The following is a 62,500-nucleotide window of genomic DNA, read 5'->3' as shown; positions in this document are numbered from 1 at the left end:
ATATATATATATATATATATATATATATATATATGTATATATATATATATATATATATCTTTTTCAACCACATATCACTTTTAATTCCGTACCATCGCAAACGGTTATTGGGTTACGTCAATATAACTTTGTTACGGGTTAGTTGGGTTCGAATCCTCGGCTCGTCTACGTTTAGATTTCCAACGTATGCCTCCTTCGAGCGATTCTCAGTCTCATTTGCGATGGTACGGAATTAAAAGTGATATGTGGTTGAAAAAATATATTAAATGATCACTGGGAACCATTCAGTGTGTATATATATATATATATATATATATATATATATATATGCATATACATATGTATATATTCATATATATATGTATATATTCATATGTATATATATATATATATATATATATATATATATAAATATATATATATATATAATTGTTGTCACCCACTATATCATGGGAGTATGTGGGTTCGAGTGTTGGTGGAAAGATATTGTGTCAAAAGAAAAGTAAATTTGGGTTAACAAGGAATGCTATATGTTTCTTTGGAATGATATGTGTCATTGCCACACGACCGCCCGCGCTCCAATAACCACCGGATATCTGTTCATTGATTTCTTGATTTACTTATTCATTTGTTATTTATTTACTTGATCTATTTGAAGGGGCAAAAGCTCCTGGTAAGTAAATACAATGGATAGATTTATCTATTCAATTACTTGTTAATTTACATATCTATTTATATGTTATCTATATATTTGTTTACTTTATCAATGTATTCATTTACCGATTTATTTATATACCTATTTATCTATTCAATTGCTTATATAGTTATCAATTTTCATTTAGTTAATTTGCTGTGTAATCATATAATTTTCATTTAGTTAATTGGCTGTGTAATCATATAATTTTAATTTAGTTAATTGGTTATTTGTTTATTAATTCAATTGTTTATTTATTCATTTATTTACAGTTAATGTATTGACTAAGGCTTTATGGAAATCAGCTCAGAAATCCTGTTTTGAGCAACCACAAGATCTCCCACCACCTCGAGTACTACTACAGGTACTACGGGACACCCCCGTCCACCATTACTCGGTTTTGTTTTAAATTCAGAAATGCTCTGGGCGCCCTCAGCATTCTCACTCATGACCCTGGCGTCAAGTGGAATCTGGCTGCAAAGTGTATACTAAGTCTATGAACGGTCTTACTTGAAATTTGAGCTTGTGGGGCTCCACCCAGGAGCGGATGTTGGTCAAGATGTCTGTGTCATGACATTTATCGTCTAAATGGTGACGTGTGTTCTAGATAGAACGAGGGGGGAGAGGGGGAGGAGGAGGGCAGAGAACATGAAGGAAGGACAAAAGAAGAAGAAGAAGAAGAAAAAGAAGAGAGGAGGATCCAATCAGCCGAAGAGTTACAAATGAAGACGGGCTTCTGGCGCTGCCGAATGGCTGACAGGTCCGCGGGGCGCCCTTAAACCCGCAGGATATTGCAGACCGCCCGTAGAGATGGCCCCTGGCAGTCGACGCCATAGTCTTTTCTACGTTTCTAATCATCCACGAGGAGTGGGAGTCTCTCTCTCTCTCTCTCTCTCTCTCTCTCTCTCTCTCTCTCTCTCTCTCTCTCTCTCTCTCTCTCTCTCTCTCTCTCTCTCTCTCTCTCTCTCTCTCTCTCTCTCTCTCTCTCGCTCTCTCTCCTTCTCTTTCTCCCGGGGTTCTTATTCATACTTGAGATCTTCAGAAACGACATCTCGTCCGCATCTCCGATGGCTGTATGTTACGACCTGTGACGTTCCGCATAATTATGTGTAACGTAACCAAAGGTGATGTACTTCGCACTTCCTGCTCCTCTGGCCGTATCACTTCACGTGACTCGAGAGACACTTCAAAAACAAAAAGATAAATAAGAAAATAAAAAAATGAATATAAAGAATAAATAAAAAATCTCTTTGGGAGGTGCTACAATCAAGAAGTTTAAGTTGTAAATGATGATTAATTATCAGTTGTGAAAGAGAGAGTGTGTTATGGAAAAGAAGGCTCACGAGCCTCTTCTGAGAAGGATATATAAAATCATCCTGGAAGAAGAGTTACAACAAAATACCAAGAATCTATAATTGAGATAGCAGTCACTTGATATAATTTATGCAATTAAATAACAAAGATTAAATTAGATAACACAGCTCAGCAAAAAAAAATTTTGCATTGATATCAACCACCGATATTATCTATTTTAAATGTAATGATTTCAAATATGATTTTTCCCGAAAACTTTTTTTTTTTTTTTTTGCAATCAAGGTATTTCAAATTATCAATTTTTTTCCTTTGTCTCACTGGTATCGTCGTCTATCAGAAGAAAAATGTGATGGAAATGTCATTAAACTAGCTGGTGAATAAAAAGAAAAAATATTACATAGTCTAAATTTATTTACAACAAAATTTGAAACAAGTTAAACTCATTGTTAGGTAAGACATGGGTTGCTATACAAAGCTCAGTTACAATTCAGTCAGGCAGGAATTTGCGTTTGAAGTTCTTGCGTTTGTGGACTGTCTCGGTGCAATCTCATTTAACGTTCCAGCAGTAGTCTGCCATCATATGTTTGCCCCATCTCCCTAGGTCGCAGTAGTCTGCCATCATATGTTTGCCCCATCTCCCTAGGTCGCAGTAGTCTGCCATCATAATTATGTTTGCCCCATCTCCCTTGGTAGCGCTCCTCCTCCTCCTCCGTGGTCTTGAGGCTCTGATGGAATCGCTGGCCTTGCTCGGCTCGTCACTTACTGTCCTTAAGTTCTCAGGAAATCTATCAGGATGAATGTATAGGAAACGGAGTTCGACACTCATGTTGCATTGAAGGCCATGAAAAGCTGACAGTAAGGTTGTTACGAGGGTTTCTTGGTTGTCAGCCTTTTTATAACCGAGAAAGCTTTGCATTACCGCCACAAATGAAAGCCACGCTCCCCTTTCTTTACCATTCTTCCTTCTGACAGTCCTGATGACGTACAAGTGCGCCAGTCTGTGCTCCATTAAACACATCTGCCTTGGTCTTCTCGTAAGACAAAGCAGGGAGAACCGAGACTGTGTGTTGGAAGCATTCACCGTCAGTATTTAATGCTCTGACAAACCGTTTCATCAGGCCCAGCTTGATGTGGAGAGGAGGAAATATGATCTTTTCTCGACTGGCGATTGGATCATTGACAATATTTGGCACACCTGCCAGCTTCCAGAGTCTCACGTAAGGGCCACTCCTTCTGGTTCCAAGGCTCGTCTCCAGCTCGGCTGTTCCACATGGAAAGAAAGCAGCAGGGATAGTTTGTAATTCCTCTTTGTTGAACAAGGAGGAAGTTCACCATTTTGAAGTCCACGCAGATTGTCTAATTGTGATTGTGGTATTTTAGTAGGTCTATCCAACTGCTAGATTGAATATATATATATATATATATATATATATATATATATGTATATATATATATATATATATACATATATATACATATATATATACATATACATATATATATATATATATATATATATATATATATATATATATATATATATGACGGAGGAGCAATGGGAGGGGGCGGTCCGTTGTTCACAGGAAGCCTCGATCCAAAGGACGAGTTCTGTGACAGCCTTTGTCTATAAGATAATTAAAAAGGGGAAAAATCTTTCGTTTTTTTATCTATTTCATTGTTACCACGGTAAAGAGTGCAAGAAGAGATAGATAGAGAAAAACGTGGTCGAGTTTCTCACTTTGCAAAAAAAAGGTTCTTAACTGACATTGGTTCTACATATATATATACTGTATATATATGTTATATATATATATTATATATATATGTATATATATATGTATATGTATATATATGTTTATATATATATGTTATATATATATATATGTTATATATATATAACATATATATATATATATGTATATATATATATATATGTATGTATGTATATATAATATATATATAACATATATATACAGTATATATATATGTATATATATATATATATATATATATATAAATTTATCAATTTGTCTGTTTATTTGTTGTTAATTTCACCTTTTCTTTGTACTGTGGTGTGCCAATGGATGAATAAAATCACCTGACGGCAGTCAGAATTAGTGTTGTCATCATTAGGGTGGTAAGTATGGAAGACATGTTTTGACCTCATAGTATCAACAAAATGTAGTCGAATGTTATATCAATGTTTTACTCGAATTATAAAGATATGTGCGAAAATATATCCTTGCTTAATCATAGTTAGAACTGATCTGCGGAGTATGTGAAGTTTAGAGGCCAAATTCGACGAAAAATTGTTGTGTTTTCACAAAATATCATTGGCAAGCAAATGTGAAGTTTTTTATTGGCTGCCGCGGAGCCGATGCTCCGATTGGTCGATTTGAAAGGGAGCACGAATGTAGAACGTTCTATATAAAACTAATGTAATCTTGCACACTTTTTCTGTTGAATTGCCAAATGAATTGTTATTTCGGTAAATGTTTAATTTAGTTGTAGTAAGGACAGGGCTGCATTTGCTATTGACTTTATTCAGACTGCCGCCAGGTGATTTAATATCAAGTGAGGGAATCCATGATATACATTTAAAGAGTAAAAATATCAAAAAATATATGGTATAACGATATCCACTATGTTTATAAGGAAATAAAAGACAAGTTGATATCAATTTAAAATCCTCCGCCAAAGCTCAGATTGCTGGAGTATGCAAGTGTAACGGTTGAACCCGGGTTGTACCCCGGCAACAAACCCTCTCAGTGACGTCATAACATTCGCATCCTCCCATGAGGACTCACCGACGTTACGTCATTACGCAGACGCACGCACTCGTGCGCGCATGCGTGGATCCTCCTTGTTCATGGTGGAGTCAGAAGACCTGTGCGCACTACAGAAACAGACTCAAATTCAGTTATTTTATTATGAAAAGGGTAAACAAACAGATGAATAAGATAATAGTTAAATGAATTAGATACTCCTGCTAACTACTCTATCACACCGTTCTTCTGTCTGGTCTTCCTCTCCCACGCTTCCCATCTCTTGGCGTCCAGTCAAAAACACACTCGCTCCCTCTACCAGCCTTCTTGTTTTAGGCTACCTTCCCACTTCCACCCCTTTGTTACCTCTTCAGAGTTTTTCATTCCGTCTGCTCTGTCATCCAACCGGTCGCCTTCCTGTCTTCCATTGTCTTTCCAAGTGCTGATCTCTCCATTTCTGCCTCTACGCCGCTTGAATTTGTCTCCATCGCCTTTGTCACTTTCCAAGTCTCACATCCGTAGATGTTATACACACATCCATGCATGCATACATACATAAATACAGACACACACACACACACACACACACACACACACACACACACACACACACACACACATACATATATACATACATACATACACTCATAGATACAGACACATACACACACATACATACATATATCGTGTATATACTCTAAGTTTTATATTTTAATCAGCTTTTGCATTGCATCATTGTCAGTGTACTACTGCTATTGAAATAAACCTTTTATTATTATTATTATTATTATTATTATTATTATTATTATTATTATTTTTATTATTATTATTATTATTATTATTATTATTATTATTATTATTATTATTATTATTACTATATATATACATATACATGCATGCATGCATACATACATACGCGTTATATATACATATAATGCACAAATACACCAGTTTTTCTTCTTCTTCACAAGGGGGTTGGGGGCGGTTGTCTGGCCAGATAGAAAGCCAAGCCCATCCACTCACCCAAACGCTAATTCTTTGTCCCTCCCGTCATAGGGAGGGAATGGTCATCCCTGTAACCCGCCACTTTGTTCGAGTCAGACGCAGTGCAGCAAGACGCAGCAGAGCCCTGTAGCCAGAGCTGGTATACCCCCTCTGCTTCATTATATCGTGACCCCCATCCCCCTACACACACACACATCCACTAGAGAAAACATACACTAGAATTCATTAAGACCACTAAAATGGTTGGTTAAGCTTTATTATAACATTTTCTAATGGGCTTATTCTCTCTCTCTCTCTCTCTCTCTCTCTCTCTCTCTATATATATATATATATATAAATATATATATATGTAAGTATATATATAAAAAAATATATATATATATGTATTTATATATATATATATATATATATATATATATATATATATATATATATATGGGATGGGGAAGAAGTAGAAGATGGAGAGCCTATGACAGGGGACGCTAAGTAGCTGCGGCCGAAGCCGTCACATTTGCCCCGTGATGCGCAGCCGTAAGGGCTGTTGGGGGCAGGTAATTAACGGTCACAGGGAAGTGGACGGAGAAGACCTCCACATCTGATGTTGATGTTTCGCGCAGCCATTCGCGCAGTGTCAAGACAAGTTACTAACTGCAAGTGGAGTGTGTGAATTGTGAGGTTTCGAGTTTGCAAGGGAGTCTACGAAGAGCGGTTAGGTTGCTGGGAATTGAGGGCGACACTCCGTGGCATGCTTCAGCATGCTGTCAACAAAGGATCTTAATGTGTATTTACCTAGCTGCGTTATACGGGAAGGGAGCTATGCTCGTAGTGACCCGTCTTTGTATCTTTCAGCATCTATTTGCTCTTAAATTCTTGTGTAGTTTTTGCACAGCACACTGTTGCTTCATCCAACTTGTTCCAGACATCTACCACTCTGTGTGGGAAACTATTCCTTTTCAGATCTCTTCTACAACTATCCCTTTTAAGGTTATTTTCATCTCATGGAATTCAGGGGTTCTGTAGCCAATGATGACTAGAAATTGTCTTGTGTGAAATGTGTTCCAGCAGTCTAGGGTGGCGCCAGATTAATACGTGGCATGGCATCTCCCCATCCTGTAGTAACGACGTGTGGGCCCTTTCTTGCGTTTGTTAGCTGCCTCTGCAGTTTCCAGAGCAGGATCTTGGTAATGTCCTGCCTGTGCATCTGCTGTGCTCCTTGACATCCTACCATTGTTTCTGATGTCCGGGCCCGTGTTGCCATCGCTGCTCCTCTGTGTATTTTGAAACTGGTCCACTTCCTCCTCTGGAGGTTGAGGTTGGGGGAGGGGGAAGGGTTAATTTTTGGCTCTTAGTAGTATTGGGCGTGGCCTGCGCCTTTCACGTTTCCAGCATCCATTAAATCAGAACACATAAAAGTGACAAGATCAGAAACTTCTTTTTTAAGATGATGCGTAGGAGGCGTTGAGTTTTGGAAGAGTGTTAAAAATTGCAAGTCTGTCTGAATTGAATGTCAGGAATTCTAAATATGCTTGTGTGACTTTATTGCTCCTCAAAATGTTATCATTAGTATGTGTAAGATCCTCTAGACCAACTTTTGTAAAGTTTCAGAGGTGTATATTGCTCCAAAATTCTATCTACATAAGTTTTCTTTGAAAGCCTTTGAGTGTGTCCCGCTTTGAGAATGGAATGTTTGTTAACACTGAAAAAGTTTTGGAATTCCTGGAATGCCTGAGTTCTGTGTGCTGATAAGTGGAAATGGGCACAGATATTTCTCCACAGATCTTCACAAATGAATTAGGTGACATGAGTACTTACCTAGGTACCACAAAAAAAAAAGTTTCTTACAAGAAGTTGTGAAACTGAACGATACTTATCAAACCTAACATTGCAACAAGTATGCACAAAATCCTATAATATTCTCCGTTGGAATATGGATCTCATTTAAGCATTCCTTAACTGTACTGTACATTGTAGCTGCTTTACCATCAGGCGGTTGTACAAGACCAATGAAAACATTGACCGCTCGGCGGTTATTTCGATTCGTTCAGCGACCATCCCGGCCGTCCGGGACGGACGGCGCGGCGGGCCGAATAGTACAAGGCGACTTGCACTCCGTATCGCTGCTGTCTCTGAGTGTAGTCATGTTTCTCGCTTACCACTTTCTGCACAGGGGTGTTTTGTAATTCTATAACGAATTTAATATTATTCTCTTGAAATGATTTCATGCCAATTTCTTTGGAGTTTGATTCGTATCTGTCGATTTCCTCAGATTTTCCTTAATTCACCTTTATCATTTACCTCTAGTGGAGCTCATTTGATACCCTTGCGGGTAATAAGACCTTTTTAGTTCTTGTCATTCTTGTTATTTGTTTGACAACCCTTTAGCTTGCGGACTTTAATATGAAAAACAATACTGGTACAGGTCTGGCCTGTTCTTCCACTCATTGGCAAGTCGCGTCTCGACTGTCTTCATTGAGGGAGCACTCACTGCTCGTTGAGATAGTCTGTTCCAGACCTCTGAGACTCGGGCTGGAAGAAGAGAACCTTTTCTTGGTCCAGGTTGGTGACGAATTTGAACTTTCAAGTTATATTCCCTGACGGTAGTACTCTCTGGTTGCAACGTTGCCATCCCGTATATTGAACATTCTCTTCTGTAGTTGATGTTAACACTATTCTTAAGTATATTGAAAGTTTGGATGACGTCTGCTCGTCGTTTGCGAAAATGGAGTGTTGGAATCTGAAGGCTTGCTCGTCGATCTGAGTACGAGAGATGGGACAAGCCCTGTCCAAGTCGCGTTGTTCTTCGTTTGACTCGTTCCAAAGCATCCTTGTCCCTTTTCATCACTGTGTTCCAGATCACAGAGGCATATTCCAAATGTGGTCTAATTAGGCTCGTGTACAGGCAAAGGAAGGGAGTCTTGTCCAATGGTAAAAATGTATGTTTTGGGGCTTCCAAGACCTTGCTGACCTTGTTCACCTGTCTTTAGATGTGTTGGGAGAATTTCATCTTTTATATAATAACACCCAATTCTTTTTACTCTTCGGCAATGGATAGGGGGTATCGTGTATCGTTGTTTGATGACATCGTTTAGTTCCTCCGGGGTTTATTGGAGCCTAAATGCATTACTTCGCATTTTTTCTGGGTGGAAAAGCATCTGCATCTTGTGTGCCCAAGCCTAGAGTTTATCTGTGTCATCTTGCAGAGAGTGCAAGGGGTTTTGCTGCTCTAGAGTTTGGTAGATCTTAGTACCATCGGCGAACATAGATATGTAGTTATCTGGAAGGTCTGACACGGCTGACGCAAACGTGGTAATAAGTAAGGGTCCTAATACAGAGTCCTAAGGAACACCGTTGCTGACATTGCAACATTCGGGCAGTGTGCCACTGACAAACACACTTTGTTCTCTGCCTATAAGAAGACTTTTGATCCAGGGCAGTCATCTTTGGTCTGGGACCACTGATACCATTGTGCAAGCAAACGCTTGTGCGGGACAAGGTCAATGCTACCGCTAGATTGTGACTTAACGCTTCAGTTCAAATCTCCATAGCCTCTAAAAGGTTGGTTTAGTAGATTTCTTCGATGTGATTCCATGGTGTTGGTTGCAGAGGAGATTGCTTGCCCTGAGTTGGTTCATAATGTCCTTTGCGAGAATGCGTTTCATGGATTTACAAACAACTGAGGTGAGTGGCACTGGTCTATAATTAATTAGCAGGGCTTGACTTTTACTCCTTTATATATGTATGTATGTATATATATATATATATAATATATATATATATATATATTATATATATAATATATATATATACATATATTGGGAAAGGTGGAGGGGGAAACACGGGTCTTTATCTGAATATCGAGTTTATTCCTGACCGGTTTCGCTTACAATTTCTTCGTCAGTGGCTATTGTTAGCGAAACCGGTCGGGGATAAACTCGATATTCGGATAAAGACCCGTGTTTCCCCCTCCACCTTTCCCATAATTTGTCCCAATGTCTCTACATATATATATACATATATATATATATATATATATATATATGTATGTATATATATGTATATATATATATATATATATATATTGGGATCACTGTGACAATCTTCCACTGCTTTGGCACCTCTCCTCGCAAGAGGCTGGCGTCGTACAAGATTGAAAGTGGTGTTGCGAAGACCTCTGCTAATCCACTCAGCACGCCGGGGTGGATCTGGTCAGGTCGCTGTGATTTGTCTGTTTTTAGGTTTACATCTTCAGTACTCTCTCTCCTTGGTGATGGTCATATTTAATTCTCATTGCAGTTCCTTGTTCATAAATCATGGAAAAGTTGTCATTTATATTCTCTAGTAAATACTCTTGAGTATTGTGTATTTACTTCTGCCTTGTTTTTGTCGTCTCTCAAAAAAAATCGTTTTGCAAGCCAGCTGGGGTAGCTCTTCTTTTACGGCGACTATGTATGTAGTTTTGAAAATATATGTATATTATCTGTGCGTGCCTCCCTAGCTAACTTACTCTCAAATTCCTTTCGAAGCTTCCGAAGCGTGTATGGTGCGAAGTTGCGCGGGCTTAGATGTATTTTTTGGTAATCTTGCCCATCTTTAGTATTAAGGTATCTTATCCGTGTGCAGTACTCCTTTCTAGCATTGTTCAGTGCAGTTCGGTTCATCTAGAGTGTAGTTCGCCCTCTCTTGAACCGTCAGTCCTCTTCATGTATCACCCCAATTAATGTTGAGGATCTCCTTCATGGCTGCATAGTTCCCCTTATTGTAGTTACATGCAGTTTATGATGCTGCAAACACATCTGAGTTGTAAACAAACCCAAAGGATCCATCGACTCTAGGTGTTCTATCATTTCTAGTTCATTAGCAAATACTAGGTAGTCTTGTGTAGATGACTGCCCCTCTCTGTACCTGCTGGGCTGAGTAATGTCTTGATTTAAGTAAATGTCCCTAATACATTCCACAAACTTGGTGTATGAATCGTTTGCGCTGACATTTGAGGTAAGGATTGGTGAAGAATACCATGTGACTGGATGATTGAAGTTGTATATCAGCTGATGAATATAGTTGCTTTTGGCTGCCCATAATAGTCATGTAAATTATTGTCGTGTAATTTAGCTTGGGCTGGGGTATCACTTCTCTGAATTGCACGTATCAATTAGTGATGCTTTGTTCCCCTGCCCTCTTACCTCAGCCCACACACATATCAGTAAAAAAAAATGTAAAAAAAAAAAAAAAAAACAACTTGAAACTCTCCTCGACGGGGTAAAATATCCCTATATCCAGTAAATTTCCTTGAATGTGGACACACTGCTACATTCTTACTTTCATTTTTATTTTCCATTGGTAGTCACTTTCGACGCAGATGTCTATTACATATGTAAACTATGCATAGACGATTCACTCGCAATCAATCAGATTGTCTATCCCCTCCTGTGGCACTTCTCCCTGAACAGGTGTCAATTATGGGATAGCCACAAAAGCTGAATAAAATTGCATTGCGGAAGCTAACATGTAGACATTTTACAACAGGTACAGAAAGGACTTCTCTATTGTGTATAAGTTCCCCCTTTAAACTGAACAAAGTAGTCTGGCATTCACAAGAGCAACATTTGTCTAAAATTCGTTACAATACGAAGTAAAATAAATACTATATAAGCTAATGCCATATTCAAATGGCAGCAGAGATAATTATTAGCTATGTAATAAACTTCAGTGAAAGTACAAAATCATATATATAGACAGGAAGGCATTCTAAATTCCTTTTAATAATTCAACTTGTTTACATTGCTTTAGTTTATGTCTTCCTTTGTAAACATTCTATCGTCAAAGTGAATTATAAGTACATTTATATATCTTATCGTCATCGAAGTACATAGCTTTAATTAAGTCAAATTGGATTTTAATGCAATATGCGTAATGAAATTATCATAGATATAATACCAGTAATGTACTCTTTAATTATATTATTCTTTTAATAAAAAGAAAAAATCAGACTCTCGCTTGACTATGCTCTCTACGCTGATTGGTCGGTTTAAAACGGTAGTGTTATTGTCGTTCAAAGTGACGTACGCGTGAAAATTTCGGGATACAAATGCATTGACATATAAGGTTTATCCCACCGATAAAGAAGTGAGTAATTGCTTATTTTTTAATTTAAGTATGTAGGAAATACTCAATATATGAGATATAACGTATGTGTTCGTGATATACACAGAAAACTGGGTGAAATAATCGCCATGTAGCTTTGCCCTCCCGATCGACCCGCACGGATGTTTAAATCTTACTTGGAGTATGAAATTACTTTTATTCCTTATTTTCCTAATTGTAAATGCCGTCTGAATTATTCCTTAAATCTTTAGTGAGATGTAATACTCTACTTGAAAAATTATGGCTTACATTGTTCGTAAAATGAGAAAATCTTACACGCTCGGTTTGTGGCCAGAAAGATGTTGAGTACCAGGATACCTAAGCTCAACTCCAACAGCTTACTACACTGGACCATGGAGGGAAGAGATCAGGCTGGCCGTAGTAGAGATCGATCTCAGTTGTATCAATAACAGGGCAGAATAACACTTCAAGAACGTTACATTGATCATTAAGTTTTAGTTTCATTTAAGAAGGAATTTGAAACCTCATCAGGATATTCAGTTTACACAAGTATTGTCTTGCTGTTGGAGGTATGGTTATGGTGATTTAAGATGAGACCATTACCAAGTTTGCTGTCATTTTCAGAGTTTTGTTCAGATAGGATAGTTATTACCAAATGGCAGGGGTTTACTGAGTACTGCCATACTCAGTACTGATGGGAATACTGATTACTTACTTTCGGTATACTTTCGGTAATTTTGTCTGTTAATGACACGGCTGAAGTCGGCTTCCGCAAGTTCCAAGTTGTCCTTGGTTCTGTACTGCTTCTGGCAGGATGTTGTGGTGGCTATAGGGGTATCCTGGTATCAGTGGATGGTCTAGTAACCCATCCAGCCATTTGTCCAGCTTTCTTTTGAAAGTCTCCGGGCTAGTATCTGTCTGGTCCCGGAGATCTCTTGGGAGGCAGTTGAACAAACGAGGTCCATTGTGAGTGAAGGAGTTGTGTTTTATTGTCCTCACTCTTTGTATGGAGCCTACAGTTACAGAGTGAGAGTACCCTTTATGTAGCAGTCTTCCTTTTCTCGGATGATAGTTTGACACTATGCCCACATTTGGCACTCTGCCCTCCAGGATTTTCCACACATAAATAATTGTATACCATTCCCTTCTCTGCAGAGAGTATAGTTTTAACTGGCTTAGTCTTTCCCAATAGTTTAGGTGCTGTACTCCCTGAATTTTTGCAGTGAAGGAATGCTGGATAGCTTCTAGGTTGGCTATTTCTTGTACTTTGTATGGAGACCATAGCTGGCAGCAGTACTCGAGCCTTGGGATTAGTCAGTCATTGTTTACAATGATTGTAGTATTGTTGTCTTAAGTATCACAACTTTTATTATAGTTTATTTTTATTACTGTAGTGTCGAATATATATTCAATATATTTATATATAAATACTTACATATGAATATTACAGGAGAGCTACCTATCTCAGTAATAAGTGGAATATATTAAATGGTTTCCACTTGATGAATATACCACAATGCTTGGCTTCATTCTGTGATAAACAGTCATTGAGGCACGTGGAATTTGAACTCCAATTTTTCGTAGGCAGGCATTTTTTAGTGCTCATGTCAAATTTAGGTGCGTTATGGCATGAGCGTGAAAATGCGTGCCTTGAAAGACGAGCCCTGAAAATTGTCTTCCGTTTTCAAAATCTTTCAATTTTCTCGCATCCATCTGGCTGTGTGACCCCAGGGCTGGCACTGAATTTCCAGATTGGGCCCATGATCTCTATGAACTTCATCTATAATTACTTCACCTAGTCACACAAGGAGAGCTGACAACTGGCAACAGCTCCCCACATTGTACTACATTAATACAGCACAAACACCAATCTATATCTCTCTCTGTACTAGTCTTGCTTTGCCTGACAACCAGTGATAGCTACTTGGGTGCCCAACAACCAATGACAATTACTTGTATGTGATGGTTCTGCAAGATGGGTGTCAGAGGGAATGATCTCCCAGCTAGCTGCCAATCAAAACCATACTCACCACCTAGAGCTGTAGACTTGTAGTGCTGACAAAATCTCTTACCAACTTGGTCCATATTTCCTCCCACATTTTCACATAAGGAGAATGGCTTATGGAAACTGCTCTCCTCCAACTGCAACTATAAGCAGGTGACAGAAATTGGCCCATACTAATAGCGCATACAACATTTCACATTCTAGATAGATTTATGGGAGGCCCTGAGGAACATTGCTGGCCACTTAGGGGTTTAAGTTTCTAGTCTGAAACTTGAGGCAACAGGTATTATTATAAGATTGCATGACATTTACCCATTTCAGACATCACAACATATTTGCTTCCCCGAGAAGACAACCAAGTGGATGTGGATGGGTTTCCACAAGCTGCAGGTCTTCTGCAAGAAAATTCTGAGGATGTTTATTGATTTACATTATTTTGTTTGCAGGAGATGGCATGTACTGGGGAAGAGCTGCTCATAAAATTGTGCCAGCAAGTTCAGGAGAAGAGTAGACCATTTGTGGAAGAAGTGGAAGTGAGTATCAATGTACACTTGGTATTGATAAAGAAAAATAAAAGTTTGCTTTATCTTCTTCATAAGTGCTTTACAGTTTTCCCTATTCCTAGGCTCAAACACTCCATCTTTTACTAAACCCATTGCATTACACTATTCTTTATCATTTACTGTAGGACCAGAGATGGTACCTGCAAGTAGTGTTCCTGCCACAAGCCTACTACAGTAAAAGCTCTTTTATCTGTTATTCTCGTATCCGGCTCCTTCTTATAACCGGTATGTTATTCAAGAGGAAATAACAATTTTGTATAAAAATTTGAAAAAATGAAATTTAAAATTCCCGCGGCACTCCCGCCAGAGGTAGCGCGCATCTTTCCCGCCATCTCCCACAAATCCCGCCGCTCCGTCATGCCCAGTGCCCACTGTAATAAGACGCCTGATGTTAAGCGTGCGACTGTCTATTAGCAACTCTCTCAACACACAAACACATACCCACAGCAAAGGAAGGCAGTAATGGCTGAGTTGAAGGATATGCGTGGTAGTGCTGAGCTTAGCGTCACTGATGAAGCTCTTCAGGAGTGGATGGAGGTCGACAATGACGAAGCTATCACCCCTACACTAACTGACGACGAAATCATTCAGGCAGTGATTGAGGAGAAGCGTGGTAAGGAAACGGGCTGATAGTGAAGAGGAAGATGACCCAGAGCCAAGAGTAATGTGGAAGGATGCCGCTAAAGGATTGGCAACATTTATCAAGTTTGCAGAGAGCAGTGCACCTACATGGGGACTCACGACGTGATGTCTCTTCCTGTCTCCAAAATGAATTTTTAATGCAGAGAAACATTCTAAACAAAGAGACATACGTGATTTCATGAAAATAAATAAAGATAAATAAATATGAATATACTGGTAAATAAATAAACAACAAAAGGGAAGCCATTGAATGAATTTTATTTAAGTACTCTATGAATAAAGGCAATAAATGTATTTTTTTAATAATCCTCCTCGTAACCGGGATTTCCCCTTTCCGGCACGTCTTTGGTCCCACTCGTGCCGGTTAAAAGAGCTTATACTGTATTATAAAGCACAAACTTACAGCCTTATAATCTATAACAACTGCCTCTGTCTTACAAATTGTCTTTTATAAATGAGCATAGTGTATCGCTACATTTGTAACAGTGGTGACTTAAATCACTCTCCCTCTAATTGTACTGGCTTCGCTCTGATCACCCTTTCAAAGAGGATGGTTGCTCACTTACAAAATGTTTAATACCATAATACACCTAGGTCTCTTAATCCAACATTCACCGACAGCCACTTGTGCAGATGTTTGGACCCAGGACATAAACCCTCTTTGGGAATTGGTGGGTTTTTATGTCCTGGGCCACGTCTGCACAAATGGCAGTTGGTGAGTGTTGGATTAAGAGACCTAGGTGTACAGGGGTTCTTATATGTCTTCACCCTGTGGCCCCTAGTAATTGATTAGTATCCTCTGTGGCCCCTAGTAATTGATCAATATCCTCTGTGGCCCCCCCCCCCCCCACCAATAATATCAGATATGGTACACGTGTTTGTATTTGTTATGGGTATGAAAAATTCATCTGTTTTTCTATCAATTTGAATCTATTTTACAAAAATGGTCCAAGAAGAAAAGGAAGGAAATTGCAATGTAATTTATTGTAGTTAAGCAATTGACAAATTTTTTATTAACAGTCACCCTGTACAGTGTCTTGTAGCAACTCAATGAGATGACTGAAAATGCTTTCCAGCTGCCAGTTCTTGCAAATGCCTTTGTGGAGCAAGCTGAATTAGCTTATACAGTATGGAGGGATACATCTTGGACACTCTTGCACAGCACTTTTCTCTGTCTGCTTTAGATTAGTTGATGCCGATATTTAGATAGTTTGAGTTTACATTCTAGATGGTACCATGGCCCTCCTGTTGAGAACCACTCCCATAGTACCCTCTGTTGTTTCACCATCACAAGTCAGCACCTCTCTTACACAAGAACAATAGACTACCATGGTTGTTCAACACGTTTACAGATTGGGTGGTAAGGGGGTAAACATGAGAGTGCTAGGCAAGGGTATGGAGTTTGTGAGTGTGAATCGAGGGAAGTTGAGGGTGAGCTAGTTGTTTGTGGATAATGCTGCACATGTGGTTGAGTCTCAGGAGAGACTGAAGTAGTTGGTGACAGTGGAGTTTGATAGGGTGTGTGGGAGGAGAAAGCTGAAAGTGAATATGGGCTAAAGGTGACAAGATGTACAAGGGGTGATGGTGGTAGTGGTTTGAAGCTGAGTTCAAAGGGTGAAGGGCTGGAGGATGTAGAGAGCTTTTAAGTAATTGGGGTCACTTTAATAACTGGTAATGGAGGATGAGTGGAGGTGAATTGTAGAGCAAAAAAAAAAACGAGTAAATGTCCTTGGGGACTGAAGTGTTAAGCTCTTTATAAGATGACACCTGAGTATGCATCATGAGCCATGAGTGAGGTATACAAGGAAGCCAGCGTCGACTTCCTGATTATATTTATTTTGTAGTTGTTGACCTCAGTATTCTGTGAACAGGCTTGATCATGTTTTCTGTGATATTGTATTTATTCAGGGTGAGAGAATGAGTATGACAGTAGTAATTATATTTTGTAATGCACATATTGTGATGCATCATTGTACATCAGAGTCAATGATAATCACCCGCCAGTTGCGCTGGGTTGGACATGTCATACGAATGCCAGAAAACCGTCTCCCTCGACAGGTTCTCTATGATGAACCTAGAGATGGGACCCGTGCGACTGGTGGACAGAAGAATAGGTTCAAAAACCAGCTGAAACGAAACCTTAAAAAATGCGATATAGGACAAAACCAACTGGAAACCCTTGCCTCGGACCGATGTACCTGGCGCTTAACCATCAAGCAAGCAGCTGAGACTTTCGAGGAAAAACACACAGCTACCGGAAACCTCCAGTGAACCGGCAGGCATGAGTACCAGGCCCAAAACCCTCTTCCACCTGGGGACGGTATCCCACGTCCAACGTGGAAAGCGCTTCGCCTCAGAGTTTGGCTTGAGGAGCCATCGGCGCATACATCAGTGACATCGATAATGATCTTGCCAATGTTTTACTTTATGAAATTTCAGGAGAGAGAGGACGTCTTCGTCATCAGCGACGGACTGCCTTAACTAACATCAGGCAACTTGGTGTGCATGTGAATATTTGACTCATATTGAGGAGGTTAATAGAAATAGGCATCTGTGGATGAAGCCTGTTCCACTCGTACTGATGCTGCATTTGAAGAAGGCCAAGAGGCGTGGTTGTTAGCATGGAGGTTTGGGAGGGTGATAGCTAGAGTGACCTCTACATCATCTGTGGAGTAGGGGTAGTCTGTCACAGGGCACTTGATGGCTGGCATGATATGCTTATGGTAGACTTGTGTAGGTACTGATCATATATAACTCTTGAGAGTCTTTGGAATGCTTCTTTATTATTTATGTGTGGATACAATGATCAGTACACCTGAAATAAGTGACAAATGGCAAACTTAGAATTATGTATAGATTTCACTACAAATGACTAACATGGAGTTATGAGGGAGTGGTTCCAGTGACAGTGTATAATGTAGACTTGGAATTTGAAGAAGGTAGAAAGGAGTCAAAAAATGTGAAATAAAGTGTTTAACAAGTATGGAGGGAGTTATGAGGATGGATAGGATGATAAATGTGGAGGTGAGCCAAAACAGGGATGGAAAAAGAGCTGGCAGATAGAGTGGATCAAAGGATGCTGAGATGGTTTGGGTGTAGAGAAGGAGCGAGTGGGGAGAGACGAGCAAAATGTGCTGAAAGTAGAAATAAATGTAGAGAACTGGAGGGAAAGATAATATAATTTATAATTGTTGCCTTCAGATTCATGAAGTGGAAAACCTGTAGCTATGCAGTGGCTGGCAGCATCCTCTTGTTCTCTCACATGTTATTTAGAGAAGAAACTTTGGATTGATGTGTGTGTGTTGTATTGCTGTGGAACTGTTTCTGTGTCATTATCTGAAAGTTGATATTAGGAGAGGAGGAGGAGGTGGGTAGTAGTCTCCAGTTGTCAGTTCTCCATGTGTAAAAAGATGTGAAAAAGAAATACAGTTGATAGATATCTTAGGCCTGGTAGGCTACAGAGACTGGGTGTTAGCCTTCAAGATTGCACTTCTTGAAGGTCATCATTCAACATTAAAACAATACCTACAGAGAGTAGGCCTGGCCACAGAAACAAACTGCCTCAGATGCAACCCTGAAATAGAACATCCCTGCTATTAGTAGTTGTGATCTCATCCGACAATGCCCCCACCCTAGCCAAGGCCAGACAACACATGGGCCAATCTGCCTGTTGCCAGTTACCTGGGAATTTTTGGGTCTCCTGCAAGAGATCATTCAGCTGCCCCTGGTCTCTTGCAGAAGACATATGGCCTTCAGATAACTGGCAGCAGCCTCTGGGTAGGTCTTCAAATCACTTGGAATATATATTGTGTTGTTGTTTAGGGATTGTTAATGTGGGACATTGTAGTATGAGGTGTTGTGTGTCCTGCAAGAGAGATCTGGAGCAACAGATTGATTGTTCGGGCCTTTGGTTGATATATGTAGATATTCATTTATGTATGTGTGCATGTACATGTCTTACATGCATGTATGCATGTCCTTGTAAGGGGGGAAAAGCCTTGGTATATGTTTGTATAAAGTATATTCCTGGTATTGTATACCCTCATCCTCCTTATCCCCTCTCCTTGACCTTCTTTGTTAGTCTGTAGACATTAATATGTTTTACTGTTCCTGATTTTGTGTGTGTATATGATGTAAATACCATTAGGCCACTCTTGATAAGCTAGTTGATCACTTGAATGCTATGTTTAATATACCAGAATTGTGTGAAGTTACATGTTGGTTATTATAACATTTTGTGACTAGGAAGACTTCATATTGTATCAGTCTATGCATAATGGACTGAAGAGTTAATCTTCATCTGTAGACTTACATCAGTCTTACATTGCTTATTCCTCCCTATTAACCTCCTGTATTTACTTACTTTTCATAAATTTTTGGTATTCTGAAATTTACAGACCAAAAATATTTTGATTCACCCAATTTTAGTGGTTACATTATCATTCTCTCCTGCAAAATGCTCTGCTAAACTTCTTATGTGTTTCTCTCCAGCATTTGATTCTGTCGCTGCTGCAATAGCAGTACTGTAAATTCTACCTTTATATAATTTCTCTCTCTGACTCTGCCATAAACAGTGTCATCAGCAAACAACAATTGGGTCACTTACCACTTTTCTCCATTTTCTTTAAGCATTTCCAATCCTCTGCCCACTACCTTCACATTTACCTCCCGTACCACCCCATCCATGTACACGTTGAATAGCCATGGTGACATGGCACGTCCCTGACGCAGCCCCACCTTTACTTCAAACCACTCACTCACACCATTTCTAATTCTAACAGGCTCTACTACTATTGTAAAAACTCATGACGGCCCTTAACAGCTTTCCCCTGATCCCATATATCTGCAGACCTCCCACAGTGCCTTCCTGTGTACCCTGTCATAAGCCTTTCCCAAAAACATAAAGACCCACAAGACATCCTTACTTTTTGCTAAAGCTTTCTCATATATCTGCCTTACTAAAATCTGATCCTTGCAATCCCTATCTTTCTTAAACCTACACTGTTCCTCACCAATTACTCTCTGTGTTCTGCTCCTAATCCATAAGCCTTCCAACAAACTGATACCTCTGAAACTGCTACACCCACATTTGTCCCCTTTTCCCATGTAAAATGGAACCATAACTTCTGAACATCCATAAATTCTCCAAAGAATGATATTTGTACCTGTACTGTGTAAGATATTCTTTTATGGTGTACTTCTTTTGTACTCACTAACCAGAAATCACTGATTCTCCTTTTGATATTACAGAGTAACTTTTTATGGTTGGAGGAGATAGTGGTCGAATTTAGAAAAGCCCTTCAAGATAGAGGACCTGAAACTTTGCTTCCAAAGACTCCAAGTGCAAAGCGAGCTCGAGATATCAAGGCCTCTAAAAATGGAGTGGAGACTATTGGAGAAGGTGTGTAAACTGAGTGACGGTTTCAATGCTATAGATTTCTTCATCATTTTATTGTTTATATAATGATAATTGTTACCTTAAATTTCACTAATTGAAAACCTGCAACCCCAGTGGCTAGCAACATTTCGTTGGCTCTCCCATAGATTTCTAGTAAAATTATTAGACTGTTCCTGTATCCTTGCCTTATAGAAGTAATAGAAAGGGAGCAGTAGCCAATTGTCAAGTCTCCTTTGGTGGAAAGATTGAGGAAGTTGTAAAAAAATTATGTATATCTTTGGTCAGGTCCAGAAACCTAGTTTCAATCCCTCAAGGCCAAGACTTCGGGTAGTGTGGGTGTTGATTGCTTTTGAAGATGGGTGGTAGGGGGACGATTCTGTCCGATGACCATCTTGCATGGTCACCACATCCATTTACCAATTGTTGGTCCCATATGTCTGATTTTGGTAACATGTAAATTAGAAATAAGACTAATGTCAATAACACTAAGATTAATCTGTATTTTGTAGATGGTGATGAAAATGATCCCGAGACAAGATCACCAGCAGCTAAGAAGTCCCTTGTTGGGAGCTTTGAAAACATTCCAGTACCTTCAGAGCCATCTCCACCAAGGAGAGGGAGGGCTGCCTCCAGGGTGAGTAGCAGTAGACACTGACCTGAATTTAGTTAGTAAATAATGTGTTCTCATAAACAGAATGATATTTAACTTCTGAAGAATATGAAGGGCAAATAAATCTACTGTAAATATTGAAAGCTTTATTATAAAACTAAAAGTACTCGTATGTTTTCTCATATTTTAACCCCTTCCATGCGGTGCCGCCTACGTAGGCGGCATGGGGTGCAAGTGGATACGCGAGGCTGCCATATTGGTGTCTTGATTATATTTATTGTAGTTGTCCCTGCTCAACTGACATACTCTCTAAACTGGGTTCATCACATTTTCTATGGTTATCAAAATTCACGGGTGAAAGAGAGAACGATCGATATAAGCGGTGACTATTTTTTATGTTGCGAGTATTATGACGCAACATCGTATGTCTGGCAGCTAATGCTGCCCCCGAGATTTTGGCCCGGAGTGAAGTGATTAATGTTTAATATTTTAAAAAGTGTAATGAGAAATAGACATCTGGGAATGGATGCTAACAGGAGGTTATATGAAGGAGTGATTGTGCCAACAGCAATGTATGGGGCAGAAACATGGAACATGAAAGAGGAAGAGAGAAGGAGTTTGAATGTGTTTGAGATGAAATGTGAGAAGTATGATAGGGGTTACTAGGCTAGATAGAGTGAGAAATGAGGAGTTGAGGAGGAGCACAGGGTTGGAAAAGGAGCTGGGAGATAGGGTTGATGAAAGAGTATTGGGATGGTTTGGACACATGGAAAGAATGAGTGAAGAAAGATTAGTAAAAGAAGTGTAGAAGGTGGAGGTGGAAGGAGTGAATATGAGGGGACGTCCTAGGATGAGATGGATGAATGGGGTGAAAGGGGCTTTACAAAAGAGAGGAATGTCTGGAGGAAGGACGGGAGAGGACAGAAGATAGGGGTGAGTGGAGAAGGGTTGTATATGGATGAGGGGGAGTTGGTGGGGGATGGGGGGGTGAGGAAGTATGTATGAGAAAAAAATTGACGCAGCCCGAAAAGATTTCTCCCCATCTTCTCTCCTGCATGAGGGGATGGAGAGGGGGGGGTCGCCAAATTTATGAAGCGGTCTTGCTGTGGATGTGCTGTGTCTTGCGACACTGCATCTGACCCAGGGCAGTGGACAGGATGCAGGGATGACCCGTCATCCAGGAGGTGCCAAGATAGGAAGGAGGGTGGAGGGGAGTGGAATGTATGGGAAATGAAATGGGTGGGAGTGATTTCTATGCCTTTTTCTTTTTAGCTACCCTCTTTGTAAGGGGGAAAAAGCCTTTGGTATATGTATGTATGTAATGTTACCTTTAAAAGGGGGGTCGCCAATTTAATGAAGCGGCCTTGCTGTGCCTTGTGACACTGCCTCTGACCCAGGGCAGTGGACAGGGTGCAGGGATGACCCGTCATCCAGGAGGTGCTAAGATAAGAGGGAGTGGAGTGTATTTAGGAATGGAATGGGTGGGAATGATTTCATGCATTTTTCTTTTTGGCTACCTCCCTTGTAAGGGGGGAAAAAACCTTGGTATATGTATGTATGTATGTATATATGTACCTTTAAAAGTGGTTCCACCCAGTTATTTGATTAATGAAGCAGTACTTGGATACTTCATGCACTTTGTTTGTTTGTGGTATTGATTTACAGTTTGGTACTTGTTCTTTTAATTGGTATAACTTTAAGATAGTACACCAAATGTTGACTTGTGTTTTCAATTAATATTTTTTTGCATTTTGTTTGACTAGATTGCTGCCCAGAAGATGAAGGAAAATCTTAAGGAAATGTCTAACTTGCATGCCAAGAAGAGAAGGCCAAGCTTCACAGATACAGAGAGTACTGCAGAAAAGAATTATAGTGACAAAAAGAAGAAATTCAGTTCAATGGAAAAATCACAAGAAAATGAGTAAGTATCAGCCCCCATTCTTCTTTTCCTTGCTCACTCGCTTCTCTGGCTGACGACACACTTGTCCCCTCACTCTTGAATGAAAGGTTGAAGTGGGAGGAGATGAGTGTGTATGACATCTTTGGCACCTATTCCAAGAGCAGGTAGAGGTGTAAGGTGGTTTACTTGCAAGATCTGCACCATAAATACAGTGAGATAGTAGAACTTATAGTAGAAAATGAGTTGGCTGGAGGGTGAAAATACTGTAGATGGAAACAGGGATGAGTTGGCAAGTTAAATCACGAACCCATCCAAGAAACCCAATTACTCCATACAACCTTTTCTTTGCACTCATCCCAGATATTTGTTTCTTGTAACATTTTCATTATCCTGCCATTCCCCTTCATGTCCTACTAACATCCCCACCTGGGTCTTTCCTCCACTTTTTCACTCATGGAGAGCTGACAATTAACACCTGCTTTATTCATTATTCTAACAGCAGGTGACAAACATTCATACTAATAAAATACAGATGTCAGTCCTATGTTTTTTCCTGGTAAGAAGGACAGTTACAGGCTCCTGTGGGATTGGGTTTTGAGTCAGTGGAAGTCAAAGCATCAAATTCAAAATGGAAGAATAAAATCGTGGAATGGGTGGAAGTGGGTTGCCTTTTGACTAGGGTACCTCATGGATAAGGGGTGAAAAGCCCTTGGTAGATAGATAGAAATTCAAAGCTGCAGTCATTATTATTGTAAGGCAATTTAGTTTTAGAAACTGAAAAATTGTGCTAATATTGTAGAATTCATTGTTAATCTGTTGGTTGCCTAACCTTTGAATCTAACATCTAAAGATGGTTTGCCATCAAGGTTATGAGGGGCAACTTTGAAGGCCCATCACCTATGCAGTCAACTTGTAGACTTTTGAATATTGTTTTGAAAACCAACTGTAGAAGGTGAGGAGCATATGCCAGAAGGCAGCTGGGGAAGTAATAAAGTACAATTTTCACATGGATCAGGAATGAATGAAAGGGATGTATGATGGGGGTGAGAGAGGTGAGGCTGCCTCTTATGTCTTAGTTTGCTGGTAATAGTGTACAAAAGTACATCTATTTTAATTTTATTTATTTAATTATTTCTTTATTTCAGACCTATTAAGACTGATGAAGAGAAACAGATGGAGATTGATGAGCATGAGGCCCCACCAATGGAATGCCCCAAGAAAGGAACTGAAGGACCTGCAAAGAGAAGTAGATCTAAAGAACAAATATATATGGATGAAAAAATTACCAAATATTCGCCGGTTGTAGTTTTAGAAGATAGTGGAGGAGGAGCAACTTTGGCAACAAAGAACAATAATGAGGATTCTTTGGAGATTCAGAAGGAATCAAAAGCTAAGGAGAACTCCAGCTCCCAAGAGAAAAAGACTAGTACCGTTGTGAATGATAAACCTGCTGAAATGCCCACTCTTAATGACACTGTATCTTCCCCATTGAAACTTGATAGCGATACTGAAGAGGATGTAATAGTAACAGATGTGACAGTTACCACAGACTTGGTTGTGCCTGAGACATTAAACAAACATAAGACTTCTGAAGAACAAGCTGATGCCCCTAAAAAGCCAGACTCTGCTCCAGATACTGATGAAGACCCTTCTGTTAAAGAGGTGAAGTCAGAAGTCCCAGATGTTAACATGAAAGAACTAGGTTCTGATGTAGTTGTGAATAATGAAACCAAGACAGACAAGAAATCCACAGCCAGCATCGGTGCAACAGAATCAGAAAATCAGGACGAAGATACTGAAGTCAAAAATGGATTTGTCCCTGCTGAAATGGAGTGTGAAGATATTGATAAAAGAGAGGTGGATGGTAAGCCTGAGAGGGTGGGCAGGACAACTCGTACCAAGACGAGAAATGCAGTGGCAACAACATCAGATAATGAACCTGTGAAAAAGATGAGGCTAACACGATCCAAGTTAAGACATTCTCCACAGAGTATAGAAATGAAGATGAAAGAAGATCATGTAGCCGTTCCATCATTTGATCTTCCAAGTTCTAAAACAGAGACTGCAAATGATGAAACCAAAGAATCTAATCTAACAGAACAGGAGAAAATGGAAGATATGCACCCTCCAGAGGAGATGCCCAAGGCAAGATCTACTCGAACAAAGAAGAAAGTTAGTGAGGGTGCCAATAATCGTCCTGTCAGATCAACTAGAACAAAACAGAAACGGCTTGAAAACCAGTCAGGTGCTTCACAGAGCCAAGATAGTGCTATATGTAGTGGTGGAGCCTCATCTGAAGAATCAGAAAACGAAGGCAAAGTTCAGGCAACTGCAGAGTGCTCCAATAAACAGAATGGGTCCACAGCAGTGCAGGAAGTAGTTCCACCAAGAAGAATGACTCGTTCCAAAGTCCGTCAACTGGCAAACACTGTCTCTGCTACTACACCCTCACCTACAAAATCAGCCAGCACAAACAACAGGGGTAGTTTCTCTCGTGATTGTTGCACTCCTAAGTCAGATACCTCCTCTCCAGTAAGAATCAGGACTCCTACAAAGTTTGAGCACAGACCATTTACCCTGTAAGTTCCTCTGTATTATTATGTATTATTAAGGACAAGGAACTATGCTTTGTGAAAATAGACTACCTTCACTGCAGTCTCTAGATTTAGTCTAGATATTATCTGTTGAGGAAGGACGGGAGAGGATAGAAGACAGGGGTGAATGGAGAATGGTTGTATATGGAAGATGTTGTGATGCATGAGGTGGAATGGATGGGGGGTGAGGTAGTGTGTGAGCAAAATTTTGATGCAGCCCGAAGGGATTTCTCCCCGTCCTCTCCTTTATATGGAGGGACGGAGAGGGGGGGTCGCTGATTTAATGAAGCGGCCTTGCTGTTGATGTGCTGTGTCTTGCAACACTGCTTCTGACCCAGGGCAGTGGACAGGGTGCAGGGATGACCCGTCATCTAGGAGGTGCTAAGATGGGAGGGATGTGGAGTGTATTCAGGTGATGGAATGGGTGGGAATGATTTTATGCCTTTTCCTTTTTGGCTACCTCCCTAGTAAGGGGGGGAAAGCCTTGGTATATGTATGTATGTATGTATTTTCCTCCATCTCAGTTTTCTTTCTAGAGCTTTATTCTCTTGTACTTGCCTTGTGTTCCCTAACATATCTTGGTATTCTCTTTTGCTGGAACCCCATTCTTCCATTGGACATATCACATTTGTCTGCCTTATCCAGCTTTTCTCATTTTACCCCATCCCTAATCTCCTTTCTTTCACTGCTTTCTTCCCTATTATGCTCCCCCAACTTCCTTGCCTCCTCCTCTTTTCCCTCTGTGTCTCCACTGCATACTTCATGCACTCTTCTCTCTCTTTTTTTCTTTAATGCTAATTTTGTTGTTACTTTGCTGCAGAACCAAGGGTAAAGGCATGGTGAAGGAGATGGCAGTGGCCTACCAGAAACATATAGGCAGTGCCAGAGAAGTGGAAGAGATGCACCTTCAGGATATTCAAGTAAGCTTGATCAGTGCCCTCAAGGTCTTCATGCCACTTTGTGTTAATATTGATCAACTTTGTAATGGGCTGTGCTCTAGTAAGGTGGTTTATGAATCAGATACTTAACATGTCTCCATAAGAATGTTTAGAAATAAAATGGGGTTATGGGTTAATGCTAGGGTAGGAAATGAACCAATAGATGGAGTGGTTAGGATATGTGGAGTTCCAGGAAAGAATCATAGTGGAGAGTTGATGGTGGAGATGTGTCTAGAGAGTTGATGATAGCAAAAACAGTGTTTAGAGAGAAAGTCAAGCATAAGTACACATGGGAGAGGGTGGTAGATAGAGCATTCATTGACTGTTTAGGAAGAAAGTTGAGCATAAGTACACATGGGAGAGGGTGGTAGAGTATTGATTGACTATATAGTGGTAACCAGGAGAATAGTATGAAGAACTGAGGATGTACATGTTCTAAGGGGAGGAGAGTGGGGGAATATCAGATAATTTTTTGGTGGAAGGTAAGTTGAGAGTGGATAAATGGAGAAAGGAAGAAGACAGAAGGTAGGGAGGTGCTCAAAGTGAACTGCTTAAATGAGAAAGAAAAGGAGGAGTACAAGAAGCTGAGGGAAGAGTGGGAGTGAATGAAAGATAGAGTAGAACTAGGAGTGGAGGAGGAATGGGGATGGTTCAAGGAGGAAGTAATAAGGTGTGCAAAGATGGAGTGTGGAACAAGGAGGAAATAGAAAGAAGGGTAATGAGTGGTGGGATGAGGAAGCAAAGAAAGTTGTAGAAGAGAAGTGAGCTTTCACAGATTAGTTACAAGATAGGATGAGAGAATCATATGAGAGGTACAAAGAAAAGAGAAGTAAAACATAAGATAAAGGAGTAAAAGAGGAGAGCAGATGTGAAATGGGGTAAGAGAAAATTTTGAAAGTAATAAAAAGATGTTTTGGAAAGAAATTAAGATAGGAAGAGGAGGCAAATCAAGTAGAGAAGAAAAAATAAAAGGTGCAGATGGAGAGATGATAATGGAAGAGATGGTAGTAAGAGGAAGATGGGCAGAGTATTTTAGGGAGTTGCTAAATGTGAAGGAGGATAGGGAGGGAAAGGTAGTTGTAGTGGGAAAGGCTAAAAAAATTACGGTGATGAGTGAAAATGGAGGAGAAATAAGGAAAGATGAGGTGAAGGCAGTTGTTAACCACTTCCATACGGTGACGCTTATGTAGGCGTCATGAGAGCAAGTGGGTCCGCGATGATGCCGACATCGGCGTCTTTATTATATTTATTGTAGTCGTACCTACGTAACCTCCATTCTCTTTAAACTGGCTTCATCATATTTTCTATAGTTATCAGAATTCACGGGTGAAAGAGAACGAACAGTTGAGCGCTGACTTTATTTTTTATAATGTGATTATTATGACGCAACATCACACGTCGGGCAGCTAATGCTGCCAGACGTGCGATGTGCCCCGGAGTGAAGAGGTTAACCCCTACCATACGGTGATGCCTATGTAGGCGTCATGAGGAGCAAGTAGGTACACGAGGATGCCGACGTCGGCGTCTTGATTATATTTATTGTAGTCGTACCTGCGTGACCCACATACTCTGTAAACTGGCTTCATCATATTTTCTATTGTTATAAAAATTCACGGGTGAAAGAGAATGAGTGATAGAGCAGTGACTTTATTTTTTATAATGCGAGTATTATGACGCAACATCGCACGTCTTGAAGGGGTTAAGATGATGAGAGCAGGTAAGGCACCTGGGTTGGATGGGTGTCATTCTGTGCAGAATGTCTAAAAAAAGGAGGTACAATGATGGTGGACTGGCTGGTGATGTTTAATGTGTGTCTAAAAGAAGGTTGAGTGTCAGAGGACTGGAAGAGTGCCTGTATTGTTCAATTTTACAAGGGGAAAAGGGGACAAGTGTGAGTAGTATTTTCAGAGGGATCAGTTTAAGTGTAGTTGGGAAGGTTTAGATTGAGAGGTTAGGAGAGGAACAGAGGGAGTAATTGGTGAGGAACAGTGTGGGTTTAGGACAGGTAGGGGTTGCATGGATCAGATTTTTGTGGTTAGACAAATATGAGAAAGCTTTAAGTAAAGGATTTTTTTTTTTTTTTTTGGGTGGGGGGGGACTTTATGGATTTGGAAAATGCTTATGACAGAATAGACAGGAAAGCACTGTGGGAGGTATTACAGATACATGGGATAGGAGGAAAGCTTTTAAGAGCAGTCAGGAGTTTTTATGAGAGTAGTAGAGGTTGTGTTAGAATCAGAAATGGAGAGAGCAAGTGGTGTGAGGTAAAGGTGGGATTTTGCCAGGGATGTATTTCCGTGCCTTGGCTGTTCAATTTATACATGGATGGGGTTGTGCAAGAGATAAATGCAAGAGTAATGGGGCAGGGATTGGAGGTGATTAAACAAAATGGAGAAAAGTGGGAGATAAGCTCCTGACACTGCACTTGTAGCAGGAACAGAGGAGATATTGAGGAAGCTAGTGACAGCATTTGGGAAAGTGTGTGAAAGAAGTAGGTTAAAGATAAATGTGGGTTAAAGTAAGACAATGAGATGTACAAGGGGAGGAAGTGGCAGTAAACTGAAAGGTGGTATTAAGGGAGAGAGACTGGAGAAGTGGATAGTTTTAGATACTTGGGTGTGAATGTGGTGGGAAAGGGAGGAATGGAAGTGGAGGTAGATTGTTAATTGAGAGAAGCAAGTAAATGCCTTAGGGGATTAAAAAGTAATGAGAAATAGACATTTGGGAATGGATGCTAAGAGGAGTTTGTATGAAGGAGGGATTGTGCCGACAGGACTGTACAGGAGGAGTTTGAATGTGTTTGAGATGAAGTCCCTGAAAAGTATGATAGGGTTTACTTGGCCAGATAGAATGAGAAACGAGGAGGTGAGGAGGAGAACTGGTGTGGAAAGGGAGTTGGGAGGTAGGGTTGGTGAAAGAGTATTGGGATGGTTTGGAGTTTGGACACATGGAAAGAATGAGTGAAGAAAGATTAGTAAAAGCGGTGTGGAAGGAGTGAACATGAGGGGTTGACCAAGGATGAGAGCGATGGATGGGGTAAAAGGGGCATCAAGAAAGAGGGGAGTGTCTTTTGAGGAAGGATGGAAGAGGACAGAAGATTGGGTTGAATGGAGAATATTTGTGCTTAGATGATGCTGTGATACATGAGGGGGGTGAGGGAGTATGTGAAAAATAAATTGACACAGCCCGAAGGGATTTATCCCCATCCTTTCCATTTCTGCATGAGAGGACAGAGAGGGAGGTGTCGTTGATTTAATGAAGCAGCCTTGCTGTGGATGTGCTGTGTCTTGCAACACTGTTTCTGACCCAGGGCAGTGAGCGAGATGCAGGGATGACCTGTCATCCAGGAGCCAAGATAAGAGGGTTGGGAGTGGAGTATGTGGGGAATGGAATGGCTGGGAGTGGTTTTATGCCTTTGTCTTTTGGCTACTTCCCTTGTAAGTGGGAAAAAGCCTTTGGCATATGTATGTCTTTATTTGTCTTTCTCCGTCTCAGTCTTTGCCTATTTTTCTGTGTCTCCTTCCCTCTGTTGTCCTCTCCCCCTCCCTCCCTCTTCCCATCTCCCTCCCTCTTCCCCCCTCCCCCCCACTCTCTCTCTCTCCCTCCCTCCCTCCCTCCCTCCCTCTCCCTCTCCCAATAATTTTTCGTTCACCTTGTGTATTTGTTTGTAGTTTTACTTGTGTTTCTCTTGCCTTAGGTTACACAATCACCTGCAAGAGCCACACGTCACTCTAAAGAGAGTGTGCCAAGGGTAAGTTGTTTTGCACTATTCTGGCACCTTGGGAACTTGTAGTAATGAACAAAGGGAAGTGAAGAAGCTGCAAGGAAGATGAGGGTGGGGTGAGATGGGGGGCAAGATGAGGAAGAAGAGATTGAAATTTATCTTGTAGCAAAGTATGAGTTGCAGAACTGTGACTGATCCCACATTTTTAAAATCTCAATTCCAAAGTACTCATATTGCTTATAAGATGAGATAAAAATTGTGGGACAGATTGTCAAAGGTTGTTTTGTTCTTGTAGCCATGCCCCTTGTTGTGGAAAGAGAAACTCAATTTTATAATTATGTGTTAAGGAAATAAACTACAGTTTTCAAGTTATTTGTGTCAAAGAAAATGATGCACATCATTCAAGCTGTAGTATTATATACTTGTAGGGTTTTCATTGGTATGAGTATTGTTACTTTCTGTTCTGTATCCTGCAACACCGCATTATTGAAAGCAATTCTTTCCTGTTAGAGGGAATCTTCCACTCAGCGTGCAGCTCGTAGAAGTCTGAAAAAAGCCATAGTTGTTGCTACAACTGTTGAAGCTGAAAGGGTGAACAAAAACTCTTCATTACATAAGGTTGGAGGATTTATGGGGGTAGTAGGACATATTTGGATTTGCTTTGAAAAGGGAATTGAATCTTATAAGTCTAGTAATTTTTCAAGTAGGGTAGACTTTTGGTCAAAGGTAGCACAGTATATAGTTGTTGACCTAAGCTTTTCTTTTTATTTGTTGGCATTGTTATTTGTCTTGTGGAAATATGGAATGAGTACTTGAAAGAGCTGTCTCGTAGGAGACCCACTATTCTTAGGTAATCATTACAGGGTGCCAGATTGGCCCATAAGTCACCCAAGAAAGAGGTACTTTGTTATTGTCTGGGTAAAGCCAGAGTAGGGCTTAAAGGGGATGATGATGCAAGTTGAAATGTCTGTGATGGGGATGAGGTGAAATGAGAAATAGAAATAGAAATGAGTGAAATGCAGATTAGTCAAAAAGAAGTGGAAGATGCAGTGGTGATGATGAAATATGGAAGAGTAATGGGACTACATAGTGTGTGATAAAAGAAATGGGGGGGGCATTGAGGGTTATAATGTACAGCATAGAAATGGGGGAAGGGGCTTCATAATTTGTAGTATTTTGTAAACATTTAGAGACTAATGCCCTTGTAATTGTACTGGAATTGATGTTAGCAAAATATGTAAGTATTGATGTATTTTATGGTGTTGGTGCTGTTGGATAGAAATTATTGTAACAGGGTTTGGTGGAACTTTTGGAGATGAAAAAATATGATATACATAATGCTGTATTGGTCTGGATTGATTTGTGTATCTCTGGAATTTTTTAATTTCAAATGTGGATACCTATGATTTTGTTCTATCATAGCTCAGAATGGAATAAATTACTGTTAAGAAAAAATAAAGAGAATTGTTAGGAAGCACTTGACCAAAGAATTGACATGATGTAATTTATTTTTTTGTAAGGAATGAAACACGTTAATGATAATTGTGATGAATTTCAAGAAGCAGTTGATTTATGATAAAATGTATATATATTTTTTTTAACAGACTGGTGGAAGACCAAGATTAAATCTAGCTAAGGTGACTCCAACGTATTCAAAAGATAGGGTAAAGTACTGCCCCATTTTTTCTTTTTCTTTTTAGTTGTAGAGTAGTTTATAATATTGATGTATGTTATGTGTTATGAGGGTGGGGATGCCAATTAAGTGAAGCTGTCCTGCTGTGGATGTGATGTGTCTTGTTGCATATCTTCTGACCCCCAAGGCAGTGGGCAGGAGACAGGGATGACCCTACGTCCACGAGGAGCTTAAAGATGAAAGGAAACAAGGGAAATGGTGGAATGGATGGGAGTGGGTGCTTCATGCCTTTGGGTTGGCTACTTCCCTTATAAGGGGGAAAGAAGCCCTTGATTTTTTTGTTGTTGTTGTCGTTCCCTAGACTGTCTGTCCGAGCAGTCCCGTCTCCCCAAGGAAGGCCACAGCCGAAACTGGGTTTTCCCACAAATCCTTTATAGAGTGTATGTTGTGTTGTTTGCGTGCATGATTGTGTATAATGCAGTCTTCCATTATGTGTTGTATGGTATGGGGTGAAGTGTTACATCCTGGGCAGCTGTTCACAACACGGTCGTCCAGCCTCTTCTGGTAGCTTAGAAGTGCTGGGTGGTGACCGCATCGCAGTCTGGCCAAGTGGACTCTGTCCTTACGTGGGAGAGAGGATTCAGAAGGGTGGATATCAGGGGGTCTGGCATGCAGCAGTGTGTTGTCTTTCAGTGTGGTAATGAAGCGGTGAGTGATATGATTATGAATATGTTTCCGGAGGCTGGTATTTGGTGGTTGTGGAGGAAGAGAAGAGAGTATTTGTGTGTAATAAAGGTCTTTGGGTGTAGTTTTAATGTTTCTTGGTGTGTGTGGGTGTTCTGCTATGTAGTGTAGCGGGTGTGATGTGTTTGTGGTGGCTGCAGCAAGTGTTTGTGTGCCTCTCATGTCGAGGTGGTCCTTGACTTTGATGACTTTTGTTTCATGGTGTAAATGGTCTGTAGGTGATGTATTTGTGCAGCCTGTAATTGTTTTTAGGGCTTTGTTTTGTATGATTTGAAGGGTGTTGTGGTGTGTCTCACTGAGATTAGGAGCCCATGCAGGACTCGCATAATTTATCACTGAGCGTATGCATTGTTTGTATATTGTTATATTAGTTTCTTTGTTTTGTCCAAATGTTGTTCCAGTGATTGACTTAAGTGCGTTAAGTCTAGGTGTGCATTTGTTTTTTATGTTTGTGAGGTGTTGTTTGAAAGACATGGATGTATCGTATGTTACACCAAGAATTTTCGGTGTGTTTGTGTGTGGTATTAGAGTGTTGTTGATGTAGAGATGAGGTATGTATTTGTGTTCTTTTGTCCAGTTGGTGAGAAGTGTTGCTGTAGATTTGGTTGGAGCTATTTTGAGTCTGTTTGTGATGAGCCATGTGTTGAGTGTGTCAAGGTAAGGCTGGATTATTTCTGCAGCTTTGTCTGTGTTACGATGTGTGCATGTGATTGTTATGTCGTCTGCGTAGGAAGAGATTTGTATTTCTGAGGTGTCTGGCGTGGGTAAGTCATGCATGTATAGATTAAATAATGTGGGGGATAGAACTGAGCCCTGTGGTACTCCGTTCTTAATGTTTCTGATGTGCGATGATTGGCCATTATATGACACATGAGCATTCCTGCCTGCCAGATAATTGGCCAGCCATCTTTTGGTGTTATTGTGCATGTCTGTGTTATATATTTTATTTGTTAGGTTGTGGCGGGGGATAGCATCAAAAGCTTTACTAATGTCCAATGTTATAAGAAGTGTTCTGTGGTGGGGCCTATCTGAATTGATGCCATCTAAAATTCTTTGTGTGAGGTTTGTCAGAAGAGTGTTTGTGGAGTGTAGTGGCCTAAAACCGTGTTGTGAGTCAGCAAGGGGAATATATGGTGTGACAAGTTTAAGTATTAGGCGTTCAATGACTTTAGAGGGGGTGCAGAGAAGTGTGATTGGGCGGTGCGATGTTGGGATTGTTGGGTCTTTGTTCGGTTTTGGAATGGTGATTATTTTACCATGCTTCCAGATGTCGGGTATTGTGTTGTGTGAATAGCTGTAGTTTGCAATGTTTGTGAGTGCGTGTATACCTTGTGGTCCAATGTGTTTTAGGTGGATGTTGCTTATGTTATCAGGGCCACAGGCAGATGAGTGCTTGAGACTATGCATTATGAGTTTTGTCTGACTGTCTATGAAGGGTGTATAGTCTGAGTCTGTGGGAAAGTCTTTCTTACGTCGAATGGTGCGTCGGTCGTCAGGGTGAGATGTAAGATGGCTCGTCTGTGCAAAATGACGTATGAGTGCGTTTGCTTGTTGTCTGTTTGAGGGTAGATTATCTGTTGTTGTGATTATTGCTGCGTGAGAGCGTGTAGTGTTAGTGTTGGATAGTGTGATGCTGTTGAGTGTTTTGTACAATTTGCTGGTGTTTGTTTTGTGATCAAGTGTATTGATAAAGTTTTGCCAATTTTGTGTTTTTTGTTCATGTATTTTATTGGCAATCACAGTGTTTAGTGTTTGTATTTGGTCTGCTATGTTTTGAGGGATAGGTGTGGGGGTATCGTGTTTAAGTGTGTCACGTTGTCTGATGAGGCCTTGGATTTCTGGTGTGAAGTTGGGGTTGTGTGATTTTCTGTTGCCTCTAGGGATGTATCTCTTGTCTGCGTTTTGTATGATTGTATTAAAAGCGTGCACAGCATTGTTTATGTTTGTGATTGGTGTACTGTTAAGTGTTTCAAAATGTTGTTCTGTCTCTTCATTAAAGGCTTCCCAGTTAGCTCTCTTGTAATTGGTGTAAGTGTGTCTGTGGCCAGCTGGGGTGCATCTTGTTTTGGTGGTGATGATGATTGGAAGGTGGTCAGAACCAAGGGCTCCGACCACTCTCCATGATGTTGTTGGGGTTAGGCAGGGGGAGCAAAAGGTGATATCAGGAGAGGAGGGAGTGTAGAGGGCTTGGTATGGGATATGTGTATGATTATGCGTGTTGTTCATGATAGTCAATGAGTCGAATTGAGTCTGTATATCAAGCCCTCTGTCTGTGTCAGGGTTGTCGACAAACCAGGCAGACGACTTGGCGTTGAAGTCACCACCCATGATCAGGTTGGGGATTGAGGTTAGTTGGCTGAGTTGAGGTCTGAAGGTGTTTGGAACTGTGGGGGATGATTGGGGGGGAATGTACATGTTAACTATTGTTAGTGTTGAATTGTTGCCTGTGCGGATACGAATGGATTGGGTTTCTGTTGTGTTATCTGTGGTAGGGAGGAGAATTTTGGTTGTGGCACTTGTGTCCACAAAACAGATGGAATGGTGGATCAGGGTGATGAGTCCACCGCCATTGCCGTCAGTCCGGTCTTGTCTGATGGTGGTGTAATTATGAAATGATGGTGTTTTGTGTGAGTGTCTTAATTTTGTTTCTTGTAGAATTGCAATGTGTATGTTGTGTTGTTTAAGAAAGTGTTCAAGTTCATGTTTTTTAGTGTTAATACCGTCAATGTTGTGTTGTAATATGTTGATGTTGTGTGTTTTGTATGTGTTGTATGTTGCCGTTTGGGGTTGAGGTTGGGGTGGTAGTGGGGAAGGTGTAGGATCTGGGTCAGAGGGGGGGAAAGGAGAGATCGGGGACAAAGGAAGGGGAGTACTAATCGGGGGTAAGGGCAAAGGGAAATTGGGAGTGGGTAAGGGTGTTGGCTGTGGTTGGGGAGGTGGGATTGGGGTTACTGGAGGGCAGGTAGAACATGTCCAAGTGTTTGTGTATTGGTTTGTGTCAGCAAGTGTTGTACAAGTGAGGTGGGCCCAGTTTTTGCACATATTGCACTGAACTGAGCCCTTTGTCTGTCTGCTCGAAGTAATGGGTTTAGAGCATGTTGGGCATGTGTATTTTGTGGTGGGCCCAGGATTGCTCTCTACATCTCCGGCTAAAAGTAGAAGAAGAGGGGTGATCGCCGGAAAATGACCCCTCAGTGCAGAAAAAACGTAACATTGTGTGTTGGAAAAAAATGATTGTGGTACTCCCCCAGGTAGGCGTAGCTCCTCCTTGGGGATCGGTGCCATCTGCGTAGAGCTGATGGCCAGGGGTAGTTGCTGCTGTTTGGCCCCCAACTCTTGGGGTTGGGGGGTGGTCCCACGACGTAGACGTTGAAGCCCTTGATATATAGATAGGTGTGTTTGGGAAGAAGTGCATCATTGCTTCATTAGCAACATAGTGTAATCTTCTCCTAGTTTTAACCAGGAGTAAAGAATACAAGTGTGACAGGAGGGAAATGAGTAATGTCTTCCTCCCATACTTAGCCACCTTCTAAGGTGAGAGTATGTGTGAATGATATTTTGATGCAGCCCAAAGGGATTCTCCTTGTCTTCTCTTTCTGCATGAGGGGAGGGAGGGGAGGGGTCACCAATTAATTGAAGCAGCCTTGCTGTGGATGTGCTGTGACTTGCTGCATTGCTTCTGACCCAGGGCAGTGGGTGAAATGTAGGAATGACCCGTCATTGAGGAGAAGCCAAGAAAAGAGGGAGGGAGGGGTGGGGAATGGGAGTGGAGTATGTGGAGATGAAATGGGTTGGAGTGGATTATGCCTTTGACTTGGGAGACCTCCCTTGTAAGGGGGAAAAACCCATTGGCATGTGAGTGGATGGATGATTGACTTGAATATTTTTCCTTCTATTTTGTTGCCTTTTATATCTTTGTATTTTTGGCTAATTCCCTTATAAGGGGGGAAAAAGCCTTTGGTATATGTATTTTGTTGCATCATTAATTTATTTCATACATTTCATTTCATACATGTTTTTTATATAGTCCTTAGATAAAATTTCATCTTTAAGAGAAGATTGAAGTCTAAGATTTATCTTTTAATTGTATCTTTCCCAGGTTCTCCCTATTACTGTTCACCGACTGGAGAACAGCAGCAGCAGCAGCAAGTCGGGCAGCTCTGGGCATCTTCACAGCAGATTCAAATCTGTCAATGCTTCTCTCAGCATGACAAAACCTATGTCTTCATTGGTATGTAGTTTGTAATTTCTCTGTGAGGTGTTTTTGTCGTTGGGATTTAGGAAGTTCACTGGCATTGCTGTCCGAGCAGTTTAACCACTTCCGTACAATGACTCCTATGTGGGCGTCGTGAGTCACAAGTGCTGGGTTGTTTTACATTTGGCAGCTGGTGTTGAGGTGTGAGTAGGTGATACCAGATTGTGGATGTATGCATATTATATATTTCATGTACAGAGAGAGGGAAAAATATAATTGATCATATGGACACTTGATCATGCCCCACCCTCATTTTATGAACGATTTATTTTATTACGTAGAGGTAAAAGGTGCAGATGTAGAGATGATAATGGAAGAGAAGGCAGTGAGAGGAAGGTGGGCAGAATATTTTAGGGAGTTGCTAAATGTGAAGGAGGATAGGGAGGGAAAGGTAGTTGCAGTGGGAAATGCTAAGAAAATGAGTGATGAGTGAGGAAAATGGAGGAGAAATAGGGAAGGATGAAGTGAAAGCAGCTGTTAAGATGATGAGAGCAGGTAAGGCACCTGGGTTGGATGGATCCCATGCAGAATGTCTGAAGAAAGGAGGTACAGTTATGGTGGACTGGCTGGTGAGGTTATTTAACCACTTCACTATGGGACTTAAATCTCGCGGGCAGCAGCCAATGCCAGCCGTACGACGTGTCGTAATAATACTCGCATCATAAGATATAGTCACCGCTTATATCGATCGTTCTCTCTTTCACCCATGAATTTTGAAAACCACAGAGAATGGGATTCAGGGTACATTAGAGAGAATGTAAAAACACAGGGGCGACTACAATAAATATAATCAAGACGCCGATATGGCAGTGTCGCGAATCCACTTGCTCCTCATGACGCCTACGTGTGCGGCACCGTATGGAAGGGGTTAATGTTTGTTTAAGAGAGGGTAGAGTGCCGGAGGGATGGAGGAGTGCCTGTATAGTTCTGCTTTACAAAGGAAAGGGGGATAAGTGCGAGTGTAGTAGTTACAGAGGGATCAGCTTGTTAAGTGTAGTTGGGAAGGCTTATGGGAGGGTCTTGATTGAGAGGATTAGGAGAGGAACAGAAGGAGTAATTGGTGAGGAACAGTGGTTTTAGGACAGGTAGGGGATGTGTAGATCAGATTTTTGTGGTAAGACAGATATGTGAGAAAGCTATAGGAAAAGGTAAGGATGTTTTTTGGGCTTTAATGGATCTGGAAAAGGCTTACGACAGGGTAGACAGGAAGGCACTATGGGAGGTACTGCAGATATATGGGATAGGAGGAAAGCTGTTAAGAGCAGTCAAGAGTTTTTACGAGAGTAGCAGAGCTTGCGTTAGGATTAGAAATGGAGAGAGTGAATGGTTTGAGGTAAAGGTGGGACTTGGTCAGTGGTGTGTTATGTCACCCTGGCTGTTCAATCTTTACATGGATGGGGTGGTGCAAGAAGTGAATGCAAGGGTAGTGGGTCAGGGGTTGGAGATGATTAAAGAAAATGGAGAAAAGTGGGAGGTGAGCCAGCTGTTGTTTGCTGACGACACTGCACTTGTAGCAGGATCAGAGGAAGTTAGTGACAGAGTTTGAGAAGGTGTGTGAAAGAAAGAAGCTGAAGATAAATGTGGGCAAAAGTAAGGTGATGAGATGTACAAGGGGAGAGAGTGACAGTAGGCTGGAAGTAAGCATTAAGGGTGAGAAACTGGAGGAAGTGGATAGCTTCAGATACTTGGGTGCGAATGTGACAGGAAAGGGAGGAGTGGAGGTGGAGGTAGATTGTAGATTGAGAGAAGCGAGTAAATGCCTTGGTGGATTAAAAAGTGTAATGAGATTTAGACATTTAGGAATGGATGCTTAGAGGAAGTTATATGATTGTGCCAACAGCAATGTACGGGGCAGAAACACAAAAAAGGGAGTTGGGAGATAGGGTTGATGAAAGAGTATTAGGATGGTTTGGACGCATGGAAAGAATGAGTGAAAAAAGATTAGTAAAAGAAGTGTGGAAGGCGGAGGTGGAAGGAGTGAATATGAGGGGGCATCCTAGGATGAAATGGATGGATGGGGTGAAAAGGGCTTTACAAAAGAGAGGAATGTCTGTAGAGGAAGGATGGGAGAGGACAGGAGACGGGTGAATGGAGAATGGTTGTGTATGGATGAGGCTGTAATGCATGAGGGGGAGTGGGTGGGGGATGGGAGGTGAGGAAGTATGTATGAGAAAAAATTTGACGCTGCCTGAAGGGATTTCTCCCCATCTCCTTTTCTGCATGAGGGGATGGAGAGAGGGGGTCACCGAATTTATGAAGTGGCCTTACTGTGGATGTGCTGTGTCTTGTGATTGCTTCTGACCCAGGGCAGTGGACAGGATGCAGGGATGACCTGTCATCCAGGAGGTGCTAAGATAGGAGGGTGGAAGGGAGTGGAATATATGGGAAATGAAATGGGTGGGAGTGATTTCTATGCCTTTTTCTTTTTGGCTACCCCCCATGTAAGAGGGAAAAAGCCCTTGGTATATGTATATATGTACATAGAGGTAGAAAAGGAGAGAGTTTACTATGAACAGGCTTGATCGCATTTTCTGTGGTTTGTCAACCACAACTAGTGAAAGAGTACGAGGAAACTGCCTATCTTCCTTTATGACAAAGAAAGTGTGTGTGTGTGTACTTACCTAATGTATACAGGGAAAGAGCAATACTCGTTGGATCCTGTCTCCTATTCTCTTAATTTTGTAACATCGACTCATATTCAGGTACAATTCCAACTCTTATCTTTGATTACCAAGTATGGTATTGGGATGGTTTGGGCACATGGAAAGAATGAGTGAAGAAAGACTAGTGAAAGAGGTGTGGAAGGAGTGAATATAAGGGGTCAGCCTAAGATGAGATGGATGGATGGGGTAAAAGAGGCATTGGGAAAAAGGGGAATGTCTTTTGAGGAAGGATGGGAGAGGACAGAAGATAGGGGTGAATGGAGAATGGTTGTGTATGGATGATGCTGTGATGCATGAGGTGGAGTGGGTGGGGGTTGGGGGAGTATGTGTGAGAAATAAATTGACACAGCCTGAAGGGATTTCTCCCTGTCTTCTCCTTTTCTGCATGAGAGGACACGGGGGGGGGGGTTAATGAAGTGGCCTTGCTGTGGATGTGACACTGCTTCTGACCCAGGTAGTGGGCGAGATGCAAGGATGACCTGTCATCCTGGAGGTACCAAGATAAGATGGAGGGGAGTATGTTAGGTATGGAATGGGTGGGAGTGGTTATTATGACTTTGTTTTTTTTTTTGGCTACCTCCCTTATAAGGGGGGAAAAAGCCTTTGGTATATGTATGTATGTAGATTTACTCATGTATTGTGTGTATGTGTGTGTGATAATGATAATAAATGGTTTATCAGCAATACATAGGTACATTGACAATGTACAGTTTGTTAGTCTTAGAGCTACTCATAAGTGTGTAGTGTGCAGGTCATTGTAGCTAGTAGCAACCTTTCCTTTGTACCACTTGTGTTGACTAGGCTTCCAGGACCTCTGTGGGTTAAGTTAGGTAGTCTGTTGGTGCAAATTTGTTCCATTGTGTTGTTGGAGCCAAGAAATTTTACTTACTGACACGGATTGACAGGTCAGTAAGGCCCAACTCTGCTAGTTGGTGTGGTTGTTGTTGGTGGGTAATCGCATCCTCATTTCAATTGACATTGCAGGGTCAGTGTAATAGGGTGTGCATATTGTACTTACACCCAGATGAAGCCATTTCCTGCCTCATTGCTATAGCAATGGGTTGACTCAGAGGAGAGAGAGAATAAGAGAGGCAATCTGGCAGGGAAAATAGCCAATGTGAAAACACACACACACACACACACATACATACATACATACATACATACATACATACATACATACATTCACTGTTGACCTTATGATTTATTTATACAAGCTTGTCATGAACCAAAAATTGTTTCCCAGTAAAAGTTCATTATTACTACATGAATGAACAAAGGAGACAGAACTGCTATAAATATCATGTCCACACATTTTCTCCTTTCAATCACCTTGCCTTTTCTTAACCTCTTCACTCCGGGGCACGTCGCATGTCTGGCAGCATTAGCTGCCCGACGTGCGATGTTGCGTCATAATAATCGCATTATAAAAAATAAAGTCAGTGCTCAATCGTTCGTTCTCTTTCACCCGTGTATTTTGATACATACATATACCAAGGCTTTTTCCCCCTTACAAGGGAGGTAGCCAAAAAGGGAAAGGCATAAAATCATTTCCACCCATTCCATCCCTGAATTCAATCCACACCCCTCCACCCTCCCTCTTATCTGATCACCTCCTGGATGACGGGTCATCCCTGCACCTTGTCCACTGCCCTGGGTCAGAAGCAGTGTCACAAGACACAGCACATCCACAGCAACGCTGCTTCATTAAATCGGCTACACCCCCCCCTCTCGCACCACCCCATCCATGTATAAGTTGAACAGCCAGGGCGACATAACGCATCCTTGACGAAGTCCCACCTTTACCTTGAACCACTCACTCTCTCCATTTCCAATCCTGACACAAGCTCTACTACTCTCAGAAAAACTCTTGACAGCTCCCAGAAGCTTTCCTCCTATCCCATATATGTGCATAACCTCCCACAGTGCCTTTCTCTGTACCCTATCATAAGCCTTTTCCAGATCCATGAAAGCCCAAATAACATCCTTCCCCTTTCCTATAGCTTTCTCACAAATGTCTTACCACAAAGATCTGATCTACACAACCTCTACCTGTCCTAAATCCACACTGTTCCTCACCAATTACTCCTTCTGTTCCTCTCCTAATCCTCTCAATCAAGATCCTCCCATAAACCTTCCCAACTACACTTAACAAGCTAATCCCTCTGAAACTACTGCATTCACACTTGTCCCCTTTCCCTTGTAAAGTGCAACTATACAGGCACTCCTCCAGTCCTCCGGCACTCTACCCTCTCTCCAGCAAACATTAAATAACCTCACCAACCAGTCCACCATCACTGTACCTCCCTTTTTTCAGACATTCTGCATGGCATCCATCCAGACCAGGTGCCTTACCTGCTCTCATCATCTTAACAACTGCCTTCACCTCATCCTTCCTTATTTCTCCTCCATTCTCCTGAGAGTATTTTGATAACCATAGAAAATATGATGAAGCCAGTTTAGAGAGAATGGAAGTTACGTAGGTACAACTACAATAAATATAATCAAGATTCCGATGTCGGCATCTAGTACCCACCTGCTCCTCATGCCACCTACGTAGGCGTCGCCATATGGAAGTGGTTAACAATAGTGATGTGATAATAATGATATTAATTATAATAGTAATGATCATTGGTTTTGAGTTAGTGATGGAAAGAGAGGTATGCACATATTGTGATGCATCATAGAATCATTGTACATTGGGCATCCTGCATATGAGATGTGATGCATCATGAAATTGTTATACAACTGGCAACCCAATGTTTGTGTGCAAATATACGAGTCGTATTGAAGTGGTTAAAGCATTGCTACTGGGACAAGAAGTTGCAAGTTGAGGTAATTGAAGGCTGCCTGGTAGCAGGGTTATAGTAAGGGCATACTGCATACTTCCCTGCTTCTAAAAGTCCTCTGCTAAGAGGCACACATTAAGCCAACCCATATAAATTGATGTACAAGAAATTCCTTAATTCTTGTGTTGTGCTCTCTGCTTGGCAGGCTTGTGGAACCCCAACTGAAATTAGAAGACATCACAACATCCTTAGTGGAATGTCCTCCTTTGTTACCAAGGTTCAGCCCTCAAAACCCACCCGAGAGGAAATGGAGGAAAAGAGGCAGGAAGAGCTCAGGAAGAAAATGGAGAGAGAAGAAGAGACTCGAAGAAAGAAAGATGAAATTGTGAAGATGAAAGCAGAAGAACAGAAAAGGTGAGCACTGTTAAACCTTTCACAGTAACCCTGTGAAGCCTTTTCTTACCACTGTAATGCCCAAATGAAAGAATGAATACCAACCCATACAATAAAGGAACATTGATATGGACATACAGTGAGACCTCTCATTAACGGACATTAATTAGCTGTGTTTGCGGTGTTTTGGAGTGGTTTTTGGGTGATTGCATAGTGATTGCACGCACTAAACAACAGCACCAAAAACACCGCAAACACAGCTAATTAAGGTCCGTTAATGAGAGGTCTCACTGTACAGTCAAAATAAAAACAAATGTGTGTAGAATATTCATGATCCATCTAAGCATCCAGTAGGACTTCAGATGACTCATTGCAATTCTCATTACTGTATTTACTGATAGTATATGAATACTTAGGTGATGACACAAATAATTTTGAATTTATTTTTATTTATATACACTTTCAGACATACTGGGACATACCCCAAATTCCCAACATCTCACAAATGTAATTATACAGGTATAAGCATTGCTTGAAATGGTAAACAAATCTATTTTGGAATAACCACCCACAGCCAAAAACTGATATGTACATATACCAAAGGGCTTTTCCTTCTTATAAGGGAAGTGGCCAAATTGAATCATGCCCTATGTTCCTCCCACATTACCCCCCCCCCCTGTTAGCACCTTGTGAATCAAGGGTCATCCCTGTCCTCCACCACACTGCTCGGGTGAAGGGCAATGGAGAACTCAGAAGAGAAAAACACAAAATACATAAGAATTGTGCAAGTGTGCCTATAGTGTGCCTATGGTCATTTTCACCATTTGGTAGTGAGGTACTACCAAAATGGAAACCAAACACCTAGACACCATGTATGCCAGAGATGCATACTGCCCAAAAGACTTGAAATGTACCTTCCACTACCAACATGTTTACACAATACAGTGACACAATATTTCATACTTGGGTAATATATAGATCTTCTAATGTGAAAACTGAAATAAGATGTTACCATAAATTATATTATAACCTCTCCAGGAAAAATGAAGAGAGAATGAAGAAAGTTCGAGAAGCACGGGAAAGGAAGGTCTTGGAAGCCAAGGAACAGCAAGAGAGGGAAAGAAAGCTGAAAGCAGAGAGGTAGGTTTTCTTTCTCTACTTCGAGGAATGTTACTGAAATGTTTTGCACTCAATTATTCTTTTATGTCATGTTACTTAAAAGAAAATTCATTGATGTAGTTTAGTCATTATGAAACTGTTTCATTTCTGTGTTAGGGTGGTGTTGCGTAAAGAGAATTAACCTTATCAAAGGGTGAATGTGTACATCTTAGGACTAGAAGTGATAGTGAATTGTAGGGTTAATATACATATTACCAAGGGGCTGGCTCTTAACCTCTTCAGTACGATGACGCCTACCTAGGCATCATGAGGCGCAAGCTGGTATACGAGGATGCTGGCGTCGGCATCTTGATTATATTTATTTTTGTAGTTGCAGCAGAGTTACCCCCAAATTCTGTGAACTGGTTTGATTATGTTTTCTGAGTTTATTATTACTGAGAGTAAAAGAGAACTAGTAATACAGCAGTGACTTCACATTTTATAATGCAGGTAGTGTGATGCATTGTACATAATGCTCGTGAGATTTGGACTCGTATTGAAGAGGTTAAGAAGACAAGAAGAATATGTCTTCTAGTTGTGTCATCCTTATATCCATTCACTGTAGGCCTTGCTGTATCCCTTTCTGAAGGGATGTTCTTATCTGTTTCATAAATTCTTTTATGTGGATGAAAAGGTAGGGTTGCTGTATGATTTGGTGGGGATAGGCCTGCTCTGCCTTGCTGCATTACCCTTGATCATAGTAATGTGGTAGGGACAGGGATGACCATTCACAAGGTGCAGGGATAAGAGGGGTGTTTTGGGTTTTTATTGGATGCTTTGACTTGGCCACCCGTATACTTAAGGGAAAGGTCCTTTGGTATGTGTGTACAAAATTAAATACTTTTGATTTTGATAGGTTCAAAGAGGAACAACTTCGCAAGAAGCAACATATGCTCTTGAAGAAGAAAGCAGAAGAGGATGCACGGTTACAGAAGCTAAAAGAACAAGTGAGTGACAATTAGATACGAGTATAGCTTGTTCTTTGTATACATTTTATGGGTCTAGGGAGGATTAACTTTAGTGGTGTTTGATTGAATTAGTTGTTTCTGAAAACCATATAGTTGTATAGATTAGTCATAGCATGCAAAATATATGATTTAACTTTAGTCAACACATCCCTGGCTGTCTTCCTACCACTTTTACACTTCCTTATAAGTCAAGATTCTTTATACATACATACATATACCAAGGCTTTTTCCCCCTTACAAGGGAGGTAGCCAAAAAGAAAAAAGGCATAAAATCATTCCCACCCATTCCATCCCTGAATACACTCCACACCCCTCCACCCTCCCTCTTATCTTAGCACCTCCTGGATGACGGGTCATCCCTGCACCTTGTCCACTGCCCTGCACCTTATCCACTGCCCTGGGTCAGAAGCAGTGTCGCAAGACACAGCACACCACAGCAAGGCTGCTTCATTAAATCGGCGACCCCCCCTCTCCGTCCCCCCATTGCATAAAAGGAGAGGACGGGGAGAAATCCCCTCAGGCTGCGTCAAAATTTGCTCACACATACTACCTCACCCCCCATCCCCCCACCCATTCCACCTCATGCATCACAACATCCTCCATATACAACCATTCTCCATTCACCCCTGTCTTCTGTCCTCTCCCGTCCTTCCTCAACAGACATTCCCCTCTTCCCCAAAGCCCCCTTCACCCCATCCATCCACCTCATCCTAGTACGTCCCCTCATGTTCACTCCCTCCACATCTGCCTTCCATACCTCTTTTACTAGTCTTTCTTCACTCATTCTTTCCATGTGTCCAAACCATCCTAATACTCTTTCATCAACCCTATCTCCCAACTCCCTTCCCACCCCTGTTCTCCTCCTTATCTCCTCATTTCTCACTCTAGCTTAGTAACCCCCATCATACTTCTCAGACACCTCATCTTAAACATATTCAAACTCCTCTCTTCCTCTCTTATGTTCCATGTTTGTGCCCCATACAGTGCTGTTAGCACAATCACTCCTTCATACAGTCTCCTCTTAGCATCCATTCCCAAATGTCTATTCCTCATTACACTTTTTAATCCACCAAGGCATTTACTCGCTTCTCTCAATCTACATTCTACCTCCACCTCTACTCCACCTTTTCCTGCCACATTTGCACCCAAGTATCTAAAACTATCCACTTCCTCCAGTCGCTCTCCCTTCATGCTCACTTCCAGTCTACTGCCACTGTCACTCCTGGTACTTCTCATCACCTTACTTTTACCCGCATTTCTCTTTAGCTTTCTTCTATCACATACTCTCCCAAACTCTGTCACCAACTTCCTCAATTCCTCCTCTGATCCTGCCACAAATGCAGTGTCATCCGCAAACAACAGCTGGCTCACCTCCCACTTTTCTCCATTTTATTTAACCATCTCCAATCCCTGACTCACCACCCTTGTATTTACCTCTCACACCACCCCATCCATGTACAAGTTGAACAGCCAGGGCGACATAATGCATCCCTGAGGAAGTCCCACCTTTACCTCGAACCACTCACTCTCTCCATTTCTAATCCTGACACATGCTCTACTACTCTCATAAAAAGTCTTGACAGCTCCTAGAAGCTTTCCTCCTATCCCGTATATCCGCCAAACCTCCCACAGTGCCTTTCTGTCTACCCTGTCGTAAGCCTTTTGCAGATCCATAAAAGCCCAAAAAACAACCTTCCCCTTTCCTATAGCTTTCTCACATATCTGTTTTACCACAAAGATCTGATCTACACAACCTTTACCTATCCTAAATCCACACTGTTCCTCACCAATTACTCCCTCTGTTCCTCTCTTAATCCTCTCAATCAAGATCCTCTCGTAAGCCTTCCCAACTACACTTAAGTTAATCCCTCTGAAACTACTACATTCACACTTGTCCCCTTTTCCCTTGTAAAGTGGAACTATACAGGCACTCCTCCAGTCCTCCGGCACTCTACCCTATCTCCAGCAAACATTAAATAACCTCACCATCCAGTCCACCATCACTGTACCTCCTTTTTTTAGACATTCTGCATGGCATCCATCCAGACCAGGTGCCTTACCTGCTTTCATCATCTTAACAACTGCCTTCACTTTATCCTTCCTTATTTCTCCATTTTCCTCACTCATCACGGTCATTTTCTTAGCATTTCCCACTGCAGCTCTCTTGATACTACACACTCTTAATTCCTCATCCATTCCCAATTCATTTCCTTCCCTCTCCTATGTACCTGATACCTTTTCTTTTCCCCATAGGAGGAAGAACTGCAGCGAGCAATTGCAGAACAAAAAAGGAAAGATATGTTAATGGCTGCACTTAAAAAGAAGGAAGAAATGGATAAGAAAAAGTGAGTAGTTCTCAGAAAAAATGATAACACATATTCACTCTAGATATTGATCCAAACCCAAAGCATACTGGCAAGAAACCTTTCACTCCATAATGAAATCATAATAAAAAAAAAAAGAATAGATAAATGCACAATAGGTAAGGTAAAGAACATATATTTTGTTCATGTTTTTATTAATATTTTATTTTTATTTGTAAATTAACTTTACAGGCGTGAAATGGAAATGGAGCGTATTGGAAGAGAGAAGCTTGAACTGCAAAAACTAAAACAAAGAGAAATTGAGCGACATGCCCTTGGTGGACCATCCACAAATGTACTAGCAGCTGCAAATAAACCAACTACTTCTACTTTACATAAAATGGTAATAAACTATATATATTGTTTAGTGAAGAAAGTTTGTATTTGGATCTGAAGGGGAAGCAAGTAAATGTCTTGATAGAATGAAGAGCTATGAGGGTAGTTGGGGATGAATGCAGAAAAGTTACAGTACCCACAGCACTATATAGAGCAGACTTGAAATCAATCAGTCAATATATCCCCTGGTTTCTCTAGCAGAAGACCTGTGGGTAGACTTGAAATATAAGGGAACATGAATGTTTTTGGAAAATAGTGTGACAAGAATGCATAGAACGAGAAATGTGAAGGTGAGGGGGAGAACTGTCAGATATTCAAAGTGTGTTTAGGTGGTTTGGGCATATGGGAAGAATAAATGAGGAAAGGTGAATGGAAGGGGTGAAGGGGGGGGGCTTTGGGTGCATGTGGAACATCTTCAGTGAGGAAGAGAGAATGCATGAAAGGTTAAGATAGCCCATTGTTCTTATCTGCTTCATGAAATATTTTCATTGGATGAAGAGGGGATCCTCCATATAATAAAATAATGGAGGATAAACTTGCACTATATGTTGAGGCTTGCTGTGGAAGAACTCTTCAGGTCAAAGGCAATACAGCAAGGCAAAGGGTGACCCATTATCCCCAGGATGATGAAAGAGGAATGCATGAATGAGTTTTTTTTATTTATTTCATGTAGGTGTGTGGTGGGGATGGGGGATGAGGTAGTATGTGTGGGCAAAATTTGACGCAGCCCGAAGGGGTTTCTCCCCATCTTCTCCTCTTATGCATGGGGGGACAGAAAGGGGTGTTCGCTGATTTAATGAAGCGGCCTTGCTGTGACTTGCGACACTGCCTCTGACCCAGGGCAGTGGACAAGGTGCAGGGATGACCTGTCCTTCCAGGTGGTGCTAAGATGGGAGGGAGGGCGGAGGGGAGTGGAGTGTATTTAGGGATGGAATGGGTGGGAATGATTTTATGCCTTTTTCTTTTTGGCAACCTCCCTAGTAAGGGGGAAAAAGCCTTGGTATATGTAGGTGTGTGCTTTGGCCACTCAATTTGTAGTGGGGGGCCCTGTGGTATGTATTGTAATTTTGGTGACAAGGGGTTTGTTAAAGTTGCATCTTCAGCTCAAATGTAGCTGATATTTTACAAATTGGAATGCAGCTGAATTTTGTGATATAAAAATAGTTTTGGATAACTTTTTTTTATTGAAATCTGATAAATCATTCCAAACCAGCCTGTGCTTAATGAGACCTACAATGCTGAAGACGACAAAGAGAACACGCATTTAAATTCTACCTACACTAAACCTAATCAGGAGCTGACATCGTCCACTCAAGTGAACAACAGTTATGTGCTGACACCTCAGAAGAAAATTGTGAAAAAACCTCCCGCAGAAGACTATAACATCCATGATGTCGGAAGTGATGATTCAACAGATAATGAAGAAAAGCCAAAGAAAATAATTCCAGCATGGGCTCAAGGTAAAGTGTTGTTTTAGAAATGTTTTTATTTTTAGATGGTACTGTATTGCTTGATATGTATGTAGTGCAAAACCATGGTGAGGCATGGGAAAGGGGTGGTCACTTATCTACAAAGTGCTAAGAATGGGATGGGAGTGAAGGGCCTTTTGGTATATGTAATGTACCCTACATGGGCATGCACAGGTGTGATGAACATTTATTTTGCATTGTATCTCCTTGGAGAAAAGTGGGAGATAAGCCAGTTGTTGTTTGCTGATGACACCGTGTTTGTAGCAGGATCAGAGGAAGAATTGAGGAAGCTATTGACAGTTTGGGAAAGTGTGTGAAAGAAGGAAGTTGAAGATAAATGTGGGTAAAAGTAAGGTGATGAGGTGTGCAAGGGGAGAAAGTGGCAGCAGACTGGAAGTGAGTATTAAGGGAGAGAGACTGGAGGAAGTGGATAGTTTTAGATACTTGGGTGTGAATGTGGTGGTAAAGGGAGGAGTGGAGGTGGAGGTAGAATGTAGACTGAGAGAAGCAAGTAAATGTTTTGGAGTATTAAAAATTGTAATGAGAAATAGATATTTGGGAATGTATGGTAAGAGATTATATGAAGGAGTGGTTGTGCCAACAGCAATGTATAAGGTAGAAACGTGGAACATAAGAGAGGAGGAGTTTGAATGTGTTTGAGATGAGGTGCCTGAGAAGTATGATAGGAGTTATTAGGCTGGATAGAGTGAGAAACAAGGTGAGGAGAATGGGGATGGAAAGGGAGTTGGGAGATAGGGTTGATGAAAGAGTATTGGGATGGTTTGGACACATGGAAAGAATGAGTGAAGAAAGATTAGTAAGAGAGGTGTGGAAGGCCGAGGTGGAAGGAGTGAACATGAGGAGGCTACCAAGGATGAGATGGATGGATGGGGTAAAAGGGGCATTGGGAAAGGGGGTGATGTCTGTTGAGGAAGGATAGGAGAGGACAGAAGATAGGGGTGAATGGAGAATGGTTGTGTATGGATGATGCTGTGATGCATGAGGGGGAATAAGGTGTGAGGGAGTATGTGTGAAAAATAAATTGACACAGCCTAAAGGGATTTCTCTCCGTCTTCCCTATATCTGCATGAAGGGATGGAGAGGGAGGGGGGGGGTCACCAATTTAATGAAGCGGCCTTGCTGTGGATGTGCTGTCTTGTGACATTGTTTCTGACCCAGGGCAGTAAGTGATATGTAGGAATGACCCGTCATTCAGGAAGTGCCAAGATAAGAGGGAAGAAGGGGGTGGATGGGAGAGGAGTGTGTGGGAATTGAATGGGTGGGAGTGGGTTTTCATGCCCCCCGCCCCCTTTATTTTATTTATTTATTTTCTTTCCTTTCTACCTCCCTTGTAAGGAGGGGGGGGCTTTTGGTATATGTGTATCTCCTAGTGAGTAGCCAAACATTGAAACAGTAAGAATATCACAACTCCTTAGTTATTATTTATGAATAGGCCACTACGGATTTAAGCAACTGTTATATGTGGATGATGTTGGACTAGTGGATGGGCTAGAAGATACAGGATCAGTTGTTGGCAGGGATTGTGGGTGTGTGTGAAAGTCAAAAAGTAAATGTGAGTAAAATTTGGAGGAGAGTTTTGGGGATTGAGGTGAATTGAGTGATGGCAGGTGGGTCAATCAGTCTGTTGCCCCAAGTCTCACTTGCAGAGGACCTGAGGCAGTGAATGAGTGGTGGGTGTTTGCTTTGCTTCTACCACCCCCATATAAGGTGCAAAAGGCCTGTTAGTATGTATGTGTGGTACTTGTCAAAAGTGCATCAGATTTAACTGTATTGTTTAAGACATTTTCCATTCAAAATCCTGTTTATTTTATTTTTTATTTATTTATTATTATTATTTTTTTTTTCAGGAGCCCAGCTCAAGAATGCTGTTGTGAAATCGTATTATTATCCACCGGATATTGATCTCATATTTCCACCATATCTCCTTGATGGTCCGGAACTAAGTAAAATATTTCCTGTCAAGAAGAAACGCTTTTATAGTAGAACATCATCTGCTATATGGAGCACACCACCATCAAAATTATTCTCATAGTTGTAGTTATATTTAAGGTGAAGATGTTACACTGAAATTTTTAAGACTGTGTGGAAATATGGACACCAAACTGTCAAATTCAGTTTCATCATGTATGTAAATAGTACTGCTAAAGGCCTGAGTTTGGCCTCTTACTTTAAATCATGACTATTCTATATAGTGTTTCATTTTATGTATTGGTGAGACTTATTCCTTGCTCATTTCATTTTTCCTCTCATTTTCCATTAAGTATTTTCAAGATGTAAACTATAACCAGACAGCTTAAACTGTTTCTTTGAACTCATCGTTTTTACTGTTTGGATGGAGTTTACATCTGAGGAATGTGCAAAATAATTTCATAATGAGGGAGTACTCTGGGAAGAGAAAGTCATATTAGAAGTGTGTCCATTGATACCTTGTTTTATTGCACAAGTGCCTAAACCTCGACCAAAGTATCATTAATTTTTTGGTAACTATAATTTGGTTTGAGTTTCAGACATGTGTGCCATATCATTTTCTTTTGTTTCCTCCATTCATCAGTTAACCCCCCCCCCCTCTCCCCAACATCATCCAAAAACTAGTATACAGATTGTTTAATATGTAGGAGAATATACCTAGAACTGAAGTTGGTGAATTATATATACATTTATATGTGTAGGAGACTATTAACATTCACTGTAGTTTAGTTCATCTATCTGGTTTTGTACAGTTTCCTCTAGTATCTCTCTTTTTCTCCTTAAGCACTGTCTTTCATAAGAGATCAGGGGATAGAACAAGAAATTCTAAGGTTTTATTTATTTTCCCTTGGCAATTTCGCTCTCTTCTCTGTAATACTTCATTGTAATTACATAGTATGACTTCATTTTTAATAAAAATAGTATGAACCCATCTGATGTTAACCTTGGATAAGACCATGTTGCATGTAATTCCTCTGTATATTCGAGACCATAACCAGAAGATTCAAAACTTGAAAACAAAGTACAATGGAATAAGATGGCAAGATTATGTACAGAATGAAATGATTGGAGATGTGTGAATAGTTAATGAGGAACAGATGGAGATGGGCAGGACATGTGGTTTAGGATGGAACCAGGAAGAAATGCAAGACAGGATGTCACTGAACAAGAAGAGGCAGACCAAAGTCTAGGTTGTGGGAGGCTAGTGTGAGCTGGGAGAACATCGGACACAACACAAGACAGGAATGGTTGGTGGTGACATGGATACCCTTTGTGTTGAACAGCGTTGGATGTGTAACGGAATTTTTTTTTTCAAAGAGCATAAGAAAAGGAAAATGGGGTGGGAGGCTAGTTGAGAAAGGAAAATATGAAGAGTATGTCAATTTCCATTCAAGTGCTGCTGTAATGGAAGTATCTTGATAATTCCAGCATATCAGAGTACACCTAGGCCTCTTAATTTAATCCAACATTTGCCAACTGCCACTTGTGTGGACATTTGGGCCCAGAACATAAACCCACTTCTGGAATTGGTGGTACTTTATGTCCTGGGCCAATTCCTGAAGTGGGTTTATGCCCTGGGGCCAAATGTCCACACAAGTGGTGATTGGCCAGTGCTGGATTACAAGACCTAGATGTAGTATGAAGCCTGAATTAATGTTATTATGGAAGGGGCATTAAATTGGTTTTATTGTGGGAGTTCGGTGATAAGATGTACAAGGGAGGGTGGCAGCAGACTGGAAGTTTATTAGGGAAGGAAGTGGATAGTTTCAGATACTTAGGTGCAAATGTAGCAGGAAAGAGAGGAGTGGTGGAGGTAGAATGTAGATTGAGGGAAGCAAGTGGATGCCTTGGGGGATTGGGAGGTGTAGTGAGATAGACATTTGGGAGTGGATGCTTGGAGGAGATTGTATGAGGGAGTGATTGTGCCAACAGCAGTGTATGGGCAGAAACATGAAACAAAAGAGGAGTTTGAATGTGTTTGAGATGAGGTGCCTGAGAAGTATGATTGGGGTTACTAGGCTGGATGGAGTGAGAAATGAGGAGGTGAGGAGAAGGACAGGAGTGGAAGGGGATTGGTGGTGGAGAATTGGGATGGTTTGGACACATGGAAGGAAATGGTGAAGAAAGATTAGTAAAAAGTGTGGAAGGAGTGAACATAAAGGGGTGAGATGGGGTAAAAGGGGCATTGGGGAAAAGGGTAATGTCTGTTTAGGATTGATGGGAGAAGATAGGGGTGAATGGTTGTGTATGGATGGTGCATGAAAGGGAGTGGGTGAGGGAATACGTGTGAACTATAAACTCATGCAGCTGGAAGGGATTTCTACCTGTATTCTCCATTTCTAGCCGCCAATTTAATGAAGTGGCCTTGTGGATGTGCTCTGTCTTGTGACTGCTGCTGATCCAGGGCTGTAGGCAGGGCTGACCAGTTATCCAGGAGGAGCCAAGATAAGAGGGATGGGAGTGGAGTATGTGGGGATGGAATGGGTGGGTTGATTTCATGCTTTTGTTTTTTGGCTACCTCCCTTGTAAGGTGGGGAAAAGCTTTTGGTATATGTATGTGTGAAGTATGATGTGGGTTACTAGGCTAGATAGTGAGAAATGAGGTGAGGAGGAGAACGGGTGGAAAGGGAGCTGGGAGATAGGGTTGATGAAAGAATATTAGGATGGTTTGGACACATGGAAAGAATGAGTGAAGAAAGACTAGTAAAAGAGGTATGGAAGGCAGATGTGGAGGGAGTGAACATGAGGGGACGTCCTAGGATGGGGTGAAGGGGGCTTTGGGGAAGAGGGGAATGTCTGTTGAGGAAGGAAGGGAGTGGACAGAAAACAGGTGAATGGAGAATGGTTGTATATGGATGATGTTGTGATTGCATGAGGTGGAATGGGTGGGGGGATGGGGGGGTGAGGTAGCATGTGTGAGCAAAATTTGATGCAGCCCGAAGGGATTTCTCACCATCTTCTCCTTTTATGCATGGGGGAACGGAGAAGGGAGGGTCACCAATTTAATGAAGGGGCATTGCTGTGGGTGTGCTGTGTCTTGCGACACTGCTTCTGACCCAGGGCAGTGGACAAGGTGCAGGGATGACCCGTCATCCAGGAGGTGCTAAGATGGGAGGGAGGGTGGAGGGGTGTAGAGTGTGTTCAGGGATGGAATGGGTGGGAGTGATTTATGCCTTTTCCTTTATGGCTACCTCCCTTGTAAGGGGGAAAAAGCCTTGGTGTATGTATGTGTGATCTGACTGGGCCATCATTTACAAGGGGAAAGGGCCTTTGGTATGTAGGTATATTATTGTTTATAATATTCAATTCCTCTTGGATGCAAGTGAGAAAGGAAGAGAGAGTACAAGATCAATCCACTGTCCCAAGTAGCTCTTGTAGGAGACTCACAACTCCAAGGTAAGGCAAAAGTCTCCATCTCCTTGAAAGTGGCAGTTCCCGACAAGATTGACGAGTTAAACACCATATGAGGACGGATCCTTTATTTGTACGACGTTTCGCTTATTACAGCTTTTTCAAGTACAAGTTGAGATACAAATGCCTGAGATTAAATATGGGGAAAGGAGGGAATGGGGAGAGAAAAGGTGGAGGAAGGAAGAAGAGGAGTGTTCAATCCCCCCCCCTTCTCCTCCTCCTCCTCTCCACCTCCTCCACCTCCTCCTTCCTCCTCCTCCTCTTCCTTCCACCTCCTCCTCCTCCTCCTCTTCCTTCCTCCTCCTCCTTCCTCCTCCTCCTCTTCCTTCCTCCCTCCTCCTCCTCCTCCTTTTCTCTCCCCATTCCCTCCTTTCCCCTAATTTAATCTCAAGCATTTGTATCTCAACTTGTTCTTGAAAAAGCTGTAATAATCGAAACTTCGTAAAAATAAGGCTCCGTCCTCATTTAGTGTTTAACTCGTCAATCTTGTCAGCAACTACCACTTTCAAGGAGATGGAGACTTTTGCCTTACCTTGGAGTTGTGAGTTTTCTTGATTGCTGGGAAAGCATTGTCTTTTAGTAGAACATATAGTTCTTATGACTTCGTAAGAGATGGGAGTGAATGGAAACTAATTGTAAATGAAAATATCTTTTCTTTGTAAATAATTTCAAGTGAGTGAAAGGGAGATTGCCATATAATGAAATGGTGGGGGTAAGCTAGCTGTGGCTGTGTCTTACTGCATTGCTTTCATGTACAAGGTGCCAAGATGGAAGGGATGACGAACAAATGTTCAACAGGTGTACAGGTTTATAGTAAGTATGTGCTTCAATTTGGGCACCCTATGAATCTATCTATATTTACCAAGGTTTTTTTTTTTTTTTTTTTTTTTTCCCTTTATAAAGGAGATAGCCAAGTCAAAAGGCACTTACCCATTTCCATCCACCACTCTTTCCTCCTCATCTTAGCTCCTCTTGGATAAAGGGTCATCCCTGTCTCCTCCACACTGCCTGAGTCAGAAACAATGCAATAAGACAAGTACATCCACAGCAAGGCCCAACTTAATTGCCAGCCATTGCCCAAAGGTATTTCTCCCCATCTTTTTTTTCTGCATGAAGGGACGGAGAGGGTGGGTTGCAAATTAAGTGAAGTGGCCTTGCTGTGGATGTCTTACTGCATTGCTACCCAGGGCAGTAGGCGGGATACAGGGATGACTCTTCATCCATGAGGAGCTAAGATGTGAAAGGGTGGTGGATAGGAGTGGAATGGGTGGGAATATGTACGTGCCTTTGGCTTGGCTACCTCCCTTATAAGGGGGGGGGAGCTCTAGGTATATAAATAGAATTATGGGAGAGGCATTACATGGCTTTTAATGTAGGTGTGTAATATCCTGTCTGGGGTATTGGCTGCATGTTATTGTGGGGTTCAGTGCTGCTCAGTAGTGTACAGCTGATACTTTAGGGTCCATATGGGGTGCCCCTGTGGACCAGAGCTACACATAATTTTGTCTGTGGTTGAGGAAATCAGTATTATTAGAGAAATGATGATACTTTAATGTACTGTAATTGTCCCTCTGTTATGCTGTCCTGCCACTCTTGTTACTGCCCTGTGCCACTTCTCTGAATATTCATTTCACCAAACCCTGTGGTGAAGAGGAAAGAATACTGTCACCAAGTTTTTTCACTTGAGTCATAAAAAGTGACAACTAGGCATCCCTCTCCCAGTAGCCCCAAAGGGGGATCTAGTTTTCCAAGCAGAACCCTAAGTTTTGAGTCTTAATGTGAGTTGTGGTACACAGAGTAAAAGGAGAGAGATAGGTAGTATGTTTGTCAGAAGTTGAATGTGTTGGCACTGAGTGAAACATAGTTGAAAGGGAGGGGTGAGTTTGAGTTTGGGAGGGTCTCAGGAGTAAAGAAAGGACAAGGGAGAGAGGGAAATGTGCAGTGGAGTGGAAGGAGGTCTCTTCAAGGTTGATGTGGATGAAAGTGAAACTGGGAAAGGAGATGTGGGTTTTTGTAAGTGCATATGGGCCTGGTGGTGAGAAGAGTTTAGAGGAAAGGGTGCTTTTTGGGTAGATTTAAATGAATGCATAGAAGGATTAAGAAGATATATCAATGTAGTGGTATTTGGAGGCCTTAATGCTAAGGTAGGAAATGAACCAATACACAGAGTGGTTGGGAAATGTGGAGTTCCATGAAAAGAATCATAGTGGAGAGTTGATGTTGAGGTGTCTAGAGAGTTAATGATAGCAAACAGTGTTTAGGAAGAAAGTCAATCATAAGTACACATGGGAGAGGGTGATGGATGGAAGGGTGGTAGTGTTAATTGACTAGTGGTAACCAGGAGAATAGTAGGAAGATTTATGGATGTACATGTTCTAAGGGGAGAGTGGGGGAATATCTGATCACTTTTTAGTGGAAGGTAAGTTGAGAGTGGAGGATAGATGGAGAAAGAGGAAAAGGACAGAAGGTAGGGAGGTGAAAGTGAATTGTTTAAATGAGGAAAAAAGGAGTACAAGAAGTTGGGAGGGAGAGCAGAACTAGGAGTGGAGGAATAGGGATGGTTCAAAGGGATTCACAAGGTGTGCAAAGATGGTGTGGAACAAGGAGGGCATGAGGAAATGGAAGGGTTGTGAGTGGTCGGATGAGGAAACAAAGAAGGTTGTAGGAGTGAAGTGAGCGTTCACATAATAGTTACAAAATAGGATTGGAGAATGATATGAGAGGTACAAAGAAAAGAGAAGTAAAGCATAAGATAAAGGAGGCAAAGAGGAGAGCAGATGTGAAATAGTGTAAGAGTATAACATGATTTTGAAAGTAAAAAATATTTTGGAAAAAAAATTAAGAGAGGAAGAGGAGGTGAATCAAGCAGAGAAGAAAAGGTAAAAGGTGCACATGGAGAGATGATAATGGAAGAGATGGTAGAAAGAGGAAGATGGGTAGGGCATTTTAGGAAGTTGCTTAATGTGAAGGGAGTTGGGAGATAGGGTGGATGAAAGAGTATTGGAATGGTTTGGACATATGGAAAGAATGAGTGAAGAAAGACTAGTAAAAGAGGTATGGAAGGCAGATGTGGAGGGAGTGAACATGAGGGGGCGACCTAGGATGAGATGGAGGGATGGGGTGAAAGGGGCTTTGGGGAAGAGGGGAATGTCTGTTGAGGAAGGACGAGAGAGGACAGAAGACGGGTGAATGGAGAATGGTTGTGTATGGATGATGCTGTGATGTATGAGGTGATATGGGTGGAGGGATGGGGGGTGAGGTAATATGTGTGAGAAAAATTTGATGCAGCCTGAAGGGATTTCTCCCCGTCCTCTCTTCTGTATGAGGGGACGGAGAGGGTGGTCGCCGATTTAATGAAGCAGCCTTGCTGTGGATGTGCTGTGTCTTGTGACTGCCTCTGACCCAAGGCAGTGGACAAGGTGCAGGGATGACCCGTCATCCAGGAGGTGCCAAGATAAGAGGGAGGGTGGAGGGGAGTGGAGTGTATTAGGGATGGAATGGGTGGGAATGGTTTTTATGCCTTTTTCTTTTTGGCTACTTCCCTTGTAAGGGGGAAAGCCTTTGGTATATGTATGATTAATGTGAAGGAGGATAGGGAAGAAAAGGTATCTGCAGTGGGAAGCACTAAGAAAATGACTGATGAGTGAAGAATATGGAAGAGAAATAAGGAAAGATGAGGTGAAGGCAGCAGTTAAGATAATGAGAGCAGGTAAGGCATTTGAGTTGGATAGATGTCTTGCAGAATGTCTAAAAAAAAAAGGAGGTACAGTGATGGTGGACTGGAGGAGTGCCTGTATAGTTCCACTTAACAAGGGAAAAGGGAACAAGTGTGAGTAGTAGTTTCAGAGGGATCAGTTTAAGTGTAGTTGGGAGGCTTATTGGAGGGTTTTGATTGAGAGGATTAGGAGAGGAACAGAGGGAGTAATTGGTGAGGAACAGTGTGGGTTTAGGACAGGTAGGGGTTGCATAGATCAGATTTTTGTGGTAAGACATATGTTAGAAAGGTTTAGAATGTGAGTTTTTCCTTTATGGATTCGGAAAAGGCTTATGGCAGGGTAGATAGGAAGGTACTCTGGGAGTTATTGCAGATATATGGGATAGGAAGAAAGCTGTTAAGAGCAGTCACGAGTTTTTGCAATAGCAGTAAAGCTTTGTATTAGAATCTGAAATGGAGAGTGGTTGGTTTGAGGCAAAGGTGAGACTTTGCCAGGGATGTGTTATGTTGCCGTGGCTGTTCAATTTATACATGGATGGGGTGGTGCAAGAGGTAAATGCAAGGGTAATGGGTCGGGGATTGGAGATTGTTAAAGGAAATGGAGAAAAGTGGGAGATAAGCTAGTTATTTGCTGATGACACTGCACTTGTAGCAGAATCAGAGGGATTGAGGAAATTAGTGACAGAGTTTGGGAAAGTGTGCAAAAGAAGGAAGTTGATAAATGGGGGTAAAAGTAATGTGATGAGATGTACAAGGGGAGAAAGTGGCAGCAAACTGGAAGAAGTGGACAGTTTTAGATACTTGGGTTTGGGTGTGAATGTGGGGGGAAAGGGAGGAGTGGAGGTAGCATGTAGATTGTGAGAAGCAAGTAAATACCATGAGGGTTAAAAAGTGTACTGAGAAATAGAAATTTGGGAATGGGTATTAAGAGTAGATTGTATGAAGGAGGCGTGGTTGTACCAACAACACTGTATGGGGGAGATACATGGAACATTAGAGAGGAGTTTGAATGTGTTTGAGAAGTATGATAGGGATTCTACGCTGGACAGAATGAGAAACTAGGTGAGGAGAAGAGGGGTGGAAAGGGAGTTGGGAGATAAAGTTGATGAAAGAGTATTGGGATGGTTTGGACACATGGAAAGAATGAGTGAAGAGAGATAAGTAAAAAAGGTGTGGAAGGAGTGAACATGAGGGGTCAACCTTGGACGAGATGGAAGGAGGGGTAAAAGAGGCTTTGGGAAAGAGGGGAATGTCTGTTAAGGAAGGACGGGAGAGAACAGAAGATAGGGGTGAATGGAGAATGGTTGTGTATGGATGATGCTGTGATCCATGAGGGAGAGTGGGTGGGGGAGTATATGTGAGGGGGGTCACCAATTTAATGAAGTGGCCTTGCTGTAGATGTGCTGTGTATTGTGACACTGCTTCTGACCCAGGGGGGGGGGCAGTGGGTGGGATACAGGGATGGCCCGTCATCCAGGAGGTGCCAAGATAACATAAGAACATAAGAAATAAAGGAGACTGAAAGAGACCATAAGGACCTACACTAGGCAGCTCCGTATCCATCACCACCTGTCATCCCCATCCATAAAGTTGTCTAATCGGTTCTTAAAAACAACTGATAGTTTCAGCGCTTACTACATGGTTACTAAGTTTATTCCATTCATCGACACACCCTATTAGTAAACCAATTCCTGCCTATTTCCTTCTTAAATCTAAATTTGTCCAGTTTGTACCCATTACTGCGAGTCCTGCCCTGTTGTTTTTTTATGATGACTTTGTTTGCATCACCCTTGTTATAACCTTTGATCCACTTGAACACTTCTATTAGATCACCCCGCACTCTGCGTCTTTCTAGAGAGTGTAAGTTTAGGTGCCTAAGTCTCTCTTCGTAAGGCAAATTTTTGAGTCCATGTATCATTTTGGTCATTCTTCTCTGTACTGATTCTAGTGAATTTATGTCCATTCTGTAGGACGGAGACCAAAACTGTACCGCATAGTCAAAGATGGGTCTAACTATCGCTAGGTAGAGTTTAGTAATTACCTCTGCACTTCTATTCGTTACCGTCCTAGCAATGAAACCTAATTCTCTTTTAGCTTTATTCCTGGCGCTAATGCACTGCTTCCTGGTTTTAAGGTCCGGACTCACCAGAACTCCCAAGTCCCTCTCGCACTCAGATTTTTCTAAAAACGTGTTATCTAAGTTGTATCTATTTTCGGGGTTGTGTAGCCCTACGTTTAACACGCTACACTTAGAGATATTGAAGTTCATTTGCCACTTCACTGACCATGTTAACAGCTTATTAAGGTCATCCTGCAGAATCTGGGCGTCGTCTCCTGACCTAATTAGGCGTCCTATTTTAGTGTCGTCCGCAAACTTACTAACATCACTATTTAAAACCCTTCGTCTAAGTCGTTTATATACATAATGAACAACAAGGGACCCAAAACCGAGCCCTGGGGAACCCGCTAGTAACATTGCCCCACCTAGATTTTATTCCATTTATGGTGACCCGTTGCTTTCTGTTACTAATCCAAGCTCTAATCCATTCTAACACTTTTCCTCCTATGCCATGGGCTTTGATTTTATTTAGTAGTCTCTGGTGTGGCACTTTGTCGAACGCTTTGCTAAAGTCAAGGTAAATAACATCGTAATTTTTCATTGTTGTCTGCCGCCTTATATACTTAGTGTAAAAGGATAGAAGATTAGTCACACATGACTTACCCTTGGAGAAACCATGCTGTGAAACACGAATTAAATTATGCCCTTCAATGTGTTCTCTGAGTCTATTTACTATTATTGATTCAAGCATTTTTCCTATAACCGATGTCAAACTGATTGGCCTGTAGTTGCATATAGACGAACTATCTCCCTTCTTAAAACAGGAACAACGTTTGCCTGCCTCCAAGCAGCAGTTGGAACAGAAACAGTGTCTACCGATTTATTGAATATTTCAGTTAACTGGTCGCAGATTTCAAATTTACACTCTTTAAGCATTCTTGGAAAAATTTCGTCTGGACCCGGAGATTTTGTAGCTTTAAGTCTGTCAATCTGCTTGACTACTTCCTCTTTACTAATGCTGATATTAGTTAGACTACTTTCTTCATCCCCTCTGAAAATCGGATCGCAGTCAGGTACTTTATCTAACCTCTCATCAGTAAATACCGATAGAAAATAATTGTTAAACTCCTCACTCATTTTTTTCTTCCGATTCAATCATGACATTTTCATCGTTTTTAATTGGTCCTATTCTTTCTTTATTTTTTGTTCTATAGAGGTGAAAGAAACCCTTTGGGTTGGATTTTGCTTGACTGGCAACCTTGATTTCATAATTACGTTTCGCTGAACGTGTATTCCTTTTAACCAGCTTTGCCATTTCGTTATATCTTGATCTAAGGTGTGATTCCCCGTTTTTCATTTTTACGTAAAGTCCTCTTTTCATTCCGATCTCATGTTTCAATCTGTCCGTCATCCATTTGGGAGTATTACTATTTTTCCGTATTGACTTTAGGGGGATAAATGTATTTTGTGCATTAATAATTAGATCAGTTAGATTGTTATACATGTCATTTAAATTACTGACCTGACTGCTGGGCCCTCGCCCCCAATTGACCTGCCCTGAGGTATGCGTAGTACCCTCTTTGACCCAGACCTGACCTAAGGTATGCTTCTTACCGTCCATGACCCACACCTGACTAGCCCCGCAACGAGAATCAAGAATGTCTGAAACGTCCGCCTGGCTTTTCGTATTCAATTTCAAATAGGTTTTTATATTGTCAAAGTTTGCTTTCCTGAAGTCTGGTACTTGAACGTTATTCGTACTTTTTATTTTTTCCCAAATAACATTAAATCTTATTTCTTGATGATCGCTAAAGCCTAGACTATCTCCCACTTTTACGCTAATTTGGTGCTCATTATTTGTTAGAATTAAGTCCAGGGTATTTTGTCCCCTCGTAGGATCGGTAATCATTTGTTTTAGGAAATTATCCTGCACCACATCTAGGAATTTCTTCGCTTCATGATCTCCTATTAAAGTTTCCCAGTCAATGTTTCTATAGTTAAAATCTCCCATGATTACAACGTTTTTGTACTGGGACGCTCTGTGAATTTCATGAATCAGGGAATCAGTCTGCTCAATGCTGTGGGAAGGTGGGGGGTGAATGGGCATGGAATGGGTGAGAGTGGATTATGCCTTTGTTTTTTGTCTACCTCCCTTGTTAGGGGGAAAGAGCCTTTGGTATAAGTGTAATTTGTCTAGGTCACCCCTTATCTCAAATACAAGGGAAAATCTTATTGGTGTGTTTATTCTGTCCCACCTCTACTATAACTGAATACTGATCACCTTTAACCTGCGATATCCCT

General features: G+C 41.3%; 1 protein-coding gene across 8 annotated transcripts; it reads left to right on the top strand.

Moving 5' to 3' along the window:
- The first annotated feature begins 11,809 nt into the window (after window positions 1–11,809).
- Window positions 11,810–51,941, top strand: LOC143028168 (uncharacterized). Of its 8 annotated transcripts, none has more exons than XM_076189901.1 (18): window positions 11,810–11,901; window positions 14,332–14,418; window positions 20,341–20,491; window positions 20,998–21,122; window positions 22,862–23,019; window positions 24,144–25,577; window positions 26,413–26,512; window positions 30,228–30,281; window positions 30,765–30,845; window positions 31,859–31,891; window positions 36,731–36,862; window positions 42,544–42,752; window positions 43,770–43,871; window positions 44,746–44,836; window positions 47,111–47,202; window positions 47,413–47,563; window positions 48,770–49,016; window positions 50,894–51,941. In XM_076189901.1, the coding sequence occupies exons 2-18, from the start codon at window positions 14,335–14,337 to the stop codon at window positions 51,076–51,078; spliced, it is 3,429 nt and encodes a 1,142-aa protein (XP_076046016.1). In that variant the 5' UTR covers window positions 11,810–11,901; window positions 14,332–14,334; the 3' UTR covers window positions 51,079–51,941. The 8 variants fall into 8 exon arrangements, with proteins under 8 accessions (XP_076046016.1, XP_076046014.1, XP_076046015.1 ...); XM_076189899.1 differs by having other exon boundaries at window positions 31,859–31,918; XM_076189900.1 differs by having other exon boundaries at window positions 30,765–30,872.
- The last annotated feature ends 10,559 nt before the right edge of the window (window positions 51,942–62,500 follow it).

The sequence above is a fragment of the Oratosquilla oratoria genome, chromosome 9 (genome assembly GCF_046742065.1).
Source record: "Oratosquilla oratoria isolate Oo_2021 chromosome 9, ASM4674206v1, whole genome shotgun sequence".
Classification (NCBI taxonomy): Eukaryota; Metazoa; Arthropoda; class Malacostraca; order Stomatopoda; family Squillidae; genus Oratosquilla; species Oratosquilla oratoria.
The sequence above is the reverse complement of the archived record's forward strand: the minus strand, read 5'-3'. Positions and strand labels throughout refer to the sequence as shown.

Excerpts from the sequence above, each read along its gene's own strand:
- LOC143028168 (XM_076189898.1), top strand. The coding sequence starts at position 14,335 with ATGGCATGTACTGGGGAAGAGCTGCTCATAAAATTGTGCCAGCAAGTT. Across the intron at positions 30,282-30,764 it reads CTAAAGAGAGTGTGCCAAGG|AGGGAATCTTCCACTCAGCG; the intron begins GTAAGTTGTTTT and ends CTTTCCTGTTAG. Across the intron at positions 43,872-44,745 it reads AGAAAGCTGAAAGCAGAGAG|GTTCAAAGAGGAACAACTTC; the intron begins GTAGGTTTTCTT and ends TGATTTTGATAG.